A 70,010-nucleotide genomic window follows, 5' to 3' on the forward strand; every position below is an offset into this window, starting at 1 on the left:
TGTTTGATGTTCAGTAGTGTTCCTCAGTGGAAGGGTGGAATCTGTTTGATGTTCAGTAGTGTTCCGCAGTGGAAGGGTGGAATCTGTTTGATGTTCAGTAGTGTTCCTCAGTGGAAGGGTGGAATCTGTCTGATGTTCAGTTGTGCATGAACGACTTGCGAGCCACTTCTCCTTTCATCTCCGCAGTGCCGTACTCCTACGCCCGCGGTTGCTAGGGCAGAGCGTGCGCTACTGCTGCGGCGAGGAGGAGGAGGTGGTGGGAGTGAAGCGGACATTTTCGGGGGGGAGCCTAACAGCCAGGGGCCTACTCTCCATGGCGGGGAACAGTAGACCGCGACCGGCAGTTACATCACACCCCCGGCGGCGCAGGTACCGAGTCGCACTCCTCAGTCACGTGCAGCGGAGAGGCACAGGAGAGACGCCAGAAGCGGGGGGATCCTCACCCGCCCTCGCCTTCGCCTCGCAGTGGGGCGGCCCGGGACGATACCGCTAACTCTACGGGACCCTGTGTGGCAGCGGCCCGCTTGGATTGAGTCGTCACCGCGGCAACCAACCGCCCGTCCCGCCACGTTGCCACGGCCGCCAACACGGTCGGGTGGTTCTGTGAGAGCGGGACCTGACTTGGCCTAACCCACACATCCCAAAATCGATGGGTTCGGGTTGCATTGCCTCTAATTCGCTTTCCCTTACAGGAAAGAGGAAGCAGAGCAGACACTTTGACCAGAAAGTATTGTAGATAAAAATCCATTTATATGTTAATACAATATTACGCTTTCAATACCATTTTGAGGTTAACCTAACTTTTTAAAACAATACATTTCAGCTCTGTCTGGAAGCATGTCTCCCATTATTCAAGCTGAATGGATACTTAATCAGATATATGTATTACATTGCTCACAAAAAAACAAACTATATGTTAACATACAGTATGTGGAAATTCAAGAAACATTTTACTTCAAAATTGCATATTGCATATTGACTGCCAGTTCCCAGCACTTTTGAAGTCACCCCTGAAAAAGCAACTCTCTCAGCAGTCAGACCGTAGAGAGGTTCAGTCCAAAAATGCTCCAGACTGCTCAGAACATTACCAGCAGAAATCTCTTCAAACCTGCAAAAGAAACACAACACGACTACCCCCAGTTCTAATTCTGCCGAGTCGCTGCTCTGAGTTTATGGGACAACATCGCCCTCTAGTGGCCGCTTCCTGACACCGGCCCTCGGAGACAGTGTTGGTTCAACAGGGAAGTGCAGGCCCTCATGGTCGACTCCTATCTCATCAACCCCAGCACAAGCAGAATGAGTGCAGGAATGACTCAGTCAAGTCCCCCTATTCCGTACCTCCAAGTATTCTATCATTCAGTGTCCTAGATGAACATTGTAATAGTACCTTCATTATTATTATTATTATTATTATGATTATTATTTTATGTTGTAAAAATAAAAGAGCAAGTTAAACTGGGCAAAATAGTTGAATCAACACTCCAATAAAGTTTCCAATAAAAGATTGTTTTTGTGTGTTTTATTATCTATTTTGTGTGTCCTTGAGTTATTTAAATTGTTTTCCAGGTAGTGAAGATGCTGCAGTTCCTGAATCAGGAGATTGTTTGGGGGGAGTAGCCACTTCCATCCGAGCACACAACGGGGGCGGCTCCCAGACACGTACGCAGAACAGAAAATGAGGTGCTCACACTCTGACGCAGGACGGGGAGGAGCACCCCGATCCCCACGGGCAGCCCTCCCCACACTCTCTCCCTGTGCGTCAGGCAGAACATGCTCAGCCATGCGCAGCTTGTTTGGGGCCAGCAGCAGCGGCAGCAGCAGCTGAGGGAGAGGCACAGCTTCAGCCTCTGGGCCCAGAGCTCCTGTGGGAGGCCCTGTGACTACTCCCATGAGGAGGTGCGGTACTCCAGGAGAATGGGGCCCACTCCCATGAGGAGGTGCGGTACTCCAGGAGAATGGGGCCCACTCCCATGAGGAGGTGCGGTACTCCAGGACAACGAGGCCCACTCTCCAATGACGAGGTGCGGTACTCCAGGAGAATGGGGCCCACTCCAATTAGGAGGTGCGGTACTCGAGGACAATGAGGCCCACTCTCCCATGAGGAGGTGCGGTACTCCAGGGGAGTGGGGCCCACTCCCATGAGGAGGCACGGTACTCCAGGAGAGTGGGGCCCACTCCCATGAGGAGGCGCGGTACTCCAGGAGAATGGGGCCCACTCTTCCATGAGGAGGTGAGGTACTCCAGGAGAATGGGGCCCACTCCCATGAGGAGGTGTGGTACTCCAGGAGAGTGGGGCCCACTCCCATGAGGAGGCGCGGTACTCCAGGAGAATGGGGCCCACTCCCATGAGGAGGCGCGGTACTCCAGGAGAGTGGGTCCCACTCCCATGAGGAGTTGCGGTACTCCAGGAGAATGGGGCCCACTCCCATGAGGAGGTGCGGTACTCCATGAGGCCCACTCTCCCATGAGGAGGTGCGGTACTCCAGGGGAGTGGGGCCCACTCCCATGAGGAGGTGCGGTACTCCAGGAGAGTGGGGCCCACTCCCATGAGGAGGTGCGGTACTCCAGGAGAGTGGGGCCCACTCCCATGAGGAGGTGCGGTACTCCAGGAGAATGGGGCCCACTCCCATGAGGAGGTGCGGTACTCCAGGAGAATGGGGCCCACTCCCATGAGGAGGTGCGGTACTCCAGGAGAATGGGGCCTACTCCCATGAGGAGGTGCGGTACTCCAGGAGAGTGGGGCCCACTCCCATGAGGAGGTGTGGTACTCCAGGAGAGTGGGGTCCACTTTCCCATGAGGAGGTGCGGTACTCCATGAGAGTGGGGCCCACTCTGGAGAGTGGACCCGCTGCATGTGTTATGTGGTGACTGCGTGCACTAAAATGCATCAGTAAGGGAGAGTGCAGCTCAGTGCAGAGATACTGTTCTGCTTTTTGTGGGGATGTGCAGAATATGATTCATAGGTTCTGCAATGCACCAATAAAAGAAAAACACCTGGGCTAAACTGCTTCGAAAAAAAATGCAGTTATGTAGGTGAATATGTAAACGTAAGAGATGAATACTGCAGTTGATACAGACATATTTCGTGGGAATTTAGTACCCTGTATCCCTCTTTATCACTAAGCAATAAATAATTTCATAAGCAGGGCCCTTATGTTTTAAATATATAGCTGCAAGAAATGTGTAAACACACGATAAACATACATTAATTCACTAGTGGTGATTTTTTTTTCTCCCTCCCCTCCCAACACTTCCCCACCGTGCTGGCTGAGTCAGCTCATAACGAAGAATAATTACCACCCAAATATCGCAGCGTTTCGAGCCGAAAACGTGGGCCAGCGTGCAGTTAACAGTTTTTTATATTTTTTATTTTTTGGAGACCCTAAAACGGATCTTAAGAGCTGGATTCATACTGTTGCCAGACGACGCTCTCCTCAGCTCCACATGAACGCTGAGCTGTACCGTTCTCTGTTGTACCGAGTCCTTTCGCAGTCTTTTACGCCGCCGTAATAAAAAGATAATGGCCTCTGCTTTCGCACAGCAGTTGCCTGGATACTCCCAGTAATTACGCGCGGGGGAAGATTGCGACCGTCTTTTTCCGTGTACACATAATCTCATCTTTCCGGGATTAATGCGATGCCGTACCGCACGCCGCTCGGAGACCGAGGGCCACAGCTGGCCGACCGTCGCCCAGCATGCCCGGGGAGAGGAAGGAATGTTCCGGAACTGTGCCCCGGGGTTCCGGCAGACCGCTCGGCTCTCCGCGTCCACATCTGGCCGCTTGTGACAGTGACTCGGACTTGGATCTGCACCCGAGACTACGCCAGCTGACGTGGTCAGTCAGCCTTACTGCAAAGTCAAGGTGAGACCTCACCATCGCTGAAGACTCTTTGCAAAACGACCATTTTGTGGAATGTTTGTCAGCAGAGGTCAAAGAAAGGCCACATTGGCAGGAAGATCACTATCCTGTTGGCTTTCTTTTCAACCCGAATTTGGCTCACCCGAAACTACTAATTAGCAGCTCAATGAGATCTCTAGCTGTTGAATGAGGTGTGCTTTGTTAAGGTTGGAGTGAAAACCCACAGGAAGGTAGATCTCCAGTAAGAGTGTTGGGTAGCTCTGCTCTAGCTGCTGAATGAGCTGTGCTATGTTCAGGTTGCAGTGAAACCCTACAGGACGTTAGATCTCCAGGAACAGGGTTGGGCAACCCTGCCCTAGCTGTTGAATGTGGTATGCTTTGTTAGGGTTGGAGTGAAAACCTACAGGACGTTAGATCTCCAGGAACAGGGTTGGGCAGCCCTGACCTAGCTGTTGAATGTGGTGTGCTTTGTTAGGGTTGGAGTGAAAACCTACAGGATGGTAGATCTCTAGCTGTAGAATGTGGTGTGCTTTGTTAGGGTTGGAGTATGAATGTACAGGATGGTAGATCTCCGGGAACAGGGTTGGGCAGCCCTGCCCTAGCTGCTGAATGAGCTGTGCTTTATTGGGTTTGGAATGAAAACCTACATGATGGTAGATCTCCAGGAATAGGGCTGGGCAGCCCTGACAAAAAGGCAAGGGAAAGGGGGAAAACATCCGTGAGCTAGGCAAACTGTGGTCTGAGCGAGTCAGGAGGTGGTCGAGAGGCCCTATCTGGGAGACAGGGCTGGATTCAACGGTTAGATTCAATGTGAACAGGGTCTGATGTCAATACTTTTATTTATTTATTTATTTTATTTTTATTTACTTCTGACACTTGACATTTTTTATGGGCTAACTGATGAGCCCAGATGGGCTGAAATGCTCAGTTCTCATCATTATAAACTCTCCTGCCCTTCCCCTGCTTAATTGGAGCAGCATTAGAAATCACTAAATGGAGTGGCCATAATCATCAAAATCCTGTACCATATGTTCACAAATCCTGCATGAATTAGTAATGAATAAAATATTCAATAAAGGACATATAATTTGTGTTAAAGGAAAAAAAGCCTTTTCATTTATTTATTACATTTTTTTTTGTATGAAAACATCAGCAGTAATGATCAGACAGAGAGCTGTTTTACTGCTGTTTTTGTCACACAAAGCTTTCCTTTCTGAACAGGAGACGTTTCGCGTCCCAAAGCTGACAGCTGGATGAACACCTGCTTTCATGTCCCCGAAGGGAATTCCCTCTCCCGTCATCTGGAAAAGATCCAGAAATTTCCCAAATGGCAGGGAAAAAAAGAAAACGACTGGATAAAATGCTGTCGGCTAAGTGTACTCCCCTCAACCCAATCCCGAACCTACACCCCCCTCCCCCCCCCCCCAAAACCCCCGAAATCTGACGTGTCGGGTGCGGACCCTCAAGAGCTCTCCAGCGTAGTGGACACCTGGTAGATCTGGCTCTTCATCCTCGTCTTCACCTCCCGAATCATTTGGCAGACGGCGAGGGGGTAGCAGCAGTACACGGTGGTCCAGTCTTCGCACGCGCTACCCTGGAGACGGGTTCGAGAAAACACCCATCGGTCTTTGCACCCCCCCAAACGCACGGGACTGTGCATTATTTTAATTCAACTTAGCCCCTTTTAAGGTGTGAGGTCACAGATATCCGATTAGAATGTTCTCAACTGAACATTCTAATGCTGATGTCACAATCACTACTGGTAACAGAAAGCAGCGGAGTTCTAGAACACTGACTTGAAATTTTGAAAAAAAGGGTTCTTCAAAGGGCTAATAAAGGCAAGATTCCATGTAATAAGGTGCTGAATGTTGATGCCCATGGGGCAGCAGTGTGTGGGGGCTTGTGAAAAAAAAGGTCAGGTTACCCCATGAGGCACCATCATAATCATGTACATGTACCAGGTACGTGACCACGATCGCTTCAATTAATACCCAGTCACATGTGACACATGAAAGTCACCCTGTATGACAACTGCTGACAAGCAAATGAATTACGTAATGTCATAACCAGAGGGGTCTGAAAGTAAAAGTCCTGCCATGTTTTTCTTCCACCCATTAACTCAGCCAGCTGATTTCACTAATTAGTTCTGCCTCCTGGCTGAAGAATTGTGCTTATCAGCAAATCCCTGTGACTGGAACAAAATACTGGGCAGCAATTTTACTTTCTGAACCTGGATTTTCCACCACAGATCACAATAATACAACCTGCTACAGTGAAATGACTACGGGAGAAAAGGACCGAGTCCAACAGTGTTCCTGCGTGCACAGCGAACAGATCTAGAGTCTTCATTAGATTACATTACAGGCATGTAGCAGATGCTCTTATCCTGAGCGACTTACATTCATATACATATACTTTGCACCCATTTATGCAGCTGGGTATATGCTGAAGCAAAGCAGGTTAACGGTACCAAGGGTACGACGGCAGTGCCCTACCGGGAAATCGAACCCTTAGGTTACAGGACCAGTTCCTTACCCATTACACTACACTGCCGCCTTGGATGTCTTGAACCTCTCCCCTGGTGCCCCTGCATGCACGGCGAACAGGTCTGGAGTCTTCAAGGTTTCTTACCTGGATTTTGAACCTCTCCCTGATCCCGACGCGCATGGCGAAGGTGGACCCGGGCAGCAGGGGCAGGCACAGGCACTCTCCGTAGTGGTGGGCCAGACTCAGGTCCAGGCAGCAGGGAACCAGGCCTCCAACAACACCTGGAACAGACCGGGCCTTCTCAGCACCAGTATCCCACAATGCACCGCGGCCATTTGGGCTGCGTGACCCAGCGGTTCAGCTCCACATCTACGTGGCACTGGGAAACTGTAGGGGGGACTCAGCTGGTACAGGCCGGGCTCAAGCACCTGATTGGCTGGAGGAGTTGGGTCAGAGAGCCACCCTGTTTGTGTGGGGTTATCCTCTGAAATGCCCTCTATTTCCGAGGTGATACAATGGCCAGTTCATGCATCCCCCTATGGGACTCCAGAACTCCAGGTTGGAGATTTCATTCCACACAACGGGGCACATTATTTCCCCCTGAAAGCAGGCAAACTGAAGGGCACTGCAGGTTCAAATCCTTGCTGTAGTACCATGGTGCGTAACGTTTCACTCACATTCACAATTTAAAACTGAACTTATGATACGAGAATACACCAAATTACTGACATCTACATAAATTATTTTTTAAATTCAGATCAATTATCCAATGCACCATTTTGAGTTGATCTACTTACAGGTACCACAAAGCTATTAGCATGACTATTTAGCATTTCACCGATCATAATCAGCTGTCTTTGTTTACAAATGGAACAGTGGAACACACAAGCACACACAGGTTACTGAGAGGAAGCCGTGGGTCAGGCAGAAAACGGCATTAACCCTTTACGGGCTGTCGTCACAAATATGCATTTAGAATGTTCTTAACTGAACATTCTAATGCTGATGTAACAATCACTACTGGCAACTGAAAGTAATGGAGTTCTAGAACACTGACTCAGAGTTTTAAAAAAAACATTCCAAAAAACCTTACTCTTCAGAAGAAAAAGTGGTTAAAGTGGCCCTTACACGTGGGTATGTCCGCGCACACGTTGAAGAGCCCCGTGCTCCAGGCCCCGCCGGTCTGCGTGATGGTGGTCACGGTGGTGGTGGTCGTGCCCAGGCCCGGCTGGGCGAGCACGGGCAGGTCCATGGCGGCTCGCGGCGGGAAGCAGCAGAGCCCGCCCCCTGACTTACGGGACTCGGCTTTGCCGGCGCCCCGGACCTCGGCCTCGCCCGGATGAGGTTGGAACGGAGAGCTGGAGGGAAAAAATTTTTGTTTAAAAAAATGTTTCCGTTCGCCGAAAAAAAATTCCTCTCACGATTCACGAGCAGCATCAAAGGAACATGAAGACGTAACGATCGTTTCACGCGCTAAATATGATTGATGTGGCTAAACTGAAATTATTCACGTAATTAAAGCAGAAAAACTCACGTCTCTGTGGCGGGCGAACAGTCGCCACTCTCAGGCTCGCTGCCCTTCTGCATCGGAGAGAGAGATGATGTGAGTGCCCCCCCTCCCCCCGGGGGGGGTGATAGGGGTCTGCTTCCCACAGATACCGCTAGCGCCTCCGAGCCTAGCCAGCGGCTGCTCTCCGCAGATAACGCCCTCGCCCCCAACCTCCGGCCAAAGGCCCCGCCCAGTCCCCCGAGCTCGGCCAATCGCTGAGGGGGACCGGCTGGCGCGGGCGACCCCCTCGCGCCATTCCGAGCGTGAGCGACGAACGCACCGGCGGGCACGGCGGGCACAGCGGGCAGCGGAGAGAGAGAGCCAGGCCTCTGCTTCGGCCCGCTGATGCCCTACAGGCCATTTTCCCTTTCAGAAACGAAACCACTTCAAAATTTATTTTTTATTTTGTTTTCCGCCCACATGCTCTCGTTCCTCCCGCCCCCATCTTTGATTTTACACCGCTGTCTCCCCGTAAACGTTATAAAACAGATTTGAGAAGGGTTGCCATAAAAGGGGAAAGCACTAAAAACGCAGCCTGGTTTGCAAGAGAACATTTAGAGCTCGAAGTAAAGGTTTGAGAAATGTTAAAAAAAAAAAAAAAAAGTTTTCACATTGCCCACAGAAAGGTATAGAATTTATATGTAAATACAATAAAACTGGATAAATTTCACAGAGAAGTGGCATTTTCAGCATGAAGCATTTATTCCCCTGAGTCCCCCCCCACCTCTCCCCGAGTGAAAAGAGCACCTTTACGGATTCTCTTGGTAAATCAACGCATTGCTCTTGTTGTAAAAGCCCAGACTTACCATGAGAAAAGCAGGGAGCTGCACGGTCACTCAGTCACACGGCGAGAGTCTAGCGCTCTTCCTCAGGAACGGTGACAGGCGTGCGACCTTCCCCCTGCACGTCCGCCGCGGTCTCGCAGCACTTCCTCTCAGCGCGATCGCACGGCGCGTACGCGACCTCTCACTTCTCCTCGTGCGGTCGAAACGCGGGTCGCGAGCCGCCGGTGCAAATAAGAGACAGAGATATTTCCCACAGAGGAGGCGGCGAACGTGCAGCTTTAAAAAATGCCGCTTTCTTCCGTTTCGCAACAATTCAGTTCGCGCTGGAAATACGTCCAGGTTCTGAAGTCGAACACCTCAAAAAAACTGCTACCAAGAAGAAAAGGAAAAAAAAAAAAAGGTATTTTCAAGGATGGATGAAGTCCTTTGAAAAGAATGGGTTTGGCCGTGAGGAAAAACCCAGGGTTCAAAGGTCACGACGCATTGCGCAACAAAACAAACTCTTAAAACCGAGGAAACCGCGCTGAAAAGAAACCCATGCACACACAGACTCCACGGAGGGCGTATTTATTACAGGAAACACAGGTTTATTTGTACAGAAAGACATCAGGACGCGCTCCTCTCTAGCACAGCCCAAAGTCCAGGCCCGGCCCAGCCCATCCACCAGGCCCCGCCCCTCTGACCTTTCGAAAAGCACCAATCAGCCACAGAACTGAAGCACACTCATATCTTAGACGCACTGGTGCCGCACTATAAACCACAACCGCCTCGAAACAACCTCTCCACTGACAATGACTAAATCTGTCGTATCGGTTCATTTTAAAAGGCACCGCTCATGAACTACTGATGTGAGGAACCACATGCGTGTGTGCGTGTGTGTACGCACGGTGTGTGTGGTGTTCGTGTAAGTGCGTGTGTCTCTGTGTATGCGTAAGTCTGTCTGTGTGTGTGTGTGTGTGTGTGTGTGTGTGTGTGTGTGTGCGCCTGCGTGTGGGCGTTGGAGAAATAAATTCCGCAGCACCCCTCCCACCTCCAACTCTGAACAATACATCATAAACCTGCTGGACGGATTTGCACAAAAACTCCAACCCTAACTAATAATAATAATAATAATAATAATAATAATCTGCGATTGCACCCCCTTCGTACCCCAGCTGTGATGAACAGCAGCGTGAGCTTCAGCCTTTGGGTGATCAGCCCTTTAGAGCAGCAACAGGAGCGGGCCTGACGGTGAGAGAGGCGTTGTGTGTGTGTGTGTGTGTGTGTGTGTGTGTGTGTGTGTGCGTGTAAGTGAGTGTGTGAGTGTGCGAGTGAGTGTGCGCGTGTGATAATGCGAGGTTTGGGGCCAGGTCTGGGGCCAGGTTTTGGGCGAAGTTTGGGGCGAGGCCCGGTTGCTCTTCAGCACCCCCCCCCCCCTCCCCTCAGGGCTCCCCTAGACCAGGTACACCAAGGTGTCCCCGACGTCCACGCTGAGGCCGTTGTCCGTGACGTGCACCTTCCTGCCGGCCAGGTCGATGTGGAACGTGCTCCGCTCTGAAATGGGGGACTTGCCCTGCTCCTCCCTCCCCAGGACGGGCAGGCGGCGGGGACCCAGGAGGGGATCGTCGTACCGCATCAGCTTCACCTTGGACAGGTCTGGAGAGGGAACCGGGAGAGAGCCGTCAATCAACAGGCCCCGCCCACAAGGGCCGGACTAAACTCCCCCGGTCTGGCCTCAGTACGGAGGAGATACAGCAGGGGATCATGGGATTGAACTGTAACAACCCTACAAACATTAATAAATTATAGATAGTCTGTCAAGTAACAGTACAGGACTTCAAATAGCACATGGTGAAACCGTGAGCTGTCAATCAACAGGCCCCGCCCACAAGGGCCACACAAAACTTCCCCGGTCTGGCCTCAGTATGGAGAAGATACAGCAGGGAATCATGGGACTGAACTATATACAGTGACAACCATACAAATATAATATCTCAGCATAAGATCTTAAAATAGCACTTCAATAGCACATGGAATAGATACCATGTGCTGACAACCACAGGCCTAAATAAAGTAATAAGCCAATCAAACCACTCTGCTGTACACAGCACCGATAGCCCCTCCTACATTTCAGTTCCACAAAGCGTTGCCCAATCACCATTATCACAGAGCACTTCATCGTGGTGCGGACGTGATCTCATCCACCACCAGCGTAATGCCACTCGACCTGGTGATGCACAGCAGCCATTGTATGTTCAAAAAAATTAATTACTTTTCGAAAAAAGGATGAGAGGATGTATTCAGCTAATTAATTTTGAGGAGCATTAGACGGCCAGACGGGGAATTTAGCCGAGACGAACATTCCCTGCCATAAAAGGAGAGCGGCTTTAATGACCAGTGAGCGTGTGCGTTTCACTCGAACATAACTGATCAAAGACACACCCCCCCCCCCCACCCCCAAGTCTAAATATAAACGGTGAAAATCTGCCTCGGCTGCCTGCCGAACTGAACTGGTTTTATATGCAGATGAAGGGCTAACAGCTGAACTGAACTGGTTTTATATGCAGTTGAAGGGCTAACAGCTGAACTGAACTGGTTTTATATGCAGTTGAAGGGCTAACAGCTGAACTGAACTGGTTTTATATGCAGTTGAAGGGCTGACCTTTGAACTGAACTGGTTTTATATGAAGATGAAGGGCTAACAGCTGAACTGAACTGGTTTTATATGCAGTTGAAGGGCTAACAGGTGAACTGAACTGGTTTTATATGCAGATGAAGGGCTAACAGCTGAACTGAACTGGTTTTATATGCAGTTGAAGGGCTGACCTTTGAACTGAACTGGTTTTATATGGAGATGAAGGGCTAACAGCTGAACTGAACTGGTTTTATATGCAGTTGAAGGGCTAACAGCTGAACTGAACTGGTTTTATATGGAGATGAAGGGCTAACAGCTGAACTGAACTGGTTTTATATGCAGTTGAAGGGCTAACAGCTGAACTGAACTGGTTTTATATGCAGTTGAAGGGCTAACAGCTGAACTGAACTGGTTTTATACGCAGATGAAAGGCTAACCTTTGAACTGAACTGGTTTTATATGGAGATGAAGGGCTAACCTTTGAACTGAACTGGTTTTATATGCAGTTGAAGGGCTAACTGCCGAACTGAACTGGTTTTATATGGAGATGAAGGGCTGACCTTTGATGGCTCGGTTGACCTTGGACAGCCGCCGGACGATGCTGTCCTTGTTGTCGCCCTGGCGGATGCTGATCTTGGTGGTGAACAGGCCGTTGGCCGGCTGGGGGTTGATGAAGGACACAGGTACCCCAGGCTAGAGGGAGGGAGCACCGGGGAGATGTGAAGACTCACAAATACAAACATGTCATGGAGACCGATGGAGAACATTCACCAGGGCCGCCCATCCCTGTTCCTCAAGACCTACCGTCCTGTAGGTTCTCACTCCAACCCTAACAAAGCACACCTCGGCTCAACAGCTAGAGATCGCGTCAAGCTTCCAATTAGTATAATCAGGTGCGCCAATTTTGGGTTGAAATTAAAAGCTATAGGATGGTAGATCCCCAGGAACAGGGTTGGGCAGCCCTGATATCAACTAACGGGACGTGTACTTATGCCACCCTTACCAAAATGAGGCCCAAACCTGTGCAAGAAACTCAAGAGCTGGTATCTTTTCAATTTGACTGCGGCGCTCTACGCCTCAGGTTTAAAAGCGCATGGGTACTCTGTCTGAGTCTGAATTGCCCGTCTCTCACCCACTTTAATGCAACCTGACATTTCTGAAGACAGTCCTGAGAAACTATTAATGGAAAAATTCGATGAGGCGAAGCTAATAACAGGAAAATGACAGGCAGGCTGACTCCACGCCAATCACATCACAATAGGTTAGAGAAAAAAAAAAAAAAAAAACGAAAAAATAAATAATGAAATTCATTTTTTTTATTATTTTTTTAAAATCTGCTGGCGGTGACAAAGCGGACCGCGGCTGAGGTGAGCGGGCGGGTTTTGGCGGCTTGGCGGTTTTGGCGGGATGATTAATCTCCGCCAGTCACGCCTGTCTGTCGGGGCCCCGACGCGGCCCCCGATAAAGGGGGGGGGGGCTCGTTAAAACCCACCTCCGATCTGAAGACGCTGAACGGTTTCCCCGGGCAACAGTCCTCCTTCACTTTGTCGTCCGCCTCGGAGGCGAACGCGACGTCGATCTGTTCCAGCTGTCGGGTGGGGGGGGGGGGGGGGGGGGGGGGAGAGGGGGGGAAACGTGGCGCGGCGTTATATCAGGACACGCACAACACCTTCAGCAAGTCAAACTAACTGACAGGAAGGGACATGCGCAGAGGTACCACTACACAGCATGTTGCTGTAGCATTACACAGGTGTTTGCCAGTTCAAATCTCATACCGGATCATTTTACTATTGCTCAGCACTTGTACCCATTTGTGTACCTATTTAGCCCAATCAAATCAACATTAGGACATTTAAACAAAAATAAAACATTTACATGCATTTCATTTTTAACATTTCTTTCTAAATTAATTGGTGTAAACAAATGAAAGATTTCACTCTCCTTTGAAGTTTTTATAAAGTAAAAAAAAGTCTGGTAACTGGTAACATTTTGCAAGATTTTTTTGCATATTTCATTTTACGTTCTAAGTTTATAAAATAAGTGAAAAGTCGTGCAAAAAGTTACCTGGAATACCAACTAAGCCCACAAGTGTTCAAAATAAACCCACCACATGAATTATTGAAAGATTTTTTTTTCCTTTTAATTTCAACACATTTCTTTCCGATTTTATTTAATGAGTAAAAAAACAAATACAGAGTCTGTGGTATCTACATCCCCCTGGAACCTTTGCACACCAAATCTTATGGAGAGCGCTAAAGCTTTGCCATTGAGGGGGTTTTAGATTACAATGCATCTTTTGCAAATAGTGATTTTTAATGTAAATTAAGACATGCACGTCTTGATATTCATACGTGATAGCAAATTACTGATGTCATTTAACTGATAAAATGATTTTCTGAGCTAACAGTCACACTTCACGATACAGTAAAAACACCGGTGGCATTTAAATGCCAAACATCCATTATGATGAGGCACCACCCTACGTTATGTCACTAGGTTCTTTACTGACTGAAAACACATCTTTTCATCAGAGGACATTTGTTCTATGTGTAAAATAGATTAAAAAAATAAGGCATATTTGAATGTGACCGTACCTCCAGGGCATTGGTTAAATACACGATGTTCTCTAGCAGAACTGCACGCTCATCGAACTCCAGCTCCAGGTCCAGAACCCTGGACCCGTTCTTCTCCAGGTTCTCCTGTAGGGGGGAAAAAAAAAAAGGCAGATCCGCACTGGGTCAGAACCGACCCTCAGCTAGCCTCCGGCCGCTAAAACCAGCCGTTTCGACTACAGCCGAAAACCCGCTGGCGGGAACACAAAGCGCTGACGCGGCGTGACAACAACGCCGCTGGTTTATTACGGTTCTCAAACCCCCCTCCGATACCCCCCCGCCACAACCCCCCCCCCCCCCCCCCCCCCCCCGCCACCCAAACAGCCCTGGAAACGAAAGCACATAAAAACAAAGCAAAGCCAGTAGAACGGATGCAGTAAGTCAGCAACAGTATGTGCCACCTGTCTGCAGAAAAGCAAACAAACGAAAAAAAGAAACACTGAACACATTCCCGCACGACAACCTGCAGGAAACACATAACGTAAGAATTTCACAATCGGTCTCCCGCCTTGTGATCAAACCAAGGCTTTGAGACACCTCACCAGACGGAGGAGAGGAGCTGAATTTTAAATGCAGCGTGCCGTTTGACAGAGGCAAATGCCAACAAAGAGAGCCCCCTCCCCCCGCTCCCCCCCCCCCATATCTCCTCTTATCCAGAATGAACAGAGGGAGGCAGACGGTTGTGGGTTTGTTTGGATAGTGCTTTTTTTGTCTGTTTTTTTGAGGTTCTTTACACAGTCTGCAGAGAAGGCAAGAGGAAAAAAACCAAAACAAAACCTGGAGTTGCCCAAACCCACTCTTTTCTTTTCAAGTTCCGAAAATGACTTTCATCTTAGTCAAAAAGAGAACTAGAAAATCTTCTGTAAAAACAGAAAAAGTGCATATACAAGTGTGAAAAGGTAAAAGTTCGTATTCATTCTCACGGCGTGCAAAAGCCAAGTAAAAATAGCCAATGAATCTAGAATTCCTCTTAGGTAGCACTGTCCCCCCCCAAAAAAACCTCCAGGAAGTCTGTGCATTAAACTTTTTGATTTTAGTTTTGCAAGTACGGAGCACTGCGAGTTTCTGCTCTCCAACCAGAAGGGCTTGTGTACCCTTCAGCAGCCTGTGATAATGTTCAATGCTGTACAGCGAATTGCAATCTCTTCCCTAATCTCCTGTTGATGGTTTTAGACAAATACATAATGCATGTACCGCTTTTTCATTTACCCTGAAAGGAGCTTGCGTTCGATTCTGACAGCCATGTTTTGAATCGCATCTTTCTCCTCACGCTTGGCTGGCAGTAATCCAGGCTGGCGCTGCATATTTGAATAGAGCGCTTAAAAGGCTTTGATAGGCTACATCTTCAGTAATATGCGCTCAAACAGGTGGGGCTCCCCCCGCTCCCCCCCCCCCCTGCCCCCCACCCGCTCACGACACAGGTCACACACTAGGGAAGTCACCTTGCTGGATTGAATACACTTAAACTCAACACTTTGTCAGTTGTGTAAGGAAATGTGACAGCATAAACAAACAGACTGGCTGGCTAACTAGTTGCTATCAAGATCATCTAGCAAAATGCTTGTATGCTCCTGTATGCAACAAAATATTAATGCACAAACACTGTTCTTGTCTGGGCGGCAGTGTAGCATAATGGGTGAGGAGCTGGTCTTGTAAAAACGTCACAGGTTCGATTCCCAGGTAGAACACTGCCGTTGTACCCTTGAGCAAGGTACTTAACCTGCATTGCTTTAGAATATATGGAGCTGTATAAATGGATGCAATGTAAATGCTGTGTAAAAATTTGTGTAAGTCGCTCTGGATAGGAGCGTCTGCTAAATGCCTGTAATGTTATGTCTCTCTTGTCTGGCAAGTTCCCCAGCAACAACAGTCAACAACGCAGCGTAGCATTCTGGGTAAGGAACCGGGCTTGTAATCTAAACGCTCCAGGTCTGATTCCCAGGTAGGATACTGCCGTTGTACCCTTGAGCAAGGTGCTTAACAATAATTGCTTAAGTACTTATCCAGCTGTATAAATGGATACTATGTAAAAATGCAAAAGCTATGCAAGTTCTATATAAAATGCAAGGTAAGGTAAGGTAATGCCGTCTAACAACTTGGGGGACGTCAATCTCCATCGATTTGCATTATAATGTGCTATTATTACTTCTACCATCATTTACACACAGACGTACAAACGCTCTCACGCAAACCTGCACTCACACACGCATTCACTCGCTCCTCCTCCTCCTCTTCCTCACCTTGATCATGGCGACGAAGGGCATGACCCTCTTCATGTACCTCTTCAGCTCCGGCATGGCGCCGAGTTCGGCGGCGATCACCTTGTTCTCCGGCAGAGTGCCATTGTTGTTCTGAGCAAAAAGGCGGGAAAATGAGCAGGTCAAGGGTCAAAGTCAACTTTATTGCCAGTACACAATCCACGAGTGCACAACAAAATGAGATGGATGGGTCTCATCTGTGCTACAACACACCAACATAGACAATAAAAATGATAAAAAATTATCCACATGTAAGCAATTAAAAAAATTGGAAAAAGGACTTGGAGGAGGACCTAAAGCAGTCCAGACAGCCCACAGGCCATTGCATGCTACTTTGCCGCCATCTTGGGGCATTCAGGATCATTTAAGATCAGCTCTAGCCAAACTTCACATTACAGTGAATGTGTGTGCTCTGTGCCTTTGGCCTGGTGTTAAAATATACACGTGCGTGAACTCGAAGACCAGGGTTCGCCTCTCCCTTCTTACGAGTCAGAAATCTGCCTCCACAGGACCGAATCAACATTGTCACCCAATTTAAAGGCAACCCCTGCTTGTAAGTTTGGATCGCATGCAGGACCGAGGTGTAGTATTGAAAACTTGTAGGATGACAGTTACTCACATATACAGGGTAAATACACGCAAGAATGCTTTTCTGGTTCAGTCAAAACAAGAATAAATGTACAAATTAACACAGCACAATTATTTGTTTTTGCTATTTTCCCCCCCCCCCCCAAGTATAAATGCGCTAGAAATGGACATTTTGTGTATCGTTTCATCTCACAGGCTTCAGGCAAACGGTATGAAACGGGAGTGTGTTCTTCAACGGAAAAAAAAAAAAAAAGAAGACCACTCAGCCCAAATGGGCTGTCTGCTTGAGTCGCACGAACCCACACTAAGCCACCGGAGCTGGGAAATCTACACTCCAAAAACACCTCAGACGGCCAGGAAACGGTGTTAAACGAGGACGGCAGACAAACGGAACCTGGAAGGGCCGGACCGAGCTCTTTCACAAGGCTCAGGGCCCACCTTTAACCACCGGACAGGTTTATGACAGAGAAACATCGCTGAGCGTTCGCTGCCAAATTGCGAGATGATGAGAGAGAAAGGGCTCGTTTATGTCTCAAAAGCAAACTTGGCATCTGCGGCACTTCTGGCCGTACATCTCAAATAAACTGTCAACCGAGAAGCATAAATTTTTATTTGAGGGAAAAAAAAAAAAATCAAGAGGATGAAATGAGACGAAATGAGAAAAGTTAATTCTGTGTTTCAGTGGACTGCGCCACCATGTGGCCAGTATATTTTATGCAAGTTCAGATGCAGAAATACATTGTGGAACAAGAGCTAAAAATTCACATCCTTTATAAAAAAATAATAAAATAAAAATAAAAGATACTTCAAATTCGCATTGCTGAAAAACTGACACAAGCTGTTTGAATGTACAGTGGCATAAATGCCGCATTGTTTTTAAAAATTTTTTATATATAAGCTGTGGTAAAAGCAACAAGCTTTGCTCACGGATATTATGTTGATGAAACACGACTGGAATTTATGAATACAAACTATAAAGATTCATTAACTGGATTTACCCGACTCTCAAGCCGTACGCGATTCCCCCCCCCACCCCCCCTTGTGGGCGGGGCTTCATTCTAACGCTGATGTCACAATCATTACTGGTGACTGAAAGCAGTGGAGTTCTAGAACACGGACTTAATAAAACAAATTTTTTTTTAAAACATTCCAAAAAGCCTACTCTTCACAGGGTTAAACTGGCCACGCCAGGGCCTGGGTTGGGGGGAGGGGGGGGGGGGGTGGTCAGGGTGAGGCCCGAGGGATTTTTAATGACCACAGTGGGACAGTGAGGAAGATTACTCTGACACTAAGCCATGCAGGGCTTTTTAATTAATGGAGGCGAGGGAGGTGAAGAGGGGGAGGAGTAGTAAGAGGAGGAGGAAGAGATGCTTTTCCTGTCCCTACAGGGAGGTAACTCAATGTGTGGGTGTCAGTGTTGGAAACCAGGGGGGCGGGGGCGGGTGCGGTTTTGGAGGGGGGGGGGGGGCGCTCACCTTGTAGTGCTTCCCCAGCAGAACGAGGGCACTGTGCTGCCAGGGGGGGTAGCTTTTGGCCACGTAGATGGTGCAGTGACTGGGCTTCTCCGGGGGCTTGCTGTCACCCTTCTGAAAAAACAAAATAAAATAAAATAAAATAAAATAAAAACAAAACAAGACACATTAGACATTATCAGTTTCGTATTAAGGCGCATTTGTCATTATCAGTTTCTTATTAAGACACGTTGGGCATTATCAGTTCCACCTTGAGTTTAAGCTTCTAAGTTTAAATTAATTGAAAAAAAAACATAATTGCAGGACACACAAGTGTATGAACTGAGATTCCCTGAACACCTATGAGGAACACCCGGTCATGCCAACAGGCCTAGATACAGTAAACACACGTTAAAAATGAAACCCCACATCAGCGCACTACCTGAGGAGGTAGGGCCCTGCAGAAATGAACTGTAGCCCCACACCCTGACCAACCCACAGGAAACATTTCACTAAATCCACCAGAAAATCTAAACTGGCTCTTGGGAACCTGATAATATTGGGGAATGATTGACTGTTTTTCCAGCTGAATAACATGCAGGCATCTTTACTGCTAATCCTATTACAAGGAAAGTTAAGAAAAAGTTAGTTCACGAACGTTCTTAGCCCATAGTTCTTTTCATTTTTTTAAACCATAGTAAATTATTAAAACTACTTATGATGAAATGTTTATGCAATCCCAGAGTACTGTCGTTTTAACTTGAGATATTTTTTTTTTTTTTTTTAACTCAAATTTTTTCCTTTTTGAATCACTTCGTTTTTTCCCTTTCTTCCCATTTGATAACGCTCATGTCAATCTAAAGAACGAAATGGGTTATTTATCAGCCAACGGCAGCCCAGTCTCTCCACAGACAGACACCCGAACCCCCCTGTATCTCTCCGATCTGTACCGAACCGCTGCTTACTGTGCTCCATGGCCCACTATCGCATCGCGACAGACGCTCGGCCCAGAAGAGGAACAAATTTTATTTTTATTTTAACATTAAATTATTAATTTCTGACGGTAATCGTTTTATATAATACGGCGTGGTGCTCTGAAGGAGTTCTTTCTTCTTAAAAGCGGCAGAGGAGAAAAGGCGGAGGGGGGAGAGACGGGGGGGGGGGGTCGGGGGGGGGCTCCGGGCCAAATAAAGCCCAGGTATCTACACGTTTATTTAACATGACAGGTGTCAGGTCCCCTTACATCAGAGGAGGGACATTTTCACCAGCTACTTCTACAGACGGGGGAGAGGGGACGGGGAAGTGGCCTGTGGGGGGAGGGGGGGGTTTGGAGGGGTGCTTCGGCGCCCCCCCAGCCCAAAGCAGAGGTGTGGCCGAGTTCCTCTTATTCGTGCTGCGTGCTGCAATGCGCTTTATTATGCATAACACGGCTTTAACCACAGGGCTAAAACATTTCATTACCCATTTCCATGTCTGTGCCTTTCTCTCGGTCTCATTTCAAGTGTATTGACGCGAACAGGTCTGTATTCATTTAAACAAATTACAAGAAAATGCTTTTTTTTTTGGGGGGGGGGAAATAAACGGCTACCATATTGGGTTATAAAACTTGACTTTTATGTTTACATTACGTTACACTAAATGATAGGCTTTCAGCAGACGCTCTTATCCAGAGCGACTTGCACATCTTCTTATGCAGCATTCACGTTTATTTTCACTGTCATCATGAAGACTTGGGAGTCAGGTGTGATGACAGTCCGGCCAATCGGCAGCACTGATTGCTCAGTTAATTACCCGGGAGGAAAGAAAACCAGGGCCGGATTTGGATTCGAGGGCCAGATTTGAGAATCCATCCTTTATGACGACAGAAAAAATGACCAGGTGGTCAGCTTCTGCGTTCTCTCTCTCCACTCCTCTTTCTTGCACTTAAAGATTAAAGTTTAAACAGCAGTTTCCAGTGCTGTAGTATAGTTTGGGGCGACATAGCTCAGGAGGTAAGACCAATTGTCTGGCAGTCGGAGGGTTGCCGGTTCAAACCCCGCCCTGGGCGTGTCGAAGTGTCCTTGAGCAAAACACCTAACCCCTAACTGCTCTGGCGAATGAGAGGCATCAATTGTAAAGCGCTTTGGATAAAAACACTATATAAATGCAGTCCATTTACCATTTAGTTTATGGACAGTGTAATATTTCATAGACTAACTAGATTGTCAACACTGTGTTCTATCAATGTACTGTCTCCGTAACATTGATGTTGCGAAGGTTATGAATATTAATGAAGAGGCGTGGCCAATGACAAGACCAGCGTCCTTAGCAGCACCCCTTCGTGAATATTCATAATGTTCACTGCCAAAGTCAGCAACACAGCACTATCGATCTGAGGTTAGCCTATTGGGTCTGTCGCATTTACTCCTAGCGGCAGTGCAATCCCACAATGCCGAGCGGCACCTTGGTCTTGGGCGGCTGCATGTAGGCCTTCATCCTCAGGCGCAGGTCGTGCGCCGTCTCCATCAGGTACTGGGAGGAGCGCATCAGAACCTCGTCCACGGGTCCGGCGGCCGGCCACACGGCCTTCATCAGGGACTCGCTCTGCGGGGGGACAGGAAGTGAGGCGGGGAGTGAGCAGGAAGTCGCCTTTCGCTCGCGATTTCCTTACACCTTTAAGGTGTGAGATCGCAAACGTGTGACTAGAATGCTCTTAACTGAAGATTCTAATGCTGATTTAACAATCACCACTGGCAACTGAAAGCAATTCTAGAACACTGACAGAAGTTCTAGAACACTGACTTAAAATAGTGAAAAACTACATTCCAAAAAACCTACTCTTCAATGGGTAACCCGCCTCACAGCAGGTGGCCTCGTGGCCGCCGTTGCCGTGGGCAACCTCACCTTTCCCATCAGCGCCCAGGTGTGCTCGCACAGGTGAGGGCAGATGGGCGCCAGCAGCAGGGTCTGGTACTCGACGAAGCGGAAGACGAGGTCCCTGTGCATGCCCTCGATGGCCAGCTCCCGGTACTTGTCCTTCGCGGCCTGTGGACGGGATCCGGGAAGAGGGGGGGGCGGAAACTCAGCGAAGCAACGCGGTCTAAAAAACGTCCCGTCGCGTACAGAAGCGGGGTCGCGGGTGTCCTAGCCAAATTCTGAGCCAAAGTGACGCTCTCAGTTTTGTCCATTTAAATCTACCTCCTGTGCCAGTCTGGCTTAATGCAGCTGAAAACTGAAGGATCACATGATGAAAGGTGACATGTCAGCACAACCCACAACCGCACTGAGGCACCGCATCACAAACTTCTCCATTACCTGGAACTCAAAGAAGCCGCTTTTCAAAGCCTCCTTGTACATCATCTTCTCATAGTGCTGCTCCGTCCTAATGATCCCAGCATTCATCTCACTGCAGAGATAGAGAGATAGACAGATAGACAGAGAGAGAGAGAGAGCATGAGAGATGCAGAGAGAGAGATAGGTTAGATGCAAAGAGAGAGAGAGAGAGAGATAGATGCAGAAAGAGGGAGGAGAGGGGGAGAAAGAGTGTGTTAAATATACTGTTGTTTGTTTGAACCAGAAAAGGTGGGTATAATATGCTGTCACTTGTGTGAGAAAGATTGACAATTTTAATGAATTAAATTTTTAAAAAGTTAAACTCTCCTAAACTACTCCTGTTCAAACAGCAGGTGAAGAACAGGAGTAATTTTGGGTGATCCCCTTTGCTGACCCAGTCCCCTACTAACCTGGCAAAGACCCTGTCGTTGAAGGTGTCGGCGGGCCCCGTCCTCAGGTTGTTCTGATTGGCTATCATCTCCTTGACCCACTCCACCCAGGTGTAGAGGCGCAGGATGCCCGCGTCGGCCATGGTCTCCACGAAGTTGGCGTCCTCCACCGTGTCGCCGGCGTCCGCCAGGGCCAGGCGCATTCCTGGGCACGGGCGCGAAAAACACGGATTCAAATGCAAATTCAAATGCAAATTCAAATGCAAACGCAAATACAGCTTGGCAAAAACACATAGTCATTTATCATCTGTTAGGTAAACAGCGTTTATCTGCTGAAATATACCGACTAAACTTCAGCCCCTAAATAACTCTCCGCTAATTCTAACTGCCGTTTCTTCTTTGACAGTAGGGCACGCATTCAGAGAAGCAAAAAATGTATATGTTCATGTGTTTACGAAACGGTCATAAACGTTAAGGCATGAGCGTCCGTTCGCCGCGTCTTACCGTCAGCGGAAAACTTGTCGACGGCCTGGCTCAAGGTGAGGAAGTTCCCAGTAGACTTGGACATCTGGAAGAAGAGAGAAACACAAACCACGTGGTTCAGATCCTTCTACTCTGAGGAAGCCGTGGGCGGAGCTAAACTGCCACTTCCTGCCGGTGCTGTGTCACAGGAAGAGACATGCGGTCTCTGAGCGGTCACGGTCAGGTCACCCAAGGGGGGGGGGGGAGATCGGAGATCACGTTCACCAGAGCCCGGTAGGAGGAGAACGTTACCTCACCTTCTCCGAATTCAACAGGAGGTGTCCGTTAGCTCTGACTGCCTGTGGCCACTTCCCACTGCAGAGAGAGAGAGGGACAAATGATTTCAGATCCAATTTTTAAATTTAGGGTAAAGGCACTCACACACAATCTAAAGGGATACCCCCATGAAAAAATTTCTTAATAAACCCACAAAACCCTAAGTATAAACAAGACGTTCCATTTCCCATGTGTTCAATGACAGTTTAGCATGTAGCTGCCCTGGTACGGGACAACACCGCTAGCCTTAGCCTACTACTTCCCATGTCTTTAATGACAGTTTAGCACGTAGCTGCTCTGGTACGGTGCTACACCGCTAGCCTTAGCCTACTACTTCCCATGTCTTTAATGACAGTTTAGCACGTAGCTGCTCTGGTACGGTGCTACACCGCTAGCCTTAGCCTACTACTTCCCAAGTCTTTAATGACAGTTTAGCACGTAGCTGCTCTGGTACGGTGCTACACCGCTAGCCTTAGCCTACTACTTCCCATGTCTTTAATGACAGTTTAGCACGTAGCTGCTCTGGTACGGTGCTGCAGCGCTAGCCTTAGCGTACGGCTAGCGTAATGGCGGGTCTCCCTCACCTGTCCTCGGGCCACATGGCCACGTGGTTGTACAGGTAGTAGGACAGGTGGTTGGGCACCAGGTCCTTGCCGGAGACGCGCACGTCCACGGGGTACCAGTACTCGAACTCCCGCCGCAGCCTCTGCAGGTGCTCCTTGGGGATGTCGGTTTTGGGGAGGGGCGTGTTCTTCAGGAAGATGAAGTCCCACACCTCCCGGGTCATCTGCTCCGGCCTAAGACGGGTTTTAAAAAAAAAAAACAAAAAAAAACAAAAGCGCAAAGCCGCGCGTGAGCCCGTTAGCATAGAGGAGCACAGCGCACGTGGATCCAAGGGAAGACCCCCAGGGGCTCGTAAAGGAGATTTGCACTCATAATTTTACACGCCCTTCGGCTGGGTGCACCAGCTGAACCACAATAACCGGTATCTGTAAAAGATATTAAAATAAAATGAAAACTACTACTGCATCTATCGCAAAGGTAAACGCTTACAGGAGATGAAGCTGGGATTGCCATGCATGCTGCAGCAGCTGCTGCTGCTTCACGGGGCTGGCCTTCACACCCAGCTCGACTCGCGCATCCAAATCTGGGCGTGAAGCATCCGCGCCACGCTAACGCTAATCCCCGCGCTCAGGGGTAAAAAAAGGCGGCAGCATCACACTGTGACTGGAATTCCAACAGGGAACGTTCTGGAAAAGGCCCAGCTACCGAGCTACCGAGAATCACGATAACAGCCACAAAACGGCAGATTAGGAAGTGACCCGTATCAGTGGTGGGGGGGAGGATGGGGGGGGTGGGGGGTGAGGGGAGTGGCAGGGGGGCAGGCTACCTGATACCCAGAGGTGAAGCCCCCTGGCCGTTCAGAACTCCGCCCTGCAGGAAGTGAGCCACGGTGTAGTAGGCCATGTAGATGGTGGAGTCCGACAGGGACTCGATCAGCCACTGCTCGTCCCACGGCAACCGCGTCCCTATGGCAACAGACACCACACAGCCAATCAGGGACCATCGTCGTTCCGCAAAAGGTCGAACGCTTGTCGCTCACAAAATCTGCTTCCCAGAGGGTCTGCAGAAATCTGTCAATATCTGCATCATCTTTCATATATTACTGCTATAATGACCTTTTTAATCAAAGAAAGGTTGTTTTTGGAATTCAACTTGGCTAAAGGATAGATTATCCAGTTCATATGAAAATTTCTTATAGTTACACAACAAATTTAGAGTATCCAAAAATGCTTCGACATTGGCTTGTCTTATGAATGATGACAAAGAATGTGTGTTATGATTCGCAGATACTGTGGCATGATCCTTGTATTGTGACAATCTGCATCATTAGAGCAATGCAGAGGTAGAGGCTGAATTCAAATCGACTACATCCAGCTCATAGATGATAAAGAACGGAATAACCAGCTACGGTGGGGAAGGGTTTATTAACAAGGTCAATATTTGATCTATCAGATGGATTTAACTCCATTAAAAAGAATCACAATTGCACAACTAATGGGATTTGAAAAAAAGTGAATTCCCAAAATGGAGTAACTTAGGAAGAACTGAATTATTAACTAAGGAGGTGGGAGTACGGAAACATTGCGGGTAAAAATATCGGCATCTGGCTTCATTGGATTTCCTGACTGCAAGAGGGTGACCTTAGCAGATGAGCGTGTTCCAGACCCAAAACAGCCTCCTCCAAAGCCCCTTTAATTGGCAGGAACAACTTTGAGCAAGTGATCTGGCACAGAAAGCTCAGGGAGCGTATAGCTCTCTGTGAGGTGAAGCAAGTGGTGATAGCATTTTCTCAATGCGTGAACTCCTCTGTAGCCCCACCCTGCCAGCCAAAACCGCCCCCCGCCCTCCCTGAACCACGGGCCCGGCCCCACCCGGCCCCGCCCCCTCACCCAGGCCGTAGGTTCGAGAGCACGCGTGTTCCTGAAGCCAGGCCAGCGTCGCTTCGAAGTTCTTCCTGGTCTCATCTCCGTACCTGCGGAACGTCAATGCAAAAAAATAAAGGTCTGCGATCGCAGGGGATGACAGAGCACATTCCCTTACATTCAGAGGCGGAAAAACCCTGGTCCAGAAATTAAAGTGTTTTGTTCCAATCGCCTGGATTTGCTAAATCTTCAGCCAGGAGGCAGAACTAATTTGTGAAGTCAGCTGGTTGAGTTCATGGGTGGAAGTAACACATGGCACATGACTTTTACTTTCTGACCACTGGACATTTCAACCTCAGCTTACATTACAAATACCCACTGCTAAACATGCACCCATCTCCATGGCGATCAACTGATTTTCAACTGATTGCTTCATCCTTTAAACTCAGAATTTCACTCGATGGCACAAGACAGCATCGTCACACCAGGAGGTCCAATCCCCAAACTGTCTGGGTTACAAGGGGTAATGTTCCCCAACCACTAGGTCACACACCTGCCCTGTAACTCAGCAAATGTCGCCATTAGCGATGCTTAAAGTCTTCACCTCAAGAGAACACTAGCACAATCGTTACTGGACACCAGAAAATTTGACCTCCGACCCCGCAAAAAGGGCGGGAAAAGCCGTCGCTCGGTTTTCACTCACGTCTCCAGGTCTTTCAGGCAGCCCGAGGCCTGCTGCTTCCACTCCTTGTCTCCGTAGTCCAGGTACCTGTCAGGAAACACAGGTTAGCGCTTTATGCCTTTTTAATTTTAATTTTAACAGGTTAAAGTTCCGTAACGGTAACGCGAGAAGACGAGAGGAGCCTCGGCGGCCGCCGACGTTTCGATGACGTCACTCACCACTGGTCGCAGAGCGCCACCACGCACTCGTCCGCCGAGCGGGACGTCACCTGCTTCTCCGGCTCCATGTAGATAAGGGCCTCGCCCTTATTTTTCAAAAAAAGGGGAGAAAAAACCCCAAAATGTTCATGAATGAAAAAAGTTCATAACAGACCAGAAACTGCTAAAAAAACTAATAAAACAATCAGGAGAGGACTACAGCTCTCTCCTCAGTCCTCTTTACCTTCTCCACCATCATCTTCTGAATGGGCTTCTTCACATCCTGGACCTTCTGCCCCTTGTATCCATCCACCAGCATGACCTACAGGGAGGGAAGAGTCAGGTGAGGAACGCTCATCCAGCAGCAGCTTAACCTACCCTTGACCAGCGAAAGCGCTACATAACCAGCCTTCCCTATGATATAAAATACTTAACCAACCCTGGACCAGCTAAAGCGCTATGTAACCAAGCCTTCCCTATGATATAAAATACTTAACCAACCCTTGACCAGCGAAAGCGCTACGTAACCAGCATCCCCTATGATATAAAATGCGTAACCTACCCTTGAACCCGGGTCTCCTGGCTAGCATAACCAGCTAAAGCACTAGTTCTTGGTACACTGATATCCCCTCTGATATAGAACGCTAAACCTACCCTTGAACCCGGGTCTCCCAGCTAGCATAACTAGCTAAAGAGCTAGCTCTCTCTCTGTACACTCACATTCCCCTATGATATAAAATGCGTTTTATGCCCAGTGTTCATCACTGGCCCTTCAGTCCCTGACCGTGCTGTACGGAGCGGACGGCGGCGGCGGCGGCGATGGTGACTCACCCCTTCGTAGAAGCCCTTGAGGTAGACCCTCTCCTTGGCCTCGGCCAGCTTCTCGCGGTCGTTCTGGCTCTGGATCTTCAGCTCGTCGCACACCAGGGGGGCGGACAGGTTCCCGAAGCCCGGGATCTCGATGATGGGGATCTGCAGAGGGCGGGGAAACACACGGTCCAGGTCACACCCTCACGCAAGGGGGGGGGGGGAGCTGGGGTCAGAGGAGCGAACGCGACTGACTGACGCCGCCGGTCCCACAGACAGCACCACTTACCGGCTCAAACGGCAACACCATTTTGTCTTCGATCCCGTACTTCTCCCTCAGTGCCTTTGAAAAGAAACAAAATGGCCGTGAGCAGCACACAGAGCACAAATCACTCTTTGCTCACCAGTAAGCTGCATTACACTACAGTGGCTATCCAGCTGTATAAACGGATACTATGTAAAAAAAAATCCAAAAAGCCAAAAAGCTTAGGATAACAGCGTCTGCTAAATGCCTTTAATGTAACGTCAACATCAAAAAACCTTTATGTCTTCGTGTATATTAACAACCAAAATCACACACATAAAGAAACGCACCTGTTTCTTTTTGATGTCCCTGAGGGCAGCGATGTCGTCAGGTGCGTCGGACGGAACGCTGGTGACAATCCCGGTACCTGTGAGAAAAAAAAAAAAAAAAGACCCAGACTGGAACTCAGCGATAACGACTCCAGCACTTTAAAAACAAACGTGGCGCTACCTTCCTCTGTCCTCAAACAACCCATTTCCTTTCGATTGCCTTAATCTTGCAAACAGTCCTCGACGTCTGAAGGCATGGCATTCCAATTTGGTAAGGCCATTATTTCAGAAATGGATACAACACTGAAGTACATAAAAAAAAGACAAGAGAACAGGGAGAAGAGAAAAAGCCAATGCACTGAAATGACCCTCACAAGAAGAGAACAAGACCAGGTTAAAACCTAGTATATGGCTGGACCTAACACACGTGATCCGGCCGACCAGTGGTGTAACTTCATAACTCGGCCGACCAATGGTGTAACTTCATCACTCAGTCAGTCAGTCACAGACATTCGCGTTTGTAGGGCTGGCCCCGCTGTTGCGGTCCAGCCAAAAATCTAAGTTCCACACAGCCCAACGGCGTGCGGCATTACCCGCAGGCCGGGACCAATCACAGCCGTCCTCAAACCCTGTCCTGTTGTGCGCCAAACATTAACGTCCCCCTCAGAAGCAGGGGGTTCTAACACTGCTTCCACACAAACCGATCGCATCTCCCCCCCCCACACGCACGCACGCACGCACGCACGCACGCACGCACGCACGCACGCACGCACGCACGCACGCACGCACGCACGCACGCACGCACGCACGCACGCACGCACGCACGCACGCACACACACACACACACACACACACACACACACAGGCAGGACACCGTTAGCAACATCAGAGGAGATCAGAGCGGAGATCAGAGCAGCCCCTCCACACCTTTGTCCTCTTTGATGGTGAGCATCGGCAGGGCGTAGATGGTCTTGTAGGAGGTAAGGGGGGCGCTCAGAGCACAGCCAAGAATATCCTGGGAAAAAAAAAAAGATAAGAGAAGCAGATAAAACACACAGACACTGTGACACTGCAAGCTTTGTGAGGGGGGGAAAAAACACACTGCACTTTCCATTTTTAGTACATGTAGACATTTTCCCTTTTAGACATTTCTTATCTCAATGAGACTACGTGGTTGGACGGGTGGGAGGGTGGGTGTGTTTGTGTGCATGCAAGCACATCCAGCTTTATATACATGTCACCAAACTCAATTAAGTAATGAAGCTGATTCAAAGCCCCATATCAACAACCCATAACACTGCGTTGATAAATTATAGAATTAATTTATTGCTAACCCTTAGAATTGTGACTTTTTTTTAAAAAATTTTTTAGGAGATATAGGATTTGTGTCACACTGACAATGTGTGATTACGAAAACACCTCCTATCACCTGTAATAACCCAGTAAAGGAGGAGGACTGTACCTGTCCCAGAATCTCCTATAATAACCCATTAAAGGAGGAGGACTGCACCTGTCCCAGAATCACCTGTAATAACCCAGTAAAGGAGGAGGACCGTACCTGTCCCAGAATCTCCATGAGCACGGGGACCACGCCGTTCTCCTTGGTGAAGCCCTGATAGGCCATGTTCCGGGCCGCCCGGCGCGTGCAGACGAACGCCTCGCCGCTCGCCGTCTCGAAGACGACGTACCTCATGTCCGGCCGCGCCCAGCAGTTCGTCTGCCCGAACATGGTCTCCGGCCGGAGGGTCGCGGCCACCAAGAAGACGCTCTTGCCTTTCAGGCCGCTGCAAGGGGAACCGGAGGAGACCGTTAGCCGCAGATACATGACTCGCCTCCAAACTGTAGATTCAGTCAGCTATAGGGTTAGCACAGTCACATGTTCTGGAAGGAGAAGTCAGCCCCACCTCTAAACTGTAGATTCAGTCAGCTATAGGGTAGGCACAGTCACATGTTCTGGAGGGAGAAGTCAGCCCCGCCTCCAAACTGTAGATTCAGTCAGCTATAGGGTAGGCACAGTCACATGTTCTGGAGGGAGAAGTCAGCCCCACCTCTAAACTGTAGATTCAGTCAGCTATAGGGTAGGCACAGTTACGTGTTCTGGAGGGAGAAGTCAGCCCCGCCTCCAAACTGTAGATTCAGTCAGCTATAGGGTAGGCACAGTCACATGTTCTGGAAGGAGAAGTCAGCCCCGCCTTCAAACTGTAGATTCAGTCAGCCATAGGGTAGGCACAGTCACATGTTCTGGAAGGAGAAGTCAGCCCCGCCTCCAAACTGTAGATTCAGTCAGCTATAGGGTAGGCACAGTCACATGTTCTGGAAGGAGAAGTCAGCCCCGCCTTCAAACTGTAGATTCAGTCAGCCATAGGGTAGGCACAGTCACATGTTCTGGAAGGAGTAGTCAGCCCCGCCTCTAAACTGTAGATTCAGTCAGCCATAGGGTAGGCACAGTCACGTGTTCTGGAAGGAGAAGTCAGCCCCGCCTCCAAACTGTAGATTCAGTCAGCTATAGGGTAGGCACATTCACATGTTCTGGAGGGAGTAGTCAGGCCCGCCTCTAAACTGTAGATTCAGTCAGCTATAGGGCAGGCACAGTCACATGCTCTGGAAGGAAAAATTAACCCCCGCCCCAAAACGATAGACTTAGTCAGCTATAGGGTAGGAACAGTCACATGATTTGGAAGGAGAAATTAGCCCCATCTCCCAACTGTAGATTCCGTTGGAAAAATTCTATTTAAAATTCAGTTTAAAAGCTATGCCCGCATACCTTAGTTTTGAGGGGTAAGGTTCAACAATCTTCATTTTGATAAGGGTGTACTCCTGGGGACCAACTCCCTGCAGGAGAGAAAAAAAATTTGGATGAACCAGGAGGCAAATAAAAATTTTAAGCCAAAGCATTAATAAAGTGTTAGGCAAATGATCAGAAAGCCTTGTTCACCAATTCACACAAAGTTCATTTAAAAGTACAACAGACTGCACCATGCCACGGCCAGTATAGCACACAGCATATATAAACAACAGCATGTCACTGAAAACAGTGGGAAGGCTAAACAGACAGTAGTGGACAGAAAGGGAAGCAGACAATTGACTTTATAGTTCGCAAGAGCTAGTATTTCCTGTTTGCAAAATTCCAGTTCAACTGGACCACGCCATGACTTGCAAAGTAACTTTTTTTCTCAACATTAGACCTAATAAATGAATGAATGAATGAATGAATGAATGAATGAATGAATGAATAAATAAATAAATAAATACAACACTGAACTCTATTGTGAAACCAGGGTACCATATTGTTGGGATTGATTTGAATTTTTTTTTCTTGTGCAACTTGTTATTCTTTTTTTTTTTTTAATTTTTTTTTTTTTTTTTTTAAAGATGTCACTCAGTCACACAGTTAATTAATACTCAAATACTCTCACAGGCGTTGACATCCCGCATTCCCAGTTTAACCTGTACCACGACAACAAAAAAAAATAATAACTTGCATCAAGGCTAAATGCTCACCTCCCCAGTCTGTCTGTCATGGTCCATACACGGCTGCCCATCTTTCGGAGAGTAGATGGTATACCTGCCAAACCGAAGCTTGCATGTTCATACTGTCCAGCAATGCAGTTAATATTTCTGCTTAATAATATTTATTATTTCTGCATGATTATTATTTCTGTTATTTTTTTCTGGCCTGTGGTCTTATATGAGTGACGTAAAGGACAAATACAACATGACACGTTAAGCATACCACATCTGCAAAAAAAAAAAAAAAAAAAAAAAAAAAACATTTAAAGTACAGATAGAGGGAGAAAGCAACCAGAGCGCACGTGGATGAAAGTAAATAGGTGTTGTCATAACAACGAGGCATCAAAAACGATGCTTAAGGATAATCAAAGGGAACCTTTCCTTAAGAACAGAATCATTAAGCAGCGTCACGCTGTACGTGGAGCCTAGCGATGACGCGCAGTAACACTAACATTTTCAATATGTAATGAGAGCACAGCTCACCTTTTACCAAACTTGATTTTTTTCCTCTCCTTCAGAGTAATAAACTGCCACCGCACGAAGGAGTCGTAGAAGGGATTGACATCCGTCGTGATGAAGGAACGCCGCCAGTCAATCTGCAGCAGACCAAAGATCAGAAAATTCATATTCATTATTATAACCATCGCCATTATTAGGAATGCACCAAATCCAGGATCCGGGTTCCAAATTGGCCAAATATATGTTTCTTTTAGATTTTTTTTGTGTTTGGCCCAATATCAACTCAAATGAAACACTGATATTACTGTTGTCTGGGCACTTGTTTGTGGCTGTGTTTGAACGGCTGGATACCACTGCCTAAGAAATGAATGTTTCCGCCAAGAAAACTCATATGGCAATATTTCAGACCGAATCTGTATGAGTCGTGAAACTGAATTATAATGTGGTGGCATGGACGTTAAGCAGCACAGTGTCACCATTGCTGAAGCGCTTGAGTCTGAAGCACAGGATTTACAACGTTTGTTAAGGCTAACGACAAGCCAACCATAGTTTGCATTAGCTGGGGAGACAAAGAGAAATATTGCTAAACCTACAATAGATTAGGCACACAAACGCAAAACAAATGACAAAAATGGTGTTCATTTCAACTTGCTGACTGAATCATTAGTGCAAGTTTCAGTATTTGACAGAACTCCCAAAACATGGATCCAGCACATCTGTAATTATGATTTCAGATCCTATTTCTAAGCTCCTCTTCTGCACAGCAACCACCAATGCCTCTGTGGCAAGATACTTGCAATGCATGCAGCAAAAGGTAGAAAAACACGGGCATAGGTCGAGTAAAAGAACAGCTGCAAGATAAGCATATAACCAATTTGAAGCAGGTGTACATTACGCAGTGCTTAACAGGAACACATTGACAGAAAACGTGCCCTACAGAACAATTACAGCAATCACATCAGCAATACAAACGCACATCATGCGAGCACATGCACGTTAGCCACTGACCGATAATTTCTAAAGTTAAACCGTACTCATTTCAGTGAGTATAATAATTTAGCACCAACGGCTCCTCTAAACCTGTAAAACAAACCGAAGCCAGCTCCGGTCGAAACTCGTTCGGTTCAAAGCTACGCTCGTCTCGTTTTCCCGCCATCACCTTGACTCCCATGCTCCGCAGATCCTGAACGGCCAGCGGCGGAAAGTAGTCCAGCCAGTGGGCGGCGTCCGCGAACTTGGCGATCTCGCCGTCCCGCATGCCCAGCGACTTCATGATGTCCCACTGGAACTTCGCCGCCCCGGCCTTGGCCGCCGCTTTGCTCTGATAGGGCGCGTGCGAGGGAAAAAAACCAAAATATTACGCATCGGTCAGAACGGAGATCCATTCTGGAGGTACGAGAGGTGGGCAGGGCAGGGATCTACAGTGCTCCCGTGTTAGGAGCATTTTCTCCGTAAAACTGAGGTGTGCCAATGGGAAAAATAACCTGGGAGCACATCTACTAATTGGGATGCATTAGTGTGATTTTCAACTTAGGAGAACATGTGTCCCTTGTAGAAAATGCTAGTGTAGTGCCTTGGGTCAGCCAGTGAAACCCTCAACAGGACTGGCCAGGTGGATTTAAAATTTTCAAGGAAAGGCTGTTTGCCAAAGAAGCCATGTTGTTGCTCAGCCAAATAAGTCAATGACCTCAATGCCATCTTGGAAAGGTAACACCAAGGATCAGAATGGCTATTTTAACCCACAGTGTATGTTTTAATGTTTGTTGACATCCATAAATGCAGTTAGAGACCAAGCCAGAGCCAAAATAAGTCTGTCTGGCAAGATCAATCCTCACCTTTTTTCCCTTAGACTTGTCTTTGATGACGATCTCCTCCCCAAGTTTAGGCTTGAGGTCCTCTTCCCCCTCATCCTCCTCATCAGGGAATTGGGGCGGGCAGCCATAGAGTTCCATCTCCCTCTTCAGCTTATCGGCACAGGCCTAAACGAGGGGGTCGATATTGACGCGAGACCGAAGCGGAAGGAGCATTCGCGACACATCGCATCAACTGCTGAGGTAAGAAAGGGAGGACTTACCTTGATAGGCATCCCTGTGCAGTGGAGTCCAAAAGGGAAGAGGCAATGCTTTCCTTTCAAACGCTGATACCCAACTGCAAACTGCAAACAAACAGCGGAGTCAGACTGTATGTGAGCAAGGTGGTATAATACAAGATCATAATATGGAGATTACTCCAGTAAGCAGATAGTTATACTTATTACACTTGAGAGCATACCCACCTCACACTTTGACAGACAGAACGTGTGACCAAGATGAAGCCTTCCATTCATGTAGGGGTAGGGGAAGGTGACAAAGTACTTGTTCTTGCTGAAAAATGAATTCACGTTCATTAATCAAGAATCATATCAAGGTGATAACACGTGGGCACAAAACGTTACGCTAATGCAATAGAGTAATTACTCCAACCTACTACGACACCAAACCACTCCTCAAAAGTACCACTAGGGAAATCATAACGATATGTAATCACAGTTCATTTGCAGTTGCTGCTAAATGCCCTGGTGTACGTGCAAAGCGAAACTAACATAGCTATAACCACTAGCTAACAGTAAACATACGTCGTAGAGGATACCGCGTGGATTAACCTTTACTCAGCAATTAGCTGGTTTGTTGCAGCAGACGGATTACAAATAGCTAACCAGATGACATGCCGGCGAACCCCGCAAGCATGGTTACAAAACTCACTTTTTGCTGCCACCAATCGTGCTGGGTGCATCACTTTCAAAAACTTTTTCCTTCTCCCATTTCTTTTGCACATCCAACTCAATTTTTCTGAGGTAGTCCAATTTGGCAGTCCCCTTTCGTTCCTGAAACACATGTACAAAGAATTAAATTTGTCACAGTGACAGCTTCCGTACAACAATATACAGCCATCGCTAGCTAACTAGTTAGCTCGTTGGCTAACCAACGTGAATCGTTACTGTTGTTGAAGGTAGCGCTAAGACACAACATGGAGCTGAATGTGTTTTAAAATAATAGTGAAACAACAAACATGCATACCGTCATTCTGAATGGACTGAGTGGGATTTTCTAAACAATTAAGAAACTGTACGTAGATGACGGCACGAACAAGACCCACGCTGCTGCCACCTAGCACAGCTGAAGCTGATGAAACAGGAACGACATATACAGAGGGCCAATGGGAAACGCTCTGCACTCTGGGAAAGTAGTTTCTTGCCCCTTGTAAGAAAGCGAAGCCTATCTAAATAAAACTACAATACCTACAAATCAGAATAATCTTTCCAAGTTCATTTTTTGAAGACATGTGTGGGAACGGTAGTTCTTATTCGAGCACGCCAAAGTCCCGCGAACATCAATATGGAATTCTCTGAATTCATAGTTCAGATAGGTCAGTAGAAAGGCCGGGGAATTCATTATTCCTGTATTGTGTTTTTTGCAGCAGTTAAAACAATAACAATAATAATGACAATAATAATCATAATTATCATAATCATCATCATGATCGTCGTCATCCTCATTGTCATCATCATCATAGCAGGTGATGACAACCTCAGGAACTGTACCAATGTATAATGTAAAACATAAAATAAAAATGAAATATTGATTAATGTATCTGATCACTCAATATCAAGACCACGTGACTTTATGTAGTCAGACAAAAATTGAATAGCTACATCTTCCTGAGACCTTGTAGATAAATAATAAATAAATAAATAAATAAATAAATAAATAAACTGTCACTTCTATTATTTTTTTTATTCTTTGCCTGCTGTAGTGTAGGTTTCAGCTTTGTAGAATATATGGTTCAAGAGATGAAGACAAATATTTCGTTTTTATTTTATGTTCCACATTATACATTGGTACAGTTACTGAATTTGTCATCACCTGCTACGATGAAGATTACTTGTGTACCCTACGTGGGACAAACATTTATTGCCGGGTCTCCGGGAGGATACAATATTAAAATTATTTCACATAGCCTCGCTGGCTGGGTACCCTTTGTTGATTTAAAAGTGTTTGCATTTTCCACAATGGTTTGACAAACCGTAACATGTTCATTTAAAGTTTATGGATTTCCCAGATGTGAGGCAGATCCCTCTGCACTGTCCAACTATATTTATTTGCTTTAGTTAAGAAAAGATAAACCTGAAAAAGATCTGAAGGTTCTTAGTGCAGATCAACGGGATGCTTCTCTTTTTTTGTTGTTTTTTATTTATTTATTTTTTTACAGAAGGTACATATTGGTACATTTAATGCAATTCGCCATATTTGTGTTGGCAATTTGTCTGCTAAAGCCACTTGCAAACTTTTGGTTGATTATAAGCCGGTTATGAAAGAAGACACCTAGCAAAATAAAGTTTTTCATTTTTAAATTCTTTATGTATTTTTTAGATATTATAATGGTGTCTGTTTGTATGTTCATAGTTGTGCAAATGTCACAACTGTTTAATAAAAATAAATACAAACGGGGAAACCTCCCAACTTTATTATATTCGCTTGCTGATTGGTCAATTTTCCACAATGCTCTAGTTGGGACTGCTGATTGGCTTTTAGCGTTCCCTTTCATCCTGAATGGAATCAAGCTGGTCACTGAACGCTATTTGAACGTGAAGCGAGTTGTTCAGCGTACACGTTGCGTTGTTGCCATCAGGGCTGCAATGACATATGGAATTCATAGACTAGCGATGAAAGTTGGATGACTACAAAATACTCTTTAAGCAGTTAACTCTGAAGATGATCGTCGAGAATGTGGAAGCTTTAAAGTCATGGCTTGCCAAACTCCTGGAGCCCATGTGAGTGAATTTAAGTGTAATCTTCGTATAGTTATTATGTATTTATTTATGTTTTTTTATATAGCTAGCTAGCACTGTATATATAGGTTAGCAACATTAGCGATACCAGTATGTTTACTGGTACCCGCAACAGGTTGACGTGTGAGATTAGTGCAGTTTCAGATGTTGAGGACGGAATTATCGTGAAGTAAGTGTATACGAGTGGATTGATAAAAATAATTAACGTGCTCATTTTTCTCTCTTTTTCTGTCAGTGGGCATGATAATTTCACTCTATTAAATACGTAGCTTTGAGTTTCAAAGCAAGGACACTTGACTTTATGTAGTCAGATACTTATATAGCTAATTGTTGAGTTGAATAGATATAGCCACCTGACATCTGGCAGAAAAAAAAGTTTAAGTATTTACATTTTTTGGACATAATACAAATGTCTTGGATGACGAAAACATGTTGCAGGGAAAATGTTTTCAAAAGTTGTTTGTATAAAAATTGTGTGTGTGTGTGTGTGTATATATATATATATATATATATATATATATATATATATATATATATAATGGTTAATGAGATTAAGACCAAAGACTCATGTCTCCTGCTAAGTAAGATGGATCGATTGCCTAGTCTCTGGATGATATAATATTAACATTATTTTACATAGCATAGCTTAGCAGGTTACTTAGCCAACGTAACTGTCAACCTCTTGATTTGGAAAATGTTTGCATATTGTACAATGGTTTGACAGACCATAACATGCTCATTTAAAGTTTATGGAAATTGAACTCCTTTTCCAGATGTGAGGCAGATCCTTCCGCACTGTCCAGCTATGTAATTGCTTTAGTGAAGAAAGACAAACCTGAAGAAGACCTGAAGGCTCTTTGTAAAGATCAGCTGGATGTCTTCTTACAAAAAGGTTGGTAAATGTAATTCACCATATTTATGTTTGCAATTTGCAAAGTCTGTTCTGCAATGGAATTCAATCAGCAATGCTTTTCTCTGTTGTCAACCACAGACTGTGTTTTTTAATGCTTTTCTTTCTCCCCCCCCTCCCCACCCCCCCCCCCCCCCCCCCTCCAATTTCAGAGACTGACAGTTTTGTAGATAAACTCTTTGAATCTTTAACCACCAAAAGCTACTTGGGGACCCCAGTAAAGGAAGTTCTAACCAAGGATACCTCCAAACTTTATGGTGGAAAATATGTGGGGGCGGAGGAGGAGGTATGGAACTCCTTTTTTTTTTTTACAGGAAGGATGCAAATGTTGTGAATTCAGGCAGCAAATCATGACGGGCGGGATGCAGCAGCAAGTCGTATAGCTACCAGGCAGAGGCAATGCTTTCAGAGCGTGCTTGTCGTGCGATCCCCAGACTGAAAACACACCCATTTAAAGTGCACCTTGGCTGATTTTAATACAGTGTTCCAAACATGGGTGTACCATGCTGAATCTGAAATCGTACCCCCTGACCCGGAAGTGGGCACGGAGGGCTGGTTTCTGGTTTTCATTCCAACTTCTGGCCTTGATTACATAATTGGCCGAACATCACAGTTCTTGGTAAGCGCATGCATGACAGCCAAAGACTGTCCTCGTGTCCCTACAGGAAACATTTTATTGTGATCTAATCTAGGAGTGAACCAGTGTTGGTGTATAAAGCCAATTAGCTCATTTAGCCAGGGTAATTTTGTGGAAACAAAAACCTGCATACGCACTGGCCCTCCAGGACCAGAATTGCCCACCCCTGCTCTAACCTCTTTGGTTCCTAATAACAGTGCATTCTCCAATGCATTGCCCTCTTGCGTCTACAATGTTTTATGTTGTAAGGTTACGTATTGACTTCTCCTTTGGTTTGTGACCGAACATCAGCAATGTTTATTGCCTAAACCTGTACGTACATCACTCTTGATAAACGCGTCTGGTGAATTGTAAATGTAATTAGGTGCAAGATCAGGCTTTATGTCACTTGACATCTTCTCTTATGGTACAGTAAACAGTACCGTCTTCTCTCATGTGGTATCTTGTGTGCTAAGGTCGGCCATGTTGACGTCAAGCGTGACGGCGGAAGAAACAGAAGTCCTTTGAGAGTCCACCCCGACTGTAACGGGTCACGGTAAGCCTTTACATGAACCTGGGTGGCTTTTCGTCACTAGCTAATTTCGTCTTTTTATTTCTCCCGTTTGCTATGGCCTATCACATTTTGTAGGCCTTTTATTTATTTGTTGTGAACTCTTAATTTCATCAGTAAATACATTATGCTTATTACAGGTTATTTCTGTTTGATTATTTATTTATTAGTTTTATTTATCGTGGGATGAGATCCTGGAGGTTATAGGATGTTGTAAATGAAATCTTAATTTTAAATAAATGAAGACGTTGCAGTGCTGATTGGTGGATGAAAGTTCTGTTTCTGATTGTGCGGCCTATCAGGACTCGTGAGGACCGGCGAACAGACGAGCGCAAACGGCGGGGTGAGGATCGCTTCAGAAAGAGAGCCGAGCTGCGCAGAGAAGGCCGCGACTGCGCCGCCAACCCCGCCAGCCCCCCCAGCCCCACCAGCCCCCCCAGCCCCGCCAACAGGACCCGCAGTCGCAATAGGAGCTGCAGCCGCATGCGGAGCTGCAGCCGCATTAGAAACTGCAGTCACATTAGGAGCAGCAGTTGCATGAGGAGTCGTAGTCGCAATAAGAGCTGCAGCCCCATTAGGAGCAGCAGTCGCATGTGGAGTCGCCGTCGCAATAGGAGCTGCAGCCGCATGAGTGGCAGTCGCTTTAGGAGCTGCGGCCTCACGAGTAGTCGAAGTCGCATTAGGAGCCGCCGTCGCATTAGAAGCTGCAGCCGCATGCGGAGCCGCAGTCGCATTAGAAGCTGCGACCGCATGAGGAGTCGAAGTCATAATAGGAGCTGCAGACACAGTAGAAGCTGCAGTCGCAATAGGAGCTGCGGTCGCAATAGGAGCTGCGGTCGCAGCAGGAGCAGAAGCAGGGGCAGGACCAGGAGTGGAGACGGGGGAAGCTGGCGAGGCAGAGGTGATGTAACATGCGCTACAGCACATGTATATAATATTACTCAAGTATTACTCCGGCCAGGGTCATGACTACGTATGTGTGCAATTCCGAAAGAATACAACCAGCCATGTCTGTAAACAATGCATTTTTTATGAAATAATAAATATGGGCTCTTTGGAGAGGTGATATTATTAAGCCGCTTTCTATCTGTGTGTGTATCTGTGTGTGTGTGTAAATGTAAATATGGATTTACACAAAGTACTCCTACCATCTCTAAAGGCCAACTTGAAGCTTGAATGCCATTTGATCTGTGTTCTGTGTAGTTACCTGTAGCTTTACTCAGTTTTACTCTGAGGCTGAATAGTATTGCTTGTGGCTTGAATAGGCCTCTGTGCCTGATTGTGTGTGTGTGTGTGTGTGTGTGCTCCACAGAACGTCGGCCAAAGCTTGATGAGCAGCGGAAGGATCCGGAAGGCTCTGCTCCTGCCCCAGGGTCATCGTGTGATCCCCCACAACAGCGACGGTGGCCACGCCCCCAGCGCTCCCCTTGCTCGGGGGGCCCTGTTACCCCCAGCTCTGTTGCCGTAGCGACGCCTGCTCACCTGCCTGACAGCACCACAGAGAGCTGGTTGGGTCCCTGTTCCGATCGCGGTGAGGACAAGTCCCTCCACAAGGGGGCAGCACTGAAGCAGCGTTGTCATGACTACAGTGGTGAGAGAACGACAATTTCTCGATCGGTTAAGGTTGTTAAAAACAAGTTTTTAAGCTTTTCCAGATCCCTCTTCTTTCTTGAATATTACTTATTTCAGCACAATGCAGGTTTTGGCTATACTTTTCAGTGACCCACACTGTCAGGAACACTGTTGATTTCACCTGTTTATTTGATCAACTGAAAAATGTGCCTTTGCTCTAAAGGAATCATTTGCCATATGAAAATAAAGGCATTACTTAGCATTACTTTTACTAATTTAAAGTGCTGGGACGTGAGTTTGGGACATCCTTAATAGTATGTATAGTTATTTCTGGTATAACTTGACCGTACGGGAGTGAGTCACGGAAGGCAAACTAAGAAATTTGCCTGAACTTACCATTAAGCCTGGCTATTTGTGTTTGGGGTGGAGCATTTGACAGAAGCGCACAGGACAGTGGAGTAATCTGGATAATGATCCTTCGTTATGTGTCATGGACTGTCCTGGTTGTTTAAGTGTCTGTTTAGTCCTCTTTTGTAAGCTGGGCTGAAGTGTGTTTGCTGTTATGTTTTACAGCGCGATTCAGATGGGCTGTTTGTGGTCATTTTAAAATTGAGGAACAATTTTTTTCTTCATCCGACTTTAGACAAAGGCTTCGGCGTGCACGGTGACCTTTGCCCCTGTGACCATGGCAACGACCCCTCGGCGGTGGACGACGTGACCTTGCCAGCAGCGATGCCGTTCCCTCCCCCGCCAGGTGCGCCGCCCGCCGGAATGGCCACACCCACCTACGGGCGAGCGCCCGCACTAGACCCCGCCCCCACACCAGGTGGGCCTTCCACTTTCAGCCTGCTCAAATTAAGCTACTCCATCCCCACATCCACCCTTAAAGGGGCAGCTCACCTAAATTAAATTAATTAAAGCCATGTGTCCACTTACCCAGAGTACTATCTGTTCGTCCAGATAGTTCTGCTGGGATTTGACAAGTTCTCTAGATATGCGCTGCAGCTTACCCTGACGTAACGGACCTCAACTAAACACAGTTTTGTGGTGCTCAAAAACGTATGTTCGGAAAACAAAACCTCAACATCACTTTCCAAATATGATGACCCGACATTACTCACGAACATCCACAGACCTTGTGCTCGGTTTCACCGAAAACTATTTTTCGACCAAATATTTTTTCAGTTGGCAGCACAGTAGAGGTAGAGGATGGAAACACACCCAGAAAGGTGTTGGTTAATTTCTTGGTTTCTTCCGTTCCACCCTTGAGCAAGGGTTTTTGAGGCTTACCAAAACTTTGGCACCCATTAGGTGACCTGAAATTGTTTATTAAATATCCACTTAAGCCATGAGCGCCCAACATTATCTGAAAAGGGCCGGTGTGGGTGCAGGTTTTGTATTAGCTCAGCACTGTGACACTTGATTCAGCTAACAAACTGATCATGGTCTTCGTTCAAGACCTTGTTAAGTAGAATCAGGTGCTGTAGTGGGGGGCTAAGACAAAAACCTGCACCCACACCGGCCCTTTTCGGATAAGGTTGGACACACCTGGTTGAAGTTAAGTGTGGGAAGCATGTTAAATTTCAACAAGTATACGGGACTGTTGAACTAATTATTATTTAAATGCTAAGCAGCACGTTGGTTTCATTAAAAGTCTTAAGGGGCGACATAGCTCAGGAGGTTAGAGTGGTTGTCTGGCAGTCGGAGAGTTGCCGGTTCGATCCCCCGCCCTGGGCGTGTTAAAGTGTCCCTGAGCAAGACACCTAACCCCTAATTGCTCCCAACGAGCTGACTGGTACCTTGCATGGCAGCCTCTCACCGTCGGTGTGTGTGAATGGGTGAATGAGAGGCATCAATTGTAAATCGCTTTGAATAAAAGCGCTATATAAATGCAGTCCATTTCCCATTTTACCATTTATCCTGGTGTGGCTGCAGCTCTGTGGGTCTTCTTTAGGCCTCTGGCACAGGTCCAGGTGAGGACAGGATTTACAAGCCGCATGTCAACAGCGAATGGAAATCAGTATCCAAATGCCGCGCAGTGTCGCTGGTACTTCAGCTCATCGTGAAACAAACTGTCATCCTCCCACACTGCAGGTGTTTATCATTTCACTTGGAATGACAGTTAAATGACAGTTTAGATCTTGCGGTAGGCCTATACGTTCCCTCTTTGAGTGTCACACTTTGAAGTGCGTCTGAAATATGTTTGAAATTAGTGGGGGTGGACATCCTGAATCAGATACCAGTGTGAAAAGATACTCTATTCTGCCCCAAGTTGAATGTTTTTTTTTTTTTTATCAAAGTGGAATGTTGGTGTTTGGTGTTGAGTGGAGAGTCATGTGACTGTCTTCACTCACCAGTCACAGGTAGACCTGAATGTGAACTGTGTGTTCAAGCAAAAATACATGGATTAACCGTCAATATTCAAAAATCATTTGTGTTAAGTGATTTTTCTTTTCATTGTTGAAGTCGAGAAGTAATTTTTGTAGGCGAGGAAAGATGTTTTGGTGTAGGAATTTTATGAAGCGAAGATTTAGGTTTTTAAAATGACATTTCGTGTGAAAAATTTGCTTGCAACGCTGGCCTACTGCTTTTCCAGAAGCTGCAGTAACAACCTCTGACCAGATGGAAGCGCTGTTTGCTAACTCTAATCTGCTGTGAGCTCCTCATTTCAAGTAGTACTCTGTTTACTGCATATCATAGCTTGCTATCGGCCATTTATTGCATTTACCTCAGGTTGCTATTGCCCTCAGATATGTCTGATGTGTCCATAACCTTTTTCATATTAATTCAAATATAGATATATGAAAGTGAATTTTTATGACAGGACAGGCTCTCTATTTACTTTGGTGTTATGGCAATGTGTTGCTCTTTTTGTGCAGTTGCCCAGATTGTCATGGACCTCTTTTTTAGGGTTCTTGTTTCTGTTGAGATACGCACTGCCACTTGAGCTCTCTGGATAAGTTCACCTGCCGAATTACCGTAATGGCTCTGCGTTATCCAAGTGAATTAATGTCCCCTCTTTAGCCGCTAACGTCGCCCCCCGGACCGAGCCGAACGTGTCGGTCGCTCATGAAGACGGATCGCGGTGGAGCGGAGAGCAGGAGAGCAGGAAGTGGCCCCTGGGGGCCAACCAGGGCCCTCTGCCCAAAAAGCCATGGATGGACACGTAAGAGGAGCACCTCTCCACCCCTCAAAAAAAGATTAAAAAATTTTTTTGTTGATTGTTTTTTTAATAGACGGGGAAGGTCAACTTCGTCCATATTTGCAATGTGCAATGTTGTGTCGTAGGTTTTTTTTTCGAAAAGCTAGACATATTATAAACTATGATTCAAATGCAGATGGCTTCATGTTTTGTTTGAATGGCTGTTGGTTGCAGCTAACACGGAGGTAACAATTTGTTCCTTTTTTAGGCTAATCTTGAATAACCAGCACAAGCTGACCATGCAGAAGAAGAGTCACTATGGCAACACTAAACTGGAAGTTTGTAAAATCCCCAGGGACCTAAACAACATCACAAAACTGAATGAGCACTTCAGTGCGTTCGGCACTATTGTTAACATTCAGGTACAGCATTTACGAACCCACCTTCTCTTTTCTGTCACTCTTTCTGTTGATAATTATTCTAATATTTCTTACAATTATTTTTTGCTAATAATGAAAAGAATGAACGGAATCAATAGGTACTATTGCTGAGCCTTTTATTTTAACAAATCTTCTTATTTATGCAAAGCCAATTGATGGGTTTGTACAGTTTCAGTGATTGACAGGACATGGTAGATCCCACCCCCTTTGGGGTTCATGAAGCCTGGCTTTCCCACCATTTCCTGCTGTGCATAGATCAGGGCTCTCAAACTCAAATCCGCTGTGTCTTTTGGTTTTTTAATGCGTTCCTGCACCCAGGTGCTTAATCTAAGTCACTGATTGGCTAAAGAGTCTGAACACTTTGGCCGTATCCTAATCAGCATACTTGCCTACTATTGAGTACACAAGTTGTTTGCAACTTGTATGAACTTGCATACTCAATAGTAGGCAAGTGTGCTGATGTGGACACAGCCCATATTTCCAAGCCCTAAAATGGCTGGAAGGAAATGAAAGGAAATCACAAAAAAAAAACCCAGCAGAGACTGCAGCCCTCCAGGACTGGAGTTTGAGACCCATGGCATAGATGAAATAATTGAATACACTTATCGTATCATTATGAGTAACGATTGGAGGAAATATGGTCGGTTCACGGGTAGGACAGTGAAGTGTCTCACGTGCTAAACTAAGGGCGGGGCGCGTCCCCGGTCCAGGTGGCGTTCGGCGGCGACCCGGAGGCGGCCCTGATCCGGTACGCCTCCACCGGCGAGGCCCGACGGGCCGTCAGCAGCACCGAGGCAGTCCTGAAGAACCGCTTCATCCAGGTCCGCTGGCACCGGGACGGCCGCGAACAGGAGCCGCGCGCGCCTCAGGGACAGAGCTACAGCGCCCCCACCGGGCCACCGCATGCCAGCGTCCACAAGGTGAGGGAAGAACGAGCCGGAGGCTGGCTCCAGCACAATTACCGTTCATCCTTTTCACCTGCCGTTAGGCATTCACTTTTTAAACCCTTCGGAAGGGCAGGTTTTTTTTTGGAATGTTCCTTTTTCTAAATTCCGAGACGGTGTTCTAGAACTCCGTTCTTCTCAGTCACCAGCAGGGATTGTGACGTCAGCATTAGAATGTTCGGTTTGGGAACGTTCTAATCACAATCGTTTGTGACCTCGCACCTTAAAGGGGTTAAAATGGCTGAGTCACCCGCTTCGCTTTGTCCCCCAACCTGGACAAAGAGAATTTCACCTGCCCGGCTCAGTCCCCTTTTGATCGAGCGACTGGAGGCTTCGCGTTGGTCCGGTATCCCAGGATGCACTTTATCTGCTATCCCGGGGGTTCCTCTGGCGTTATTGTAATGAAACTGACTCGTCAGTCACCGATACCGTGTGCCGTTTGGCCTGCTGCTGCTGCTGTCGCCTATCAATTTTCCCCTTTGTTTAATAATGTATGAAGTTTCTAATCACCATTTCATTCTACAAAAGAAAAAGAGGCAACAACATGAAAAACTACTAAACTAATCTTCAAAGATCGGGGATTAATGTGATCTTTAATGGCCTGCGGCATCTTGAACGTTTGTTTAAAAAGTGTTAAGATAGTGTGCGTGTATGTCTACATGCATGCATTTTTATGTACTTTATTATGTATTGTCCCTCTTATTTTTTACCTCTAGTTTTTTTTTTTTTTTGTTCTTTTTGGTGGGAATTTTTTTTTCCCTTATCAAAGAGAATATTACATTTTGATAGCTGGCCTTGTTCTCAGGATCTGTGTTTTTGCTTTGTCTCACAGAAGAATTCATGTGGCGGTTTTTCTTTTGATATCGCACTTCTCTTTTTGAACAGAACTTTCTAAAGGCCTTTTGTTTTTGAGGATCATATCAAACCTGGCCTTTGAAATACTGGTTTAATTATTATTTTTTAATATTTTGTGTTGAGGCGTGTTGGGGGGGGGGGGGAATGGTGATTCATAATTTAATGGCTTTTGTAAATTAAATTATGAATCACTGTCTGGTGGCAAATCTGTTGAACGCTCGGCACCAGAATTTTACTTTTGTTGGGAAATGCAGTGGGAGTGCTTTTTGGGTCCAGACTTTGGTCCTTCTTCGTTTCCGTGGTGATTAAGAGGTGATTAAGAAACAGTTTGGCCATGTTGGCTACGTGCGGAGTAAGACTGTAGCCCAGCGAGGTAGCAAACCAACCACTCAGCTCAGCATCTCAGCACCCTCCTCCATTGGCAATCAAACTGCACGTCAGCCATTTTATCGCTGTGACAGGAAGGCTATTTTTATAGCCTTCGATTGGCTGTTATCTCTGGGCGATATTTTGAACGATGTTTGGTGAATGACATAACTCCGCATTTATGACGGCTTGTCGACGGAGCAGACTCGAATGGGAACGCACGTTCGAATGGGTTAACACTAAGGCGGACTTGAGAGAATATTTTTAAGTTTATTGCTTTTTGGTGTGATGCGATGCTTGTTTTACATGATTCACATTTGCTGGTAAAATGACAGAATGCAGACATAGCAGACACCAAAATAAAGGAAGCGATGAAAAACGAGGAGAAGAATGCCAAGCTGCATGTGCATGCGTGTTTCAGATACAGTGTTTATGATTTGATAAAACGCACGTTCGAATGGGTTAACACTGCCTTTTCCGATGTCGATCGCCCATTGAAGTTCACAGGATCGACTGCTTTGGTCTTTTGTGAGAAGGCTCTGCTAGCCTAGCGCAAAGCTAACCTTCGTAAATTTATATTTTGGGAAATGTTCAATGGGGACCTTGCTGGCCGAGCCAAAGCTTCGTCAATCACATCCGTTTCATTGATGTGACTGTGATTGTCCGTAAGAGCGCGTCACAGGAGCACATTCCTTTTCAATAATTCAGTGCGCCTTCCTCACAGAAGGCGAATATGCACTCGGATTACGTCTAAAAGCCACGGAGGCCTTTTGTAAATAACGGTTTGTCTCAAACAGAAGGAAAAAATTTAAATATCCCCCGGTATGGTATCGGCCTTCAGGCCTGTGTGTTGTGTTTCTGACCACCCATGAGAGAGCAGAATTGAAGCCAGATGAAAGTTATGGAAACGGTCCTTTATTTGTGTGATTTGAGAAACCTTGGCCGAAAAGTCCAAAGCCGACTGGGGAAAAGTATAGATTACTCTCAGCCTGATTAGAAGTTTTACGCTGTGTGTCAGTGGTGCCCAATCGTGTGCCTTGGAGGGCAGAGAGTATGCAAGAGGTTTTCATTCCAACCAATCACTACCAGGTGAAGGGATTGGTTGGAATGAAAACCTGCATACTCTTGCTTCTCCATGGTACATGACCATGGCATCACTGCTCTTTATGGTCTTTTGGCAATGGTCTTTCTATATGGTCTTCGTGAGCTGTGTGCTTTTCCAAAGACTGCATTAATGGACAATACAATTTTGAATCTTGAATCTTAGACCACGACGGCTTCTGTGTACCTTCAGAAGACAGCCTACAGTTCTTCCATCATGAAGTCGACACCAAAGACAGTTGGAAAAGTGGCAAGAGCGTTTGAAGCTCAAAAAGCCATGAAGAAGAAACAGGCAAGTGTCTGGAGGACTTTCCCCTCGCCTGCATTTTTATATACATATGAATGAACGCAGCAATGCAGTGTCTACAGACACGGCCATTGGACAGTGCTTTATTCATACAGCGTGCACTGTTCTTTCTTTGTTGTTCACTTTAGGAAGCCCTAAAATTACAACAGGACATGACGAGAGTTAAGCAAAGGATGCTGGAGAAACAGATAGAATGTCAGAAGGTAAGACGGTCACATGGTAAAATACTGTTTTATTGTATGTGCTTGTTTGTGTGTGAGAGTAATGCTGCTAACGCAATGCAGGCAGGTGCTGTACTGAAACCAATTTGAATAGACTGTTCAGAATAATAATTATAGAAGTAAATTAATTAAAGCAAGTTAATTGCAAACAAATTAGTTTTGCCACAGCGAGGTTTTAGTCTTCAAGCATCCTCATTTTAACAGTTTAAGCAGTTATTGTTGTTATTATTACTATTATTATTCTTTAAATATACAACTCTTGTTGTAATTGGAAGTGTTGTGAAACGCGAACGCAGTAACACTCACGGTCTGCAGGGGTTTTGTTTTGCTGCGATGTTAACAACCCCTGCAGGTTCTGATAAGCAGGGTTCTGGTGGCTTCCCTGCAGGTTCTGATAAACAGGGTTCTGGGGGGTTCTGCGCAGGTTCTGATAAACAGGCTGGAGCGGACCCGGGCCGTGGGACCGCAGGAGAGGGCCCAGATCGTGAGGACGCTGAAGGAGCTTTCTGAGAAGATCGGCCGGCTGAAGGAGGCCGTGAGGTCGGCCTCCGTCTCCACGGCGGGTTCTGCGGGGCCCAGTCGCGAGATGCCGGTGAGTCTCCGCTCTGACCCGCGCGCTGGTTCCTCGGGCCGCCAGCGGGGGAAGTGCCCGATGGCGGGAAACGGAACGTGTGAGCATGCGCTCATGTGGAACCAGGGGTAGCCTGAACCGTAAGGCAGCGGTTCCTAACCGTGTTTCTGGAGATCTACCGTCCTGTAGGTTTTCACTCCAGTCCTAACAAAGCACACCTCATTCAACAGCTAGAGCAGGGCCGCCCAACCCTGTTCCTGGAGATCTACTGTCCTGTAGGTCTTCATTTCAACCCTAACAAAGCACACTTCATTCAACAGCTAGAGATCTATTTGAGCTGCTAATTAGTAGAATAATGTGTGCCAAATTAGAGTTGAAATGGAAACCTACAGGACAGTAGATCTTCAGGAACAGGGTTGGGCAGCCCTGCTCTAGCTGTCTAGCTGAATGAGGTGTGCTTTGTTAGGTTTGGAGTGAAAACCTTCAGGATGGTTGATCTCCAGGAACAGGGTCGGGATCCACTGTGTGCTTCATGTTTTGAAAAGGAATTATTGATCACCGGTCTGACCCAGCCCTTCCTGTCCTGTCCCCCCTCCCACACCCTTTCCGAAATTGAGCAGCATTGCCATTGGAGCCATCATTCTTCTATAATAGGTTTCTCTTTGTTTTTTGGGGTTTTTTTTCCAAGGACCTCAACTCTACCTAACTAACATGAGAAAGTAACTGTCCCAAAAAAGGCTGATAAATAAATACTCTGTTTATTCTTAGACCCAGAAGGAGCTGCTGGGTGCCGAGCTCGATGTTCAGAAGAAGCTCATCTCTGGAGAAGACTCGACAGACTTAAAGAAGAAACTCGGCCAGTTGCAGGTGGAGGTGTGTCAGCGTGCGGTTTCTGAGACTGCTAATGTGCTAAACGGCTGCTTTTCGTTCAGTCTGCACCGCGTACTGTACGTCAAATTGGCTGCAATCGCACTGTTCTTTTATTTTATTTCTGTTTTGTTATGGGTGGGAGAGTGAGGCTCAGAGTGGGACAGGAAAATATGTTGTAAAAAAAAAAAGATTTTCAGAAACATTTTTGGCTTTGTAAACTCTTGCGATAATTGAAAACTATTTTGCTATCTGCAGGCTGTGCATCCAAAGGCTACTTAACCAGTCTGCGCGATATTGAGACTCGGGCAATAAGGCGACGGCCAAAGCATTGCTTTTATTTATTTTCCAGCTTAGATATGAAGATAAAATGCTGTGCCTAACAATGTTCACTGCTCCATCTCTGGCAAAACATCTAAATTTTGCCTACAATGTGTATTTAAAAACAAAACCCACGTTTGAGCATCTAAGTAGCTAATTTTTTTCCCAAATTACTCCTGCTCTCACATAGTCCGAATATCTCCCCAATTCCGCCCCCATACCAGGCTGCCCGTTTAGGGCTGGTCCCCGCCGGGGGTAAGGTGTCCTCTACGCAGGACCGTGGCAGGGGACGAGGGCGGGGTGTGGGGGGCCGGGGCGGAGGTCGACACCTGGTGGTGGATCATCGGCCGCAAACGCCCACCGTCCTGGGGGTGACCAATGAGGAGGAGAAGGAGCTGAGGCCTCACTTTGTGGTAAGAGCTGGAAGCTGGATCTGAATTTCTTTTCTTTTCTTTTTCTATTAAAAAAAAAGAAATTAAAATGTGATGTCAGACTTCTCTCTCTCTCTCTCTCGCTCTCTCTCTCTCTCTCTCACTGTCTCTCTCTCTCACTCAGAAATTCGGAGACATTGAGGAGGTGCAGGAGCACAACACTGCCATGACTTTCAGGACCCAGGGTGACATGGAGATCGTAAGTTCTGCAGCGTCAGGTGACCCCATCAGCTGCTTCAGATAGGCCAATCAGGCCAGAGTTTCAACACTTTACATTAACCCTGTAAGGTGTGAGGTCACAAAAATGTGATTGGAATTTTCTTAGCTGAACATTCTAATGCTGATGTAACAATCACTAATGGTTAATGAAAGCAATGGAGCTCTAGAACACTGGCTAAAACATTCTAAAAAAAACTACTCTACAAATGGGTTACCTTTACTCTGTTAAATAAACGTGCAGCTACTATTTTCTTTTTGATAACGCAGTAAGCCTACATCAAGGAGAAAAAAGCAGGTTTTTTTTCCAGGAGAGTTCTGTCCACATGTGATACCCATTTTAGTTTAAAAAGAAATATTTGATCAAAAAACAAAAAAACATTGCATTTTATCTTTTTAGGGGGAAAACCAAGGTGAAAAGTTCAAAGGTCAGACTCTTCAAATCACATGCTACACACCTGAAGTGGCGTCTGAGCCCATGAACCCAAAGGAGGACACTTCAAAGGAGGTGTGCACAGTTCAGTCCTGTTTTTCTTTGAGTCGTTTTCTTTGCTGTAGATTCCTAAGCCTACACGCTTTCTAAAAGGTCTTCTTGCTTCATCTGAACCATATAGTAGCTATTTACAGTGTCGTTTTGTGTTATGGACCTTCAGTGACATGATGCTTGCACCGAAACGTGAAAGAATGTCTCTAGGTGTCGGGTTTCCTTGTGAATGGCCCAAATAATACGCAGTTATACTCACCAGTTCAGCCACACGGTACATTCTGAAAAGTAGGCCTATAGCTTTATCACTTGTTCGGGAGTGGCTCATTGTGAGCGCTGAGCTGGAAAGACTTTTTTAGTTTTTTTAGTCACATCTTTATAAAGATTATCCCAGGCTTTAGTGTAAACTCTGCCCCAGACACAATCTCTCCATTTTGCCCAACTTGTGTTTGCACAGGAGCCCGTCAGCTCCGTCTTACTTCCTGATGAAGATGACGAGGGTGAAGATGACGATGATGATGATGAGGATGAGGAGGACGAGCATGAGAGCCGTTCATGGAGAAGATGAAAGAATGATGATGTTCAGCCTTTGTTTTATTTATGAAAAGACTTATTTTTATGTACAGGTGTATTTAAGTGGAAATTTCCTGAAAACAAGTCTCAGTGTTTGTTTTGAGACTAAAGTATCTAAAATGATAAATATCCAAATGGATCCTGCTTTACTGGTTATTGGGGGGGGGGGGGGGGCGTCAGAGGTGTCTTTGTGTGGGCTTGGCATGTTGCATTGAGTCCAGCAAAATACTCTTCCTTGGTTTAATCTGCATGCACTTGTTTGTACAGAGATTAAAATAAGTGCCAGCTGCATATTTCTATATGTATGCAAAACAATATTTCCATATGGAAGCAATAGATAATTGATAGATTTTTTTATGTTACAAGGTGCCTTTTGAGCTATGTTACGCAATCTGTTTGAATGCAAGTAAAGCAGTGGGTTTCATTTATTTTTATTTAATTTTAATACATTTTATTTATGTTTGTTCAGCCCTTCTTTAAAGAATAAATAGGTTATTACTTAGTGTGTGCTAATTGGGATAGGTTTACATAGCTGACGTGTGTATTAGGATATTTGTGTTTTGATTTAATTTTGTGTTTTATAATATTATGGACACACCTGACTTTTGTTTTTACTTATCAGTTATAACTTTATAACAGTTATAATGTTTGCACGTTGACTTCTTAACTATATTTTTTCCCTTAATTTTTGATTCCAAAAAAAAAAAAAACATTTGAAATGAACCATTCCAAAATATCCAATATAAAACTTGTCTTGGTCTTTGTTTCTGTTCTTCTTTGCTTTTTGACCATACAAAATGCCACATCTAGTCAATTAAATAGCCTTCCCATTGATAGGATTGAAAACCGTTTAGATTGAAATTTCACTGTTTATAAAATGAACGTGTGAGCAAATGAGTGTGTAAATGTATAAGTCATTTAAAACTTTTTTGAACAGTTTTCTGTTGAGGAAAACTTTTCGGCCTTGGTATAATTCATTTATACCACGAATGGGTTGGGGGGGGGGGGGTAAAGAGAGACAGCGAAGCACAAATGTAGTGGCTGGATTGTATCCGGGCAGCCCTGTTCTAAGGCGTTCAGAAAACCGAGGGAATACTCCTGGGAAAATGGAAGGGATACTAAAATGTACAAATGAGTAAGTTAGCGTCCTGTGCAAAAATGTTGCACGCCTGGAACATTAGGCAAAGCGCAGTAATGTTACACTCCAACTGTAAGAGAGTAGCTCACAGCCAGCGCTTGTAGCGATCAGAAGACATTGTCTCATTTACATGCAGTCATTTCGCAAACCCGTAGGCTTGCTTCGGGAGCTCTTTGGGAGCTGTATTACCCTGTGAAAGGACACTGGCTTTTATGAATATCAGAGGAGCCTCTTTACTCACTTATGAACTCGAGAATAAGCAGGTGGCAGAGTCTGAAGGAGTTAGGTGTGCAGTCTGCCAAGTTTATGTGCTGGTGGGGCGTCCCGCATTTTTAACACAATCCAAAATGTGCTGTGAGCTGGTCATAGCAAAGGAACTTGCCAATCGGACATCTGAAACGGCAGTTAACTTACACGGCCTTTTCCGTAAACCCAGAAAAATTTCACCACACACTGCGTAAGGCAGCTTGGCCTCATTACCTTTGACATATTCAAACTGATGATAAATTATGCATTTTATTTTTCCTTTTTTTTTTTTTCTCCGCTACTTTGGGAAGTCATGTGAAAACCACTCAAAGGGTCTTATCTGATGTGAGGCAGCACTGTCGGGCTCCCCGGGTGGAGGAAGACGTCAGCTGGCTGCTGCCTCGGCTCGTCATTTCAGCGCACCGCGCCACCGCGACGCTGACCGACTCGCATACGAGGGCTGAAGAGCAGTCGGGGAAAATTAAAATTTTAAAAACAAGCTAGCGGACGTTCGGCCGGTCAGTCGGCCCTCTAACGCGCCCTTCGAGCCGTCGGAACTGTCGCGACGCCCCACGGATAAATCCGTTAAACGCGCCACCCCTCGAACCGGTGCTTACTTCGCAGGCATAGGATTCGCTGAAACTTCACAGGGGGGGGGAAAGACACACTGCTGGACCGCCTCGTTTGAAGAGTCAAAACGTCAAGTCTCACAAGCATACTTGGTAGTCTGGTAATTAATTAATGTAAACAAATATTGGGGGAGGGGGGGGTGTCTCCCTGTCTCCCCTCAATCCTATGTGTATGGGGAGCTCAAAGAGGATGCTGGTGGCTGAATTGTTCATTATGGTGTTAAAATGGAGGAAAGGACAGCTCTTCTGAGTTGTATAAATGAAGAAGACAAAATCATTAATGAACTACCTGCCCAAGCACTAACCTTTTATAACACCTCACATTTAGTTTGTGTGGCTGGATTTTACCACAGTAACATTTGACTATCCATCAATTTTCTTAAACTGTTTATTCCTGGCCAGGGTGTAGGGTTAGGGTAAGGGTTGGGGCCTGGAACCTATCCCAGCATGCAGTGGGCAAGATGCAGGAATGCAGGCCCTCTGGAAAGGTCACCAATCCGTCGCATGGCCCACACCATTTACTCACACATTCATGCCTAATAGCTCACTGCATGTCTTTGGACTGTGGGAGGAAACCGGAGTACCCGGAGGAAACCCACGCGGACACGGGGAGAACATGCAAACTCCACACAGAAAGGCCCAGGCCAAGATTCAAACCAAGAACCTTCTTGCTGTGAGGCGACAGCGCTACTCACTGTACCACTCAACCGCCCAAAATGTTGCTATTTATAATATAATTAATTACTTCTCAGTTCATTAATAATGAAGACCTCTTTTAAATCGAAGGGAGGGGAGTATGTCTTTTTTACATTTTAAATTAAGGCAGTTTTTAAGGCAGTTTCCTTTGAGGGATCAATTGAATAGGTGTTGTTTGAGAAGATTCTTTCAAAAGGTCAAAATATATTTTTGTAAGGTTCCTAGGATTTTTACAGCTAATTCACTCGCTGTTTTAGATTGGATCCTCTCCCAGCTTGAAGATTTTACGCTGCCGTCACAGGCGCGCTGCTTAATATCCTTAATGAATAAGAGCGCGCCGACGAGGGGAAACGGATACCTGTCGCACACCTCGCTGAATAATTCATCCTCTGTCTGGGCAACCGGAGAGCCCGGCCGGATCACATGGTGCGCGGCGGCCGTGTCAGCTGGCCGCGCTCTCCTCTCTCACCGCGCCGCGGAGCGTGGAAACCGCGCGAGCGGAGCGAACAGGTGCTCACCGGAGGAGAAGGGTGAACACCTTCCCCCCCCGGGACAGAGAAATTAGCCGACTCAGCGCTCAGAATGAGCCACTCCCGAACAGGTGATAAAGCTGCAGGCCTACACTTCAGAGTGGGCCGTGTGGCTGAACTGGTGTGTATAACTGCGTAGAGACACTATTAGGCTATTTGGGCCATTCACAAGGAAACCTGACACCTAGAGACATTCTTCCACCAAACACTGTTATATCTTATTAAAGTTTATTTTGCTCGTTTAGTCATTGTTTTTTCATCCTACACCAAATCCCTGTAGCCTATATTTTACCCATTCAGCAATGCTGAAAATCCATTAGGCTATAAATCCTTTAAATGTCCTTTAAATCGTGAACAGACTTATGTAATATGATGCTCTAAATTATTCACTTTTCACGAATAGCTATTTATAGGTATACGAGTAGCACAACTTAAAACTGATATAATTTTCAGTTTGGCCTATCACTAGACTAGGCTATATAAAACAAATACCTGCGATACCAGAATAACATTAGCAAAAAGACAAACATTAATATTCATGAACAACTATATACAATGACAATATGTTTTAAAAAATATATATATTATACACCATGATTTCAGTTTCCTTTTCATCTTAATATTAATATTTGGCATGCAAACGAAAGAAGGTGCATATGCTTGGCCACAGTTCAAAGAGAAACCGAGCACCTCTATTATTTGTTTGCCTCAAAAAAAAAAAAATGCCTGAATAACTTACAAGATTGAAATTCCCCAAAAGAAAGATTCTTGGAAAGCCATAATCGTATGCGGCTTCCGGATCTTACAGATCAGCATCTTAATTTAGAACTCAGTCATTCTTTGGCAAAACTTTAAAGCCCTGGATCGCGATGCCTGCCAGCAACATCCACCCCTAAGGAAATTACAGCTCTTTACTTAAACGATCTCTTAGCGATCGAGCGAGGAACGTTAATCAGGCCATTTCGATGATGCGATCGATAATTCACCGGCAGGTTCAATTAAGGAGCCGTGAAATGACACTTTTGGCGGTGCTGGCGGACCGTGACGGCGGCCCATCGAAGCTACCCCCGACCCGTCGTTGTTGTCCTACAGACTTCCTTTCTGTCATTTATGGGGTGTAACGCCAGCACGCATGGCCAGGGTCCTGAATATTTCATTGGCTGAAGGAAACCGAAAGCCAGTCTCCACTGTGCTCACCACATTTGCGTTCAGGGGCATTCGGATCATCTAAATAACCCGCTGCCATCTCCTCGCAGCATTAACACGATATACCAATGGTAATCTTTTAAATAGATTAAGATACGCGCTAGGCAATTCCAAACGTGAGTAATTCTATGGGTTCGGGAGTTACAAGGGCCCTGATTGACAGGGGCCCTCAAATAAATTATGCTGTAATTGTGCAGGGGCTGGGTGGCCTGGGGTGGTGGGGCCCAATGTGAGATTTTTTCAATGGGTTCCAAAATCCCGGCAGTGTCCCTGCTTCTGTGATTAATTAATTCGTTATTATTATTATTATTTATTATTATTAGTTTGTTTGCTTGTTTAGTACACAATTGACTGCTATTCTATTAAAAAGGTCCCTTACAGTTGCCTTCATTTATTGTAGCACTTTGAACAGCCATTAAATAGCAGCATGAATAGGCCGGAATTTTTAAATGTATTTCTGTTAATCATATATTCATCAAGTTCTTCTATGCAATAGCTTGTCTTAAATTTATTTGTAATGGTCGTGTAAACATTTGGGTTTCATAAAATATACACGATTTCCTTCGAATGTTTTATGAATAATTAGTATATATATATATATATATACTCATTATTTATAAAATATTCGAAATATATATATATATATATATATATATATATATATATATATATATATATATATATATATATAATCAAAAATGGATTATTCAGATATGTAAATAATGTGCTGATTGGTTCGTTAGAACAGTGTACGCTGTTGCATATCCGGGTTAGCCCAAGGTCTTCAACAGAGAAGTCAGCAGTATAAAATTGTATACGTGATCTCAAAACACGAAAACTGTTCATTGCGTGAACAGATACCTATATGCCACGCAGCTCAATATATCCTAATTATCCAACGATTCCACTGCGCTCCACATTTATCCAGTTAATTCAACCATATAATCATTTTGTTTCTAATACCAGGAACCATTTGTCCTGTATCTGTAACATTTTTTTAAATGTTCTAATTCGATTTTTTCTCATTCTAAAATGTGTCTATAGGGAATGAATCGGCAGCTTTTTGGAAGGGGTGGTAATAGCTTCAGGTAGGCTACTTATGCCTATAGAATGGTCGACCCAGGAAGTTCAGAAGTGATCAATGGCTATGCCAGACTTTAACGGATTATGTGCAGAAAAAAATAAAAATAAAATAAAAGGGTCCATCAACGGTGTTTACGCACGGTATAGCTTTCCTGGCCATATGAAAATATGAAATACCAGTAGGCTACTACATGGTATACAGGTTAAAATGTTGTTATACAAATGTTGGAAACGAAGCGGGTTTATAATGGGTCATCCCGTGTCTTTTCCTTGTCTACTTGCGTGCATTACGCTTGCGCACTGCTGCCAACCCAGTTCCTCGCGCGCCGCTTGTAAGATGAGAAAAGTAGCAGGTGGGGGAGAGATGCAGAGAGCCTCGTTTGGAAATAGCTCACACTGACCGCAGCCAGAGCCAGAGAGCAGACCTAACCCCATGCCCAGGGCTACCTGCCTGCACGGTGCGCGCAAGCAAGATGATGACCATGAACAGCAAGCAGCATTTCCCCATGCACCCCGCGCTACACGAGCACAAATACCCGGGGCTGCACTCCAGCTCGGAGGCGATGCGCAGAGTCTGCCTGCCGGCCCCACAGGTATGCGTCCGGAGTAGGCTTATCGTGGCGCGAGCTCGCGAAGAATATCGGTTTGTGTGATTTGTGCCGTCGATGGAGCAACATTTGTTCACACTTACTCTCTCTATCTCTCTCTCTCCCGTTCTCCCTCCCTCCGTTCTCTCTCTTACTCCCTTCGTCAGCTCTCTCTCTCACTCCCTTCGTCCGCTCTCTCTCTCTCTCTCCCTCTCTCTCTCTCTCTCTCTCTCTCTCAAAGCCTTCGCGCTTTCGTATTAATTTTTATGACCTGTACTCCGAGGAGGGTTCTCTCCGTGCTCGAAAATGTTTTTTAATCCTGAGTTGACAGAATTCCCCACTGACTCCAGCATGCGCGTTCTTCCTTGCAGCTCCAGGGCAATATATTCGGAGGCTTTGATGAGAGTCTGCTGGCCCGCGCTGAAGCTTTGGCGGCTGTTGACATTGTCTCTCACGGAAAGAGCCATCATTTTAAGCCCGACGTGACCTACCATACCATGAGCAGTGTCCCCTGCACCTCTACCTCCTCCACAGTGCCCATATCTCACCCTTCAACTTTGACCTCCCATCACCTCCATCAAGGCTTGGAAGGAGATCTCCTGGACCACATCTCCTCAAGTCTGTCGGTGAGCGGGATGGGAGCCCCGGATCCACCCGTGATGACAACTCAAACCCACCAGCATCACCTTCAGACCATGGGTCACCTTCACCAAGCCGTGAGCATGGGTCATCCGCACTCTCTGTCCGCGCCCAACGGGATGGCTTGCATCAACAGCGTAGAATCAGACCCACGAGAGCTGGAAGCGTTTGCCGAACGGTTTAAACAAAGGCGAATCAAGCTTGGCGTCACGCAGGCAGACGTTGGCTCTGCTCTCGCCAACCTGAAGATACCCGGCGTGGGTTCGCTTAGTCAGAGCACCATCTGCAGGTTCGAGTCCCTTACGCTGTCGCACAATAACATGATTGCTCTCAAACCCGTCCTTCAAGCTTGGCTGGAGGAAGCCGAGGCGGAATTTCGAGAGAAAAACAACAAGCCGGACTTTTTCAATGGCAACGAAAGGAAGCGAAAACGTACTTCAATCGCTGCGCCAGAAAAGCGCTCTTTGGAGGCGTATTTTGCAATCCAGCCGCGTCCTTCCTCGGAAAAAATCGCCGCCATCGCTGAGAAGCTGGATCTGAAAAAGAACGTGGTTCGCGTTTGGTTTTGTAACCAAAGACAGAAACAAAAACGGATGAAATACTCAGCAGTGCACTAGTAGCCTATACAATATCTGTTTACATTTTCAATAATATAGCAGGGATTTACACAGGTCTTGTCTCTTTATACAGGATTTGAAATGTACAGTACACTTTGGATGGATTATTTATTGAGACTTTGTTAAAAATTGCTTATCTTATAGCACTTTTTCCACCATTTAGCACATAAAGGTACTTGTTTAACTTCATCGTAATAGCCTATGTATCGTAAAGCAAGGTAAACCACGTGTCACTTTGAATAAGTTTGTTGTCTCCATGTTCTTGATTGTATTTTCTCCGAACTGAAATACTGTATTGTATTATCATATTTATATTTCGTACTATATAAATGTCCATTTAAATGTATTTGACTAATACAATACCGTTCACTGTGCTACGGCGGATGAAATCGTTTTTATGAATTTCTGAATCTTTCACGGAAAGAAAAAAAAAAGGCTGGTCCTGAATCGAGTACACGGAGCGTCTTAAGAGTCTAAGTGCATGTCTGGTCTGGCTGGATCTGATTAAGAATTTCTGATTCAGGACCATGGACAGGTCACTTCAACTGTACGATTACGACTCGATGAAAAAGGCTAAGGCATGTAGCCTACATTATTAAACGATTCACACCGTGATTATAGTACAGAGGGGAAAAAAAAACTATTGACTGCCCACTTCTGAGTGGAGTGAAGCTTTTTGGTAAACAGTAAAGCATTTTATAGATTTTAAGCTATAATGCGACCAGGATGACTGAGTTGCCTATTATAGAAAACTCAACAAGCGACACCGAAACTTTAAACACTTAGTTCACACATAGTTTCACCCATGTGTTATGTTTTCGTTGATGTACACTGGATAATACTATGAAAGCACAATGAAAAAATGAAAATTCCCATTTCCACGTTTCAATTTCGCTTGATCAAGTGTATGAATTTGAGCCTCAATTAATAAATTAATATTTTTTTAAAAAGGTCATCAGTTCTTTTGTCTTTATTAACAGCAACAATTGTTTATTATTATTATTATTATTATTATTGTCAACATGTGTTACTGCATTGCTCGTTATTCATCCCATTTCCACTTATTAGAAGCAAATAAACATTCACACGATATTTATGCTCGATTTTTCGCCTTTGTTATGAAAACGACATGGGCGTAAGTTGCCGATGTCTACCTAAGTCATGCAGAAGTCAACAGAGAAGCACCAAAATCATTGTAATGCCGCGTGTTTCCCAGAAAACCGAAGCGTATATTATTTATGAGCGCTCCGAGCGTTATTACTATTAAAAAATTAATGACGCCAGTAAAAAAAAAATTCTGCATAGGCTACTTATCCAACCGTTTCAAAAAAATCTGATCGCGTAAAAGTTAAAAATTAAAGACAGGCTGGATCATACGTATCTGAACGGAAATAATTTAAGCTCGGGGCTCGTTCCAGAGTCTATTTAATCAGCACCACCTAGTTCATATTCCCTCCTTGAATAATGAATTCGTGAATGCAATTGCGTGATATTGTGCCGTTTGAAATTATTAAATCATGGCGATGCAATATTAATCGTAGGCTATATTGGTATAAAACGGGACACTGAGACGTTCAAACCGCAGACGCGAATGTGCATTTAAGACTCGTGGGATGACAGCGGCTTTTATAATTTCAGGTAGGCTAAGATATAACAATTATTTGTGCAGGGTTTTTTTCAGCTGTCCCTGCTTACTTCAAAGTCACATAGCCTATTATTCTCAATGGCATTTCGACTGTTGGCTATATCTTTTTAGTTATGACGTTATAAAAAATCTGCAGGTAAACGTTCATGTGAAATTTTCAATATGGTAGGCTTATTGTCTGCTACAGGTATGCTACATTTGTAGTAGGCCATTGGTGCTGGATATTTTTCACGCAATGCCTATTTTTTAGTTAGGCTATATTATTTTATTATTATTTTTAAAAATAATTCAGTTTAATAAGGCATGAATTGTAGGCCTTATTTACCACATTTTTAAGAAGACGCTCCAAATTGTCCACTTTCAGTTAAAGTGAAATTAAACGTCGTCGTCACGCCATAGCATGTGTTGACCAATAGACCCGTATCAACTCTGTCCGCCTATTAACAGTGCACGTAGAAAGAAATGATTTGTTTATCTGTCAATTTGTGTGATGGCCTTGTTTGGATTTTGATGTATTTGAATATAACAACAGAACTATCTGAGTAGCATATTTTAATGGGTAGCCTATACAGAACTAGGTCACTGATCAGGCTAAATTTAAAATTTTGACTGACTAACAACAGTAATGATCCATTTACATATGAGATAGCCTACGTTTACTTTTTCCGAATATAAAAGGTTACAACTAAATTTCAAATCATGCTGATTCATGCGTAGGTACTTGCGTAATGTAGACTAGCCTACAGTCTTACTTCCAGTTTGACTATTGATAATAATCTTTGTATTCTAACAGTTTAATTATCATAATTCGATAAATAGATAAATATAAATAGTGTAATCTTGAGACATCCATTCTGTAAGATTTGAAATTAAGTCATTGACCTGTTGAATCTAACAACCGAACGGCTCTCAATCGGTAGACAAATAAAATTGTAGGCTACCTTAACTGAAAACCAAATGTAAAAAAAAAAAAAAAAAAAAACCTAGCCTAAGCAATGAAAGTTCCCAGTTGCTTCTTAAAATATTCAGTATTTCGAATATTGCCGGAAATGTCAACACATAAAATGGTAGCTTTTCGAGTGATCCTTTTCTGACGCCATATAGCCTACAGTCCCATATAAGGTTCCACTGAAACGCAGTCAGTACAAAGAGGTTAAAACAGATATATCTTATTTTGTGTTTAGGCTTTACTGCATACCAATTGATTTCACTAGCTGGATTTCCGTGATCATTACGAAAAGTAGGTAAATGCTATATTTAAAAATGATTTATGAGGGCTTGCACTGTATTAGACTGTATAAACTTGGTGTAATACTGTTATGCTATTTGTAACCCACAGTTTAAAGCGTTTCTGGTGAGATTGCCGTTTAGAAATGCTTTCAATTTCGCGTGAGAGACGTGCTGATGGATCATTTAAGGACAAGGACAGCGGAAACTGAGCTGACGGACTTAAGCCAATTTTAGGCAGCCTTGACGCAATGCATAATCTATTGCCTTAACGTCAGAATCGCTAACTCCGTTTATCAAGTCTCACGTAGCTCAGTTAATGACTAGGGCATTTAGGTTATAGTTGAACGAGAAACTGAAGAGAGAATTTCTGAAAATAGATTAAAAACCATACTAAAATAAACCTATATGTTTTAAGACAAGTGGACTTTATGGGTTTTTTTTTTTTTTTTTTTGAAGATTTCATACGTTGGTTAATTAAAATCAAAGGCAGATTACTTCCTAAAATGACGAACGCCTTGATTTATTGCAGATGAAAATAAAACATTTTCTCCCAAAATTACTTCCGGAACATTTTTGTTCTTAACTCGCCCAAAAACATTTTTTTTGGGAAATACTTTCCGCAAAGGTTACCATATTGCTCCATTCCTAACGGACGTGTTTGAGGACTGAATTGCACATGTACAAACCTGAAATGCCTACAGTAACCGCATTGCCAATTGAATTATTGACCGTGTTAAGCCTAAATTTATCAAGCGTCATATTGATGGCGACTCTCGCCTAATAACAGGTCATAGTGCTGAAATAACAAAATAACGGTCTTCGCTTGGTTCCTAAGAGCACCTCCTGAATGATTGTTAAACAATTATTTAATTGCGATATTGATATTCGTTTTGTTTATTCACAAAATATCCATATCAAAAACTGCATTTGGGTAGAATGGAGACTACATTAGGAGGCTACTTATCGTAAACTCTCCGTCCACGCTCCTCATTTGACGCCTGAACATATCAAAAATTTATAGCGATTACTGATGTAGGCTTACAAGACGTCAAAGCCATTAGCCCCCTCCCCCAGAGCTCTAGTAAGAATATTGTATTAAACTTTTAACCCAGAGTTAAGAGTGGAAAGCGATAAGATTTAATCGGAGTTCATTATTCATGAGACTCATTGCATGTTTTTTTTTTTTTTAAAGGAATTATTCTTAAAATAAAAGGAGAGAGAGAGAGAGAGAGAGAGAGAGATGCATCTATTCCCGTTCAGAATTATGTCTGTTCAGTTTTTAAATGGACCATTAATCAACATGTAAGCTGACCGCGCGGTGATTCAACATTAAAATATAAAATATATATTAGAAACATTAAAAGCCCTCGTGCTATGTTCTCCCCTGCAGAAGCTTCAGATGCACCCACAAGATGAAATGTTTTGGGTTTTTTTTTTCTCACAGGAGCATCACCATGTTGAGCGCATCGTTCTGCTGAAAGGGAAGAGCACTGCCCATAAATAATTCCCTTTGAAGTTAAATATGATTAAAGCGTGATTAAGAGCACACAATTGGTTTAGGTTAACATGCAGACTTCCACGGGGAAAGCAAATACGGGTAAGGGAGGGGGGTTCCGTTTCCTGGTCAGTGTATCTAAATAGATTATGTGGATTTAAACTACGAAAAAGTTGTGCCGTTGAATGGGAATTTAAATGTATGTATTTATTTAGTAACAATCACACAAGCTGCATTCTCTGGGTCTTAAAAATTGGTATGGAATCAGTCTGAAATAAGCAATAAATAAATAAATAAATTAATTAATTAATAAATACTTCTCCCATGTTCTTTGCCAACGTTTGTGTCGATCAAATATTTTATTTTTTTGAAAAGGAGATGCAATTCTCCGCATTCATTATTATTATTATTGAATGAATTCAACAATTAATGATAATAATGGATACAGATATCTCCTTGGATCTCCTTTTCAAAAAAGAAAACCTTTGATAGATTATTTATTTATTTATTTATTCATACAGTGGGTGGGGGGAACACAGGCAGTCGAATCCCAGCCACATGGAATCACATTTCTGCGGGGTGACAGGTGGGTGACCAATGGACACCGAGTACAGGTTTTCCGTTCTTTATTCTAATATTCCGCGTTCCCCCCTCATCCCCTGTTCCAGTGAGATGAAAGAAGCACACAACCAAACAACCTACGTACTATATACTCCCCCCAGCAGGAGGGGAGGAAATGGCATTATTCAGGCTATTAATTCAAAACAATAGATGTGGCTTTGAGATTGACAGAACCTCAGAAAGCAGCTTGGTATGATTAAACACAGCGCTGATATGCTGCGATGGCTGCTTTGTGGACACAGAAGTTCTTTCATCACGCGACACCTCTCCGTCCCCATCCTGGCAGACGAAATTCGCAGCGCTTTGCCGCAGCTGGTTTCAAAACCAACATCCGGGCGAAGCGCAACAGACCGCGTTAGCCCCCTCACCTCCTCCGGTAGACACCCTGACTGACAGGGGGTGACCTAACTGCCTTGCCGTTCGAAGTCACGCCATTAGAAGAGAATCGTTCCTTTAAGGTCAGCTAGGCCTGCTTTCTTTGTTGGCGTTGCGCTGGGTCCACACATTCCCTTACACTGATTCACCGTGAAGGAGACTGTCACTGAAGTTCAAAATATGTGTGTTCACTGCACACAGCGCGTCCGTTAAAATGTGATTTTTTTAAAAACGGAAGTGCCACGCGGCGTCCCTTTACAGGATCCCATCCCTAGTCTTCAGGAAATTTCAGCCCGGTTGTTCCCACGAAAATCCCTGGCGCTGACACATAAAATAACCAACTGGGTAAAGCGGGGGCCCCGGCAGACCGGCACCCACAGAAAATCTATATAAACCGAAATCGATATTCAAAGATCAGTCAGAAAGTTGCAGGACCGAGGATTAAAAAAAAAACAAAAAAAAAAAAAAACACCTGAGAACTTGAACGTGGTTGCAGGATATCTTCTCGGGGAGTGCAGAAGGTGTGAATAATTAATTATGTTAATATACCGACTGATAGCGTCATACGCTTGCAGTGAGGTCAGTGGAGACAAAGTTTCTATCCCAGTTTTTCTCTGTTTCTATCCCAAACGGCCAATCTTGCTAATATTACACATAGACTGAATACAAAAGAAGAAAAAAAACGTATACAAATCTTAAAACAGAAAGAAATAAATAAAGCAGCGGTTTGAAATACATTCATGTGCTCAATATCTTTTCAGGGCCAACGTAGTACATGCGCAGCATAAAACTTAATGTATATGACACAATGAAAGATCATGCAAATTTGGATCATATCTCTCTTATTAGCATTACTGTGAAGTGAGAAACTAAAATAAAATAAAAATAAAACCACTTTCACACAGCATGATATATTTTAAAGGATTTCGCTCAAAGACTGTTGAAGTGAACTGAGACGTTCAGGCAGGTACCGAGAAAGCAAAGTTTGCTTGAGAAGTTTCTGCGACGGAAACGGGTCGTGACAGAATGGGAATGAGAGCGCAGTTTAATTGCTGCAGACTGCCTTCCGGACGGTGTACTGTCTCGTTCCGTCCTCCTGGGCAGGAAGCGTGTTCTAGCTCTGGGAAGTAAAAACTGGGGTGGTGGGTGGTTGGGGTTTGCAGTTTGGCAGTGAGGGGGAGGGGAGACAGCAGAACCAAGTCATCGCCCCCTCTATTATTCATAAAATGCCAGCAGCAAAAAACGGAGAATATGACCAAAATGGAGTCGGTTGGGTCCCACGCTGAATTTTATTAGTCTCCTCCTATTACCGTCACCCAGGAAACCTTTTCAACCGTCACCCGCGAAGATGTTCCCTAACATGTCGCCCGACCACTAGGAAGTCACACCCACAAACTTTCCTTTTAAAGATGTGACCGCCACTCAGCTTTTTTCACTATCGCTCGCCCTGAGCTGACGCTCAAACAAAAGGAGCTGCAAAATGTCAGACAGCAACTTTCTGGCGGCTCTAATTAGACCCATTGAAGAGTAAGGTTTTTCTTCCGTTTTTGTTAAATCCAAAGTCTGTTCTGGAACTCGGGTTCTTTCAATTGCCAGTAGTGGGTGTTATGTCAGCATTAAAATGTTCAGTTAAGCATCCTAACCACATGTCTGTGATCTTAAAAGGTCAAGCACAACATCGTGTTGAACTTTGTTTCACACGCGAAATATTAATAAACTTCTTTTTAAATAAACTTAGGGTCCTAGAGTGAGGGTTCATTCATTGTCACCCACCAAACATTTTGACGTTGGTTATCCATCTAATCAACAGCAGTCATGAAGGTCAGTATGACGTCGATTAGTGGGACAGAAATGAGTTATTTGAGGTAATTCAATGAGTATGAAACAATGATCTATTATATGCAACAACAAAAAAGAAAATGTGCATGACTAGCTGCTTCATGTGTCATGACTAGACATCAATCAGCCTTGTAGCCATGCAGGTCAACAAATTGTTTGTAAGGGGGGGGGGGGGCAGTGTGACCCCCCCCCCCCCCCCCCCCCCCCCCCCCCCACCCACCCACACACGAACAGCAGAGCCACTCACCCACCATCCCTTGCCTTCTGGAGGCTCCCCATCTTCATTCCACAACCCAGACGTGTCCATTTCCAGTCTGCTCCAATCATACGGCTGGAACAAGGGGAGCCGAAGAGCATCAGACTGCCGCTCATCCACCTGAAAAAAAAGAAAAAAGAAAAAATCAACAACAGAGGAACACAGTAATGCCTGATGATGTAAACAGACCATTTGCCCCTTTCAGGCTCATCATTGAGCAGTAGGTTATCAGCAGTAGTAATATTAGTAGTAATTAGTCAAAATGAGTCAAAGTTTTGCCAGGTACACCATAGCGCCACCAGGTGTTCAATCTGCGCCATAATTTAACCCTCCTGTTATGTTGCGGGTCAAATTGACCCTTTTTAAAGTTTGAAAATCTAGGAAAAATACTTAAAATTATTTTTTCAGTATGAAACTTCTTCTACTGGCCTTAATTAGTGTAATCAACATTTTAAATGAAAATGGTTCATTTCATGTATTTGCAAACCCCCCCTGTATGGGGATTGACCCGGGAACATTTTTGCTGTACCTAAAAAATGAACAGAACAGGAGGGTTAAGGGACCCAGGAGTTCAACCATCCGAAGAAGCCTACCAAATTTGGCGATTCTGGGCTATTTCAGCTTACAGTTCTTACAGCTTACAGTTACAAGGTGGATGGGGAAAAAATCAATGACAAAAACAATGGAGTCTCAGCTTGGACCCCTAAAAACTATCGTCAGAATTAGGCTTTCACTTTATGCCAGATTCACGGTCATATACAGCATAGGTTCAGACATTGTATCAGATACTACATCAGGTCAAGCAGATAATGTCATAACAGGTTGTCAGTTATCTGTCACCATCTGTCAGTTTCGGAAGCCTACAAGACAAAGCTGTGATTTAAACCTCTAGTTGCAGACGTGCATGTAATATTGACAAAGAATGTTCTTTCCAATGGCAACTAATCCAATAATGAAAAAAAGAAAAAGAAAAAAAAAACACTGATTTGACAATCTCAAGATAGGATGCACCTTCTTCATTCATGTCTCTTAACAACACTTTCATTAGCGGCATTTTAATCTCACAAGAGGTCCTTTACAAGCTAATTAGATTCTATTGTAAATAACTGAGGCAACAGTGTTGCTCTTGGTAGTGAAATACTCACATAACCAAGAGAAAAATAAATATGCATACCAGAAGCAGGCTATTGATTGTTCTTCTTTCCTCGTTATTCACCATAATAAGAGAGAGCAGAAAAGGAAAAACAAGCTCTCTTTTTTTAATCCTGTTTAATTATTATCAATTATTTCAGGCCTGTTCACTTTTTGACCAACATTTCAACGTTTAGATGTTCAGAGTTTGAAACGGCTGACACACACAAAGACTACGGAGGTCCTCAGGGGGGTGTGGGATCGTCCCGAAGCAGAATCTGATTCCGTCCCCCTGGTCGTAGCCTCACAGCATGCCTGGGGCAAAGCTCCAAATCCCGGGGTACGGGGAATGGGGGGGGGGGGGGTGAGTGAGTTGGGACAAACTGGGGAGCTGGCAAAATGCCAAGGCCTCAGCATTCAATTAACATTCAAAGAGCTTTGGAAACGTGGTTAATCCGGTAGATCAAACGAGACCGTCAAACTCAAGCATTGTCATCAATCAAACGTGAGACACACTCGGAAAGGCCACAGGAATAAGTGTGGGGGTGCCGACAGCATTCCTGTGCTTTGCACACACACACACACACACCGCCAGTATCTCTACATTCAAATCCCAATTTAAAATACCGACCTGTTCACCCAACGCCGCCTCTCTCACTTTCTGTTTTTGTTTCTGTTTTTATAAGACGTGCAAAATTTACTACATCAGTCAGTATGAACTGCACCACATTGTTTTCACACCATAGGTTATTTGGAATTCCCCCCCCCCTCCAAAAAAAAAAAAAAATGTCAAAAGTCATTGTTCTAGAACTCCATTGCTTTAAATCACCAGTTGTGGTTGTTACATCAGCATTAGAATGTCCAGTTAAGAACATTCTAATCACATATTTGAGATCCTCACACCTTAAAGGGTTAAATATGAACACTTTGAAAAGGACCCAAAAACACTGGGGTACATAAGAGACAAGTACAGTACATGCAAAGTGGAGTCTACCATTCAGATATTGCTCATTCATTAATGACATCTCAGTAGGCCCAGTAGGCCATAATTACGATTTGGCTCCACATAGGCATGGCAAAGGGCACGCTGAGGGTGCTGCAGTGCCCCCTAGTGCCTCACAAGAGACATTAAAGTATTTCTGAAGTTGCACAATGATGAAGGCCTCTCTGAAAAGCCTGTTGGCGAGCTTCCTCAGCCATAAGGCTATTCCTTAATTAGTCAGATTATCATTTGCGATTGCCTGTTGTTCAGATTCCCAAGTACACCAGACATTTAAATCAGACATTTTGACAATACCAAATTATCTGCAAGCTTCAAGCCTTCTATTGCTCATGCTGTCAGAATGCAAGGCCACCAGAAGCCCCACGGCGTGGGCAGGCAACGCCATCGCTAGAATCGCTGATGCTTTGCCCGATTAATATTATCACTGTGCGTTTGGGCAGGAAGTGGAGAGATGGCCATCATCAGATTGAGGCGATCGGAGGTAAAAAAAAAAAAAAATCTGCTGACAAGACAATTTATTTTTAGTGCAGGATATGCAGTTCCCTCCAAAACGGCTGGCACCCTGGAAATATATGCGTATATGAAAACGTGTGCATGAAATGAGCATAAAAAGCAACGCGTGCAAAACTGAGAAAAAGGTATATATATATATATGTATATCTAACAAAAGTGTCGAGAAAAGTAATGATTTTATTTCTGTAAAAAGATGCGTCAAGAAAATGTTGACTCTGGGTTTTCAGTGCTTTCAGGGTTCTGTGCAACCCTCCCTTCTTCAGAATAACACAACCGAGTTATTTTCAGAAGCATTTTATGAGATTGGGGATCAAACTTGTGGGAGTCCTTGACCATTCCTCCTTACAGAATCTTTAAAGACTCCAGAACTGTGGGTCTGCACCTGTAGACGGCACTCTTCAACCCAAAGCACACATTTCAGATGGGATTCAGGAGCAGAGACCGAGACTGGCATTGGTTGATTTTGAGACATTCTTCCGAGAATGCTTAATTGTCTCGCACAAATATCAACCTCTCTGAGAATTTAAGCACGAGCATACAGATGTCAGTCACCAAAGAATGCAACCTATGGTACTATAATATATATATATCTTTGTCTGTTTATTGATAATTATGCTTGTACCCTGGTTTCTTTTGTTTGTTTTTTCCTTGATTTACCTGTGTTGTAAAGCGTCTTTGAGACAGTGAAAAGCGCTATATAAAATAAATGTATTATTACTACTGGTAAATGGACTGCATTTATATAGCGCTTTTATCCAAAGCGCTTTACAATTGATGCCTCTCATTCGCCAGAGCAGTTAGGGGTTAGGGGTTAGGTGTCTTGCTCAAGGACACTTCGACACGCCCAGGGCGGGGTTTGAACTGGCAACCCTCCGACTGCCAGACAATCGGTCTTACCTCCTGAGCTATGTAGCTATACTACATACATACATACAAAGAGTCGAGAAAAAGTACCCCCCCTCCCCCGATTTCTTCTATTATTGCATATTTGTCACTGACTAGTTTCATATCTTTCGACAAAATTTGACATTAGACAAAAGGAAACCAAGAAACACAGTGTAAAAATTATTTTCATTTATTTAATGGAAAAAGTTATTATTTAATTAAACACCCATATCACCCATGTGGAAAAAAAAAATTGCCCCCTCAGTTACTCAATCAACCAATTAACCAAATTTAACTGATAATTAGATTCAGTTGAATTAACACAGTAACTGAATCAAGACTTTTTCATATATAAAATCAATTTAGTGCGAAATATATAAAAATTGGAGCTGTTTAAAAAACACCGCTTGAGGGGACAGAAATGCAAGTAAACGATATAAGTAGTCAGCAATCAAAAATTTTGTTTCATATTCAGTACAAAAGACTTTCACACTCAGATATAATTGGCATGAAGGGATGTAGAATTAAAAAATAAGATCTCTTAATTTATGTTTCGTTTTCCCAGAGTCATACATAATTTCAAAGAATTGTGACAACTTTCAAAGTCAGTCACAATTTCATCATAGCATTCAGGAAAAAAAAGAAAAAAAATAGAAAATTGGAAAACGCTTGGGTTTAACTATCTTGATAAATACACACACAAATAGGCGCTCAGTCTAAATTCCACGCAACATCGGAATAAATAAAAAAAAAAGATCCGGAAAAGCAGGAAGACGTCCCGTGGAGGCGGGGCTTAAGGCAAGGCGCGGAACGTCTTCTGGGCGCAGTCGAGGAGCTTCCGCAGAATGTCCGACAGTGGTACCTCCGTGTCCGCTTGAACGGCGCACTTCGTCTGAAAGAGAGACGCAACGCGAGGGTTAGCATCCAGCGGCTGGTGGCCTGTACCCGACTGTG

General features: G+C 45.0%; 5 protein-coding genes and 1 long non-coding RNA gene across 8 annotated transcripts; 4 read left to right on the plus strand and 2 right to left on the minus strand.

The window, feature by feature from the left end:
- Positions 1-4,946: 4,946 nt before the first annotated feature.
- On the minus strand, positions 4,947-8,848 carry plac8l1 (PLAC8 like 1). The gene is made up of 5 exons (XM_035434091.1): positions 8,702-8,848; positions 7,881-7,927; positions 7,475-7,704; positions 6,491-6,627; positions 4,947-5,453 (listed from the first exon to the last, which is right to left on the minus strand). Exons 1-5 carry the CDS (start codon positions 8,702-8,704, stop codon positions 5,322-5,324), a joined length of 549 nt encoding a protein of 182 aa, XP_035289982.1. The 5' UTR covers positions 8,705-8,848; the 3' UTR covers positions 4,947-5,321.
- A 383-nt stretch (positions 8,849-9,231) lies between these two features.
- lars1b (leucyl-tRNA synthetase 1b) lies at positions 9,232-34,554 on the minus strand. Of its 2 annotated transcripts, XM_035434089.1 has the most exons (32): positions 34,413-34,554; positions 34,098-34,219; positions 33,632-33,719; positions 33,431-33,511; positions 33,192-33,335; positions 32,516-32,677; positions 31,381-31,493; positions 30,889-30,952; positions 30,152-30,219; positions 28,946-29,171; positions 28,315-28,402; positions 27,409-27,485; positions 27,104-27,157; positions 26,839-26,979; positions 26,252-26,329; positions 26,029-26,114; positions 25,832-25,897; positions 25,156-25,238; positions 24,093-24,231; positions 23,287-23,499; positions 22,684-22,741; positions 22,409-22,472; positions 21,926-22,109; positions 21,498-21,588; positions 21,087-21,227; positions 20,646-20,786; positions 18,228-18,338; positions 16,147-16,257; positions 13,889-13,993; positions 12,787-12,882; positions 11,855-11,987; positions 9,232-10,315 (listed from the first exon to the last, which is right to left on the minus strand). In XM_035434089.1, exons 1-32 carry the CDS (start codon positions 34,416-34,418, stop codon positions 10,113-10,115), a joined length of 3,537 nt encoding a protein of 1,178 aa, XP_035289980.1. In that variant the 5' UTR covers positions 34,419-34,554; the 3' UTR covers positions 9,232-10,112. The 2 variants fall into 2 exon arrangements, with proteins under 2 accessions (XP_035289980.1, XP_035289981.1); XM_035434090.1 differs by lacking the exons at positions 34,098-34,219; positions 34,413-34,554 and having other exon boundaries at positions 32,516-32,679; positions 33,193-33,335; positions 33,632-33,691.
- Positions 34,555-35,963: 1,409 nt separating this feature from the next.
- On the plus strand, positions 35,964-38,270 carry LOC118235820 (RNA-binding protein 27-like). The gene is made up of 4 exons (XM_035433659.1): positions 35,964-36,166; positions 36,958-37,076; positions 37,247-37,380; positions 38,187-38,270. Exons 1-4 carry the CDS (start codon positions 36,108-36,110, stop codon positions 38,268-38,270), a joined length of 396 nt encoding a protein of 131 aa, XP_035289550.1. The 5' UTR covers positions 35,964-36,107.
- A 460-nt stretch (positions 38,271-38,730) lies between these two features.
- Positions 38,731-40,636, plus strand: LOC118236289. 2 transcript variants are annotated; one of them, XR_004767010.1, is made up of 3 exons: positions 38,731-39,182; positions 39,594-39,872; positions 40,497-40,636. It is a non-coding gene; the product is annotated as an uncharacterized LOC118236289 (long non-coding RNA). The 2 variants fall into 2 exon arrangements; XR_004767011.1 differs by having other exon boundaries at positions 39,594-39,812.
- A 1,245-nt stretch (positions 40,637-41,881) lies between these two features.
- On the plus strand, positions 41,882-50,854 carry LOC118235822 (RNA-binding protein 27-like). Its single transcript, XM_035433660.1, has 12 exons — positions 41,882-41,900; positions 42,878-43,019; positions 43,264-43,417; positions 44,146-44,355; positions 46,868-46,993; positions 47,137-47,211; positions 47,654-47,821; positions 48,569-48,673; positions 49,213-49,401; positions 49,544-49,618; positions 50,036-50,143; positions 50,577-50,854. Exons 1-12 carry the CDS (start codon positions 41,882-41,884, stop codon positions 50,685-50,687), a joined length of 1,482 nt encoding a protein of 493 aa, XP_035289551.1. The 3' UTR covers positions 50,688-50,854.
- A 5,700-nt stretch (positions 50,855-56,554) lies between these two features.
- Positions 56,555-58,930, plus strand: LOC118236356 (POU domain, class 4, transcription factor 3-like). Its single transcript, XM_035434649.1, has 2 exons — positions 56,555-56,813; positions 57,179-58,930. Exons 1-2 carry the CDS (start codon positions 56,694-56,696, stop codon positions 58,061-58,063), a joined length of 1,005 nt encoding a protein of 334 aa, XP_035290540.1. The 5' UTR covers positions 56,555-56,693; the 3' UTR covers positions 58,064-58,930.
- The last annotated feature ends 11,080 nt before the right edge of the window (positions 58,931-70,010 follow it).

The sequence above is a fragment of the Anguilla anguilla genome, chromosome 9, assembly GCF_013347855.1.
Source record: "Anguilla anguilla isolate fAngAng1 chromosome 9, fAngAng1.pri, whole genome shotgun sequence".
Classification (NCBI taxonomy): Eukaryota; Metazoa; Chordata; class Actinopteri; order Anguilliformes; family Anguillidae; genus Anguilla; species Anguilla anguilla.

Coding starts and splice junctions, on each gene's coding strand:
- plac8l1 (XM_035434091.1), bottom strand. Junction 7,705..7,880: donor TGTTCGCCCGCCACAGAGAC/GTGAGTTTTTCT, acceptor TTTTCCCTCCAG/CTCTCCGTTCCAACCTCATC. Junction 5,454..6,490: donor GGGAGAGGTTCAAAATCCAG/GTAAGAAACCTT, acceptor ACCCGTCTCCAG/GGTAGCGCGTGCGAAGACTG.
- lars1b (XM_035434089.1), bottom strand. Junction 18,339..20,645: donor TGCAGCCGCCCAAGACCAAG/GTGCCGCTCGGC, acceptor TTGTTTTTTCAG/AAGGGTGACAGCAAGCCCCC. Junction 12,883..13,888: donor ATTTAACCAATGCCCTGGAG/GTACGGTCACAT, acceptor CCCACCCGACAG/CTGGAACAGATCGACGTCGC.
- LOC118235820 (XM_035433659.1), top strand. CDS start 36,108: ATGATCGTCGAGAATGTGGAAGCTTTAAAGTCATGGCTTGCCAAACTC. Junction 36,167..36,957: donor GCCAAACTCCTGGAGCCCAT/GTGAGTGAATTT, acceptor CTCCTTTTCCAG/ATGTGAGGCAGATCCTTCCG. Junction 37,077..37,246: donor GGATGTCTTCTTACAAAAAG/GTTGGTAAATGT, acceptor CTCCAATTTCAG/AGACTGACAGTTTTGTAGAT.
- LOC118235822 (XM_035433660.1), top strand. Junction 43,020..43,263: donor AAAAAGCCATGGATGGACAC/GTAAGAGGAGCA, acceptor TTCCTTTTTTAG/GCTAATCTTGAATAACCAGC. Junction 44,356..46,867: donor CGCATGCCAGCGTCCACAAG/GTGAGGGAAGAA, acceptor CTTGAATCTTAG/ACCACGACGGCTTCTGTGTA.
- LOC118236356 (XM_035434649.1), top strand. CDS start 56,694: ATGATGACCATGAACAGCAAGCAGCATTTCCCCATGCACCCCGCGCTA. Junction 56,814..57,178: donor TCTGCCTGCCGGCCCCACAG/GTATGCGTCCGG, acceptor TCTTCCTTGCAG/CTCCAGGGCAATATATTCGG.